This window comes from Bidens hawaiensis, unplaced genomic scaffold (genome assembly GCF_021521415.1).
Source record: "Bidens hawaiensis isolate Kalapana, Puna unplaced genomic scaffold, B.hawaiensis_p1.1 tig00002717_1, whole genome shotgun sequence".
In the NCBI taxonomy this organism is placed as follows: Eukaryota; Viridiplantae; Streptophyta; class Magnoliopsida; order Asterales; family Asteraceae; genus Bidens; species Bidens hawaiensis.
The window spans coordinates 1,775,863-1,847,951 of NW_027491146.1; the positions used below are offsets into that span (position 1 = coordinate 1,775,863).

Genomic DNA, 72,089 nt, shown 5'->3' on the forward strand with positions numbered 1-72,089 from the left:
GATGTTATTATATAGCCTTATTCGTACTTGTGCATTTATGAAGCTATGTTTGAATTATATTATATGCCTTAGGATATTTTAGACTCGTTTATGGTCATATATTCCTTAAGGTTATACATATTACTTGGGCTCTAAGCTCGAGGTTGTTATTAGGCTTAGTATTGAATGCCTAGATTATCCATTATTTATGGATTGTATGTGATGATATTGTTTGGTTGGATATTTGAAGTAGATGTTTGTAAGTGTGTATGTGAATGTGAATGTGTTGGTAAACTGTGACCGGGTCAAATATATTACTCGGGGAAGACCCGGGGTGAGGAGGCCCGTGTTGCATGTTTATGTCCCGTCGGGTCAAATATATTACTTGTGAAGACCCGGGGTGAGGAGGCCCGTATCACGTGTTGAGGTATGTTAGACCGTGACCAAGTCAAATATATTACTTGGGGATGACCCGGGATGAGGAGGCTCGCGTTGCGTGATTTTTGGTTTTGTTAAACCGCGACCGGGTCAAATATATTACTCGGGGAAGACCCGGGGTAAGGAGGCCCGTGTTGCATGTTTGATCAAGAAAAGATACTTATTATTTTATTCATTTATGATTTGATTAAGAAGAGTTATTTATGATTTTATGGACTTATGATTTGACCAAGGAAAATTATGTAACTAATTACTCATGATTTTCCCCTACATTTCATACTCATGGAATTTAAATTGTTTAATAAATGTCGTTAATAAAAACTTGAACTCACTCAGCTCTAGCTGACTTTGTGTGTATGTTAGATTGATTTTCAGGTTAAGGATTGGAGGTTATCGCTTGGACGTGCTGGAGACTACTCGGAAGGTTGAAGGAATTTCTGGTCGAGGATTTCAAATAAAGCAGATATTTTATTTATATTTGATTTTGGACACTTGTACCCGTGTTTGGGATTTCTAAATACTTACACTTTTTCCGCTGTTATTTACTTTGAACTTGTTTTAAATAAAAATGAATCGTTTGGTTTTAAATTTTTGTGAAATTGTGGATGTGATTACCAACTGTAGGATTCCCGGGATTCGGGGCCTTACATGTAGGCATACGAGCTAACACAGTCTGAAGAACATCACCAAATACCGGATCTGGTCGTGCAGTAGTAATCAAGGACATAGAAGGAGGTACCGGAGATACTGGCATATGAACCAGAGTCGGTGACCTTGGGATCTGTGGAGGTGCAGGAGATGTGTGAATCGGATCTGAAATAGATACCAGAGGAGTCGAATGAACAAACGGTTGACTAGGAATTGATCCATGTCTAACCCGTTGCTTCTTTACCTTATCACTCTTCTCCACCATCGGTTCTTTCCCTTTACGTTTACGTTTCTGCTCATAACTTAACTCTGCTTGTGGTCATGGACCACCATCATTTCCACCATCATTTCCACCATCACCACCTTCACGTTCTGAGTCGGAGTCATCATGAATCCAACGATCATCAGGTGGTGCTACATAATCAATATTTACGAAATGACCAATCAATCGTTTGAACTTTGGTCGATCTGCCAGACTCTGACCTCGGTACGATCTCAAACATCTCATTGTTTCGTCATCCATGTGCTTCATTCTCATAACATCATTTTGATCTTTAATCAAGTCCGGCTGCAGATCATTAATGATTATCTGTAGAAACCTTGGATACATTAAAAACTTATGGCGGCTCGTCAAGTTTTCCTTTAAGTGATAATAAACCATTTCAGAGAAATTAAATGGTTTATTTAACACTACAGCCACGAAAGCAGATTGAAGCATCGTTCGGCATTCATCGAATACACCTTTACGTCCTCCAAGACAGTGTATCAACACATGCAACAAGTACTTGTATTGTTCACACAAGTTTGCCTTGTTATACATCGATCTACCCAGATCGCCATTATACTTTACACGACCGAATAATCCTCTAATCAAATCTTTCTCGAATTCACATCGATCATCAATAGTATCAATAAACCCCAATGAGTCTCGAATCACTCCAACATCGATTACCACTCGTTTGTCTTGAATGACAGCCTCTATCTGATTCTCGGCTTCATTCATGTAACGTCCGTAAATTTCTGGTAAAAAGGTTTAGCCTTATAGTGTTGCGTACACCTTCGGGCTTGACCTGACATTCTTCCGAGAGGTCCTGGCCACCCTCGTAAATGTTTCTCACTTAACTTTTCTTACGAATTCGACCATTTGTAAAGTGGAGGGGCTAGGATGTATTATTGTTATATTATTATACAAAAAATAAATAAATAAAACCCTAACCCTAACCATCTAGGCCGATCGGCGCCCCTCCTCCCTCTCTCTTCTCGATTTCCGTGCAAGACCAGCCCGTTTCCGGCCATCCAAACTTCAATTCCAGGTCGGTATTAAGTGTCTACAACTCTTTTTCACCTTAATTGATCATATGAACGCGCTTATTGGTCGTTAGGGTTGAGTTTTGATGATAATAGTTTGCTGACAGATTCGTATTCGTTTATTGTAGGGCCTGTAACTTGATGATAATCCATTGTTTTTGATAGATTCTTGATTCCCTGATGTTCTACTTTGAGTCTAGTTTCCAGAAAGGTATAATACGTAATTTTTGGACAAGATTTGAATGGTCTTTATGAATTTATAAGATCGTGTGTCAAGCTGATGCGGGATGATGGATTCTGGTCTGTCTTCCCGACATCATAACTCTTTTTCAACAAGTCCAAATTAGTTGGTTCCACTTCTGGAAGTTAATATTTTGAGTTAAGAATCAAACCAATTGGAATCATTTAATTTGGTTTGGTAATGAATTTTATAACAATAAAACCATTTTGTTGCGCACTGAAATAGCTGCACGTACCTTGCTGTGTTGGAGGAATTTTTATAAACCTAAGACATTTATTAAAGTCTAGTAAAAATTTAATAATTTATTTCAAAGGTTATCCTATGTAATTAAATGCATCTTCGCAAGCTAAAATCTACATGTTTTACTCGATATAGATCGATAAGTTCGTTTTAGGCTTAACCAATGGATGTTCAATTGTGTTCTTGTATGGGCTGTTCAAAATTCATTTTTATAAGTTATGGTGGCTGAATTGATTGTCGGTTACTCCAACGGGTCGGTACAACGCGCAATTTCGTTTATTGAGTAGTTGGTGCGTCATACTTGTGAGTTACCGACTCATTTGACTCGTGTAGCGTCGTGTGGACTTGTTGGCTGTGATTTGATCATGTTGGGTCCACACGGGGCTGAGTTGAATGTTAATGGCCTAAACGACTCTTAAACGCGCGTATCGGTATCACCTAGTGCTTCCAGGGGTAATTTGAAAATTCTTTATTCCCGGGAGTACCTAAGGGTCGATTTGGTGAATGTGAGACCTCGGGGGCTGTTGTGAGTAAGTTTGATGAGGTTGAGGGTTTAGGTAACTCGGACCATGTTAGAACGTCTCGTAGGATAAACGAGTCATCTTGATGTCATTATTATTGATTGAATGTAAACCGACAGGTGTTTGAGTTTTGGGATTTCTTAGGGATTCTCTAGCTCGTGGTGAATCCGCGTCTTGTTTCAGGTGAGTTCTTGATGCCCCGTTTAACCCTTTTTAAGTTTTGGGCTAGCATGCACACCTAAGCGATTTTGCTTGATGATATGTTTTAAACGATTTTACATAGGCTTGCTAGTATTGGTAGGCCTTGGAATGTTAAAGAATGTGTGTATGTATATATATATATTATAGAATGGCCAGTATCTAGAGAATGTTGTAGTCGTCTCGACTACTGAATGTTGCGTATGCCTACTTTGTGTTTGCATGCGCTGAATGTTACGTGTTTGGGTTGTACGTTTTATCGGCCCTGAATGTTATTATTGAATGTTATATATATTTATATATATAGGAATGCACGTATAGAGATGCTCATACGTAAGGATGATTATTTATTGAATGTGGTGACCTGACCGATGTATTTCCGTTTACAGTTTTAAAACCGTTGGAATGATTATTAAGACTTTTGTTACTTATTTAAAACTTGAACTCACTCAGCTTAAGCTGACTTTGTGTGCATGTTAGTGTGAGTTTCAGGTTAGGAAGAGGATGCCTTATCGCTTGGACGTGCACGAAGCTACTTGGACGGTGAAGGGCATACGGGATTTGAAGATTTTATTATCAAACATTTATTTTTAAAAATTTTATTTAAAGATAATTATGTTGGTTTTGGGCAAAAAAATTTCCGGGTTTTGGGAACTTATTTTATTATTTACGTTTTCCGCCGAATTATACTCTGTGATGCTTATTTTAATGAAAAGGATTGTTTTTAAGTTTAATTATTTTTGTGAGTGTTTTGAATGATTACCAACTGTAGGGTTCCCGGGGTTCAGGGCCTTACAATTCAATCGGGCAGTATCCCAGAACGCACGTATAATCTTCTGATAAACCATAGTGCCAGTAGATATGGCCTTGTAAATTCTCGAACGAATCAAGAAACTGATCATCCCGCCAAAGATAGGTGTATCATCAAATTTCGGCTCGAGATATGCGCAAATGTTATGACTTTCATTCCACGATAAAAGTGGAGCTTGCTCGGGATCAGGATTCTGAATGTTTTCGTCAGCCATTACTGTTAACAACCAACATCAACATTAGTATAATGTTCAAATATTATATTCAGAATAACGAATGGCTATCTCATTCGTTAATTGATTTAAGACAAATGAAACATTCGTTATACATGCAACGAATCAAACCTATATGTTAAACCTATGATTAACGAATCACTTCTGATTCGTTATCCTCTTCTTATACCTATTCGTTATCAGCACAATATCTATTCGTTACATTTAACGAATCAAATAATCATTCGTTAACAAATTAACGAATCAGATTATCATTCGTTATACTGATAACGAATCTGACTTCTGAATCAATTTGACTATCAGAAGTCAATTCTAAACTTAATTTTGACTCTAAAATAGTCAAAAACGACGATGAATCCTTCAAAGCAGTTAGATATCCTATTACATTCAGCAATTAATCATAACAATATTGATCGATAAGTGATTTAATGCACTAAGGTATATTATCTGCTCGAGAATCAATTCGATTATACGGTTTAATCGCTGATAACTGTTCGATAAGCATGCAGATATCAATCAATTCCTTAAACCCTTAACAGACGATGAAAAATCATACAAATTATATCATCATCATCGTCAATACCTGTATAATACGGAAATTTGAGTCAATTGAGCAAATAAGCAGGTATAAGATTTTGAAAAATTTTGCAAGAGTTCTTTTAGAAAGATGAAGGAATAGAACAGACGAATGAGATCTCATTCGTTTATCCTTGGGATTATAAACCCTCAAACTTCACACACCCCGAGGTCATTCGTTCAAATTTTGAACTAACGAATGGCCTCATTCGTTAACCTGATTCGTCAATCTTTTTAGACGAATAAGGATTGATTCATTAAACTTAATTGAAATTTTACGAGAGTCTTTTTACTCTCGAGAGTGTTCCCCAAACTTCTTGTTTTCAAAGTTGTGAACAGTGAAGCACAGATCTTAATGGTACTGTATTGATGAAAAATTTGTTCAGGTAATGCCATAGTAAGAGTTGAATAAGCTTTAGTTTCACTCTCAAAATCTTTCAACTCTTGAGTTTCATAATCCTTGAATTCCTTAGGAGACCAACCCATGTTATCACTGCCTACCAGAGGTGCCGTGTCACACCCCGACTAGCACAATGCGGAAGCGTAAAACGGGAATGTAACAGACACCTCTTGTATCAACAACATTGTTTATAAAGAAACATTACAAACTAATTTACATTATATTACATTGATTAATCTTTGTGTTCAAACTAGGTGTTACAACAAAATATGTTCGTTAAACCATTCTGTTCGTACTAATAACCTTGCATCTATTCACATAGCATCGAGCACGTTCCACAATAGACAACACGACATCACTTTATTCCAACTTTGGTAATCCTGAAAAGCAGTTTAAAACGGGTCAACTACTGGAGTTGGTGAGTTTCACGAGTTTCAAGAAAATAGTTATGGATATTCACAAGTTAACACTTGTAATCATAATATAAGTATGTATGTATGTAAATGATGTAATTATGCTAAGCTACAGTGAAGCCTTGACTGTATGTGCTGCGTGCTTCCATTTCCCACGCTCAATCAACCAATGTGGCTCCCCTTCCGCCTACAACATGCCCCGGTAGCTATGTCTAACACTACATAGCCTGTTTGTATAAATATGGTCATGTGCAAACGGCGCTATGTGACACGGCAACCAGGCCGATTCCGTTTGGGTTTGTCAAACCAATAGTACTATTCACAAGCCACCGGCTTGAAGTTAATCACTGTGATCGTGGGGACTTTCGTGTTAGCACTTAGATAATTCACATCAATACATGAATCATGTATGTATATGTAATTAAACATGCTTTTCACCCAAAAAGTTGGTAAAACAGTTTAGAAGTGGGGTCATGAAACTCACTGTTTAGTAGATAATCAGTAGCACGTCGGTTCGAGGTTTGTATAACTTGCAATCACGGTTTCCTATAATCAATATTATAATAATATTAATATTTTAATATTATTATAATCTCAATACTAAACTGGGCTGTATAACTAATCTGGGTATAGCTGGAACGCCCAGAAAGTGGCAATAGGCTTAGGTTGTGATGTTGTTCAATGTCTAATACTTAAAACCGAACTTGGCTCAGATTCCCGTTTTCCAAGCTGGGCCAAGTTGTTCATTTATGCGTTCATCAAACAGTTATGGGGAAATAAACTTGGGTAAATGTATTGGTTAACAAAATGATTAAGTTATAAAGAAAGTTCACATACTGGGGTCCCGGATTAGCCACGGGGCCCGTTTCCGTTTATTTAGTTTGATTTAAGAAGAAACGCGCACAATCCACCCGAATTGTACAGGTTTCTCATAGAAAAATTCGTTTTTACTTAATTAGTCCAAAAATATGATTTTTGATCACTCTTGGTGTTTTGATACTCCCGCGGGTTCGTTAATCGCGAACTTGCCGGTTTTATAAAAACTGAATTTGTTTAACCTTCAAATTAGTATAATTAATTAACCGTTAATCATTAAATTATGAAAATTTAGCCACTTATCAATTAAAATATGTATATTTTAATAAAAATATTTCTAGAATTATTTACTTATTTATTAATTTATAAAAATTCATTTTATCAGCTATATTTTGCCTGAAAATCGTCCGTTTAACCCAAACAATTTCCAAAAATTCCACAAAAATTCCTGAATACTAAAATCATGTCCCAAAACAACATGTATCAATTACAGAATGTAAAATGCTTGTACAATATTCTTTTCGGCCCAAATTCGGCTATAAAAATTCATACGAATGTATATACACAAAACACCTTTAGACTTCTCCAAATTATCTCAAAATTCATATGTGATCAAAATACATCAAATCTGAGTTTCTAGAAAAATTTCATAATTTTTGAAGTATTTTAGCTATTTTTCCCAAATAAATGTCCCAATACGGTAATAAATTCTCCAAATATTCTCGGATGGTCGAAATATTACCAAATTTGAACAGGGACTCATTGACATGGTCCCTGATGTCCCTGAAAAATTTCAAGGCCTAATAATATGTACATCATAACCTTAACCTAAACAGCCCGTAAGTGAGTGTTTCGGCATTACCTTAGCGGGTTTGGCTCGTTTCCGACTTTCTAATCAACTTTTCAAGCTCTTGTGCTCCTATGTAGGCTATATACAAGTCCTATATCACAAACCAAGCAATTTTTAATCAACATAACAGCCCTTAACTTAGGGTTTCGGCTAGTGACAAAAACGAACTTTTGAACCGTAAAAACGCCGTTTTAACCCTTTAATCCATGTTTATGGCCAAAAAAACTATCAAAACAGGTTCCTTACTATGTGTATGATCAAAACATGTTTATAGACCATTTTTAGGATTTTTACATGGTTAGGAATGATTTTTAGCAATTAGGACATGTTTTTATGGTATTAATCAAGGTTAAACAAGTATAAAAGTTACTTATTTAAGTTGTTACCTTAGGGTTTCTTGAAAGTTTGCTTAGGAAGAAAGGTTTTCCAGCAGTTTTTCATCAATTTTGATGTTCAAAAATATCTAGGGTTATTATATATATATATATATATATATATATATATATATATATATATATATATATGTTAGTAAACTTAATAATAATAATAAAAAATTTTTTTCTTTTTTTTTTCAACTTTGGCAGGCTGGGCTTGTTGGGCCCCCTTTTAGGCCCATTTGGCCCACTTTTCTCGATTTACGTCCCCGAACGTGAAATGCCGAGTCCAAATTTATTTCGGGTTCGGTTTTTGGTGCGAAAAACATATCGGGTGCGTCAAACAGTGCGAAAACGAGTGTTTTTCGGCTATTTTTGTGTAAAATTATAAAAACATACTACATATTTGTAAAAATCAAAAATATTTTCAAGGATCACTTAAAACATTTCAAATAAGTCTTTGGTAAGTCTTTTTCGGCTTACGGATGATACAATGCTTGGTTTGTAACTATCTTTCGCGTTTAAATCTATAGCGGGTAGTTAAACGAGCATGTTTTCGTTTAACTTGTTTTCTATCGAACTAAGGCCATATTACTAATATTTTAGCTTGTATTAAACGTATATCACTTATAGACGCCCCCCCCCCCAGAATATCTGGGTCATAACCCGATCCGTTCGGTTAATTGTTCGTTTGTTATACAAAAAGCGTTTATTTTCTGAATCGATAAATACGTACTGAGGTGTACCTTGTTTTGTCTCAAATGTCACATGCCACATACACATCATCGAGAAATCGTACGCTACTTGGATGAACTGATCCCAAGTGAGCACGGAACCTCGGTTCCGAACGAGCAAAGTCTGATAGTTTTAACAATTTGGGACATTTGTTGTGACTGCAAATTTCATTATCCATTGTCAGCATCTACTGCATTAAAGCGTTCGGAGATGCTAATGCATAGTAAGAAACGTTTTGCGAAGCCATGCGGAAACAACTGATTAAAAACTTCAAGGGTCAAATTTATCAATCTTAAGGTTTATTGTTTACTGTTCACACGAATGAGTATATAGTAACTAATGAAGGTTACTTTAACGAATGTGTGATATTCGTTAAAGATTTTCATGAAGGAACTGATTAACGAATGGATCGATATTCGTTAATGATAAGGATTAACGAATGAGTTTTAACGAATGAGATATAACAAATGGTGCTAACGAATTGGCTTAAAACGTGTGAAATCAGATTCAACGAATGTGCTTTGACTAGCGAATGGCTAATGAATGAGCAGTTTGTTTTCACGAATGGGCAGTTATACTTAACGAATGAGCAGTTATGTCTTAACGAATCAGTCTTCATCGTAACGAATGAGCATGCAAATCTTCATCAGGTCTGAAAACCAATTCAAACAAATCCGTCCAAATCAAGCTTATTCACACTAAAACCTTAATCAATCTGTTCATAAACCAAATCCGAACCTCACTGAACTAGTCCGAACTCACTAACACTCGTCAAACTTGGTCAATTACTCGATCCATATTCATACCAATCCGAACACAATTCAAACATCAATCGTCTAATCAAACCTCAATTCAAACTGACATTAAACTTAAACTATCAATTCTCATTTCTTAACACCTTAATAACGATTCAATACACTTATAACAGTCACTTTGATTCGATTCCTACAAGTCTCTGTTTTACTGGAATTCAATTAAACTTCAAATCTCAATCAATTCATCATGAAACGAATCAAATACAAGCTCAATTATACGATTAAACCAACTCGAAGCATCGAAGATCAGATCTATAGCTCTGATACCACTTGAGAGAGCTTAGAAGGATCAAGATCTTATGATTACTACGATGCTCATGTTGATTGTCAACACGATTAGGCTAGATATACGTTAGTGTGTGCACTGTGTGTATTGAGAGGACAAATGGACAGAGTAACGAGAGGGAATGGGGAAAAATAGCAGAACTGTTACTTTAGATAGATTACAGAGGGTATATATAGGTGATGACCCTATTCGTTAAGATAAGCTTAACGAATAGGTCATTCGTTACAATTACTTAACGAATAAACAAACTTATTCGCTAATACTTTAATGATAATGAAAAGACCTCATTCGTTATCTCATTCATTAAACAAGGTTAACGAATGAGCTTACATTAGATGAATGTGACACATTAATTACGGAGTAACGAATGTGCCTTACATTTAGGCAAATTTACATTAATTACCCTTATACAATTACACTATTACATTATCAATACCAATAAAGACCGAGACGGACAAAACATGTATCAACACTTACGTCAGACATTAAAAGTTAACATTACAATAACTTCCTTCAACAACCAAGTTTATAACTAAGATTTAAAAATTAAAACTTTAAGAACAGGGGCAAACAACACAAACATACACAAAAACCACACAAAACATTGAAAAAAGAAAAAAGATGTGATTTAAACTTCATAGGAAATTAATTTGATTAAACGTTCAATTAAACTTTAATAGAAAATTAAACTTCAATAAAAAATTAATTCTCAAATCAAAGAAAAATTATAAAATGATACGATTTAAACTTTAATAGAAAATTAATTTTGATTAAACGTTCAATTAATACGTTCATCTACCAAGAATTAAAAAATGGAAATATAATGATGGCTAGATGAAAAGATACCTGTATGTAATGATGCTTACTTCAGATATTTAAAGCAAAACACTATAATAACTTCCTTCAACAACCAAATTTATAACTAAGACTACAAAATCAATATAAGAACAGGGGCAAACACTCAACACAGACACACACGACACACACACATTAAAAAAAATGGATTCAGCTAATCCTACCGTGAAAAGCATTCTCAAGGCATTAATCAACCTGCATTTGGAGAAAGATTCCCATCGTCTAGGTGTGATTCAAGACACCAAGGACCGCTTGTCTGAAGAAGCATCAAAAACCAATGACCTTTATGAAGAAATATTGAACCAACCCCAAAGCTCTTTCAAGACCGAAGCTATGAGCTACTTCGAGCAGCAAGCTTCATACTATGGACGGTTTCAAGTCGTCCTAGAGAAAACTGCTCACATGGTGTCGGTGAACAAAAAAAATCAAAGCTTGAGGGAGCTAAAGATATCACTGACAACAACTAGGATGGTGATGTGGTCTTCTTGTTTCTTGGTTTATTGATAATATCTTTTGTTTGGTTGTTTTGTTTGACTGTCTGTATTCCATGATAATGTCTTTTGTTTTGTAAGTGGTGGATGAATCTAATATAACAAGGTATTTTGAAAATTGTTGTCTACTAACGTAATACAAATATTCTGTTAATACGTTCAATATATACTTAAAACGTTTTAAGTCAAACAAACAGATATAAGTCTTTTATGATAAAATGCTTGATGTGCTAAAAGTAGTTTAATATTTATAACTAAATTAACTAAAAATAAACACTAAGTAATACTCTAGACTCTCTAAAACTCGACTAAACAACTAACCGGCAAGTGGACCGATCGACTCTAGTAAAGCTAAGTAAGTCCGGATATCGAACCCACGAGACTCTCTAAATTACGTTTATTAGATAATTAGACTCAACTACAAACACGACTTATTAATTTATATTTGTTGGGGGGGGGTTATTTAAAATATTAATTTAATACTATAATTAAAAACTAATTAAGAAAACAAGTAATTTAAACAAAAGCAAAAGTTCGATATTTAAATAATATGATGATGAGAAAACTACCTAGGCTAAAATCCCCTAAATTTCAGTTATGAATTAACCGGGAAAATATTTAGTTATGGACTGGGATCGTAAAATAGACACTCAAAAGAAAACCCGAACAGGACCCTGACCATTCTCAAGAAGACACCTATGAGTTTCTAATAAGTTTTAACGCACACCAGTATTAAAAATCAAGTTCCCTTACGGTCACCTAATTAATTATGATCTAGTTCCTTTATACGAAATCTTACCTTACAACGCGGAAATCAAAAGAAATTAATATATTTCATTGATTTAATAGACAATAATAAACAATCAACCCTAGACGGACTCCTTACGAAGAACTAAATCTAGCAAGATTAAATAATCAGGATCTATCAATAACCTAGCACTTTCCAGATTTTAGGTTAGCAGCAGACTTAGGTTTATTTGACAATATTATTCCTATGATTTTATCATGAAATCAATCATAAAATAATCAAGAACAAAAAGTAATTGATCTAATGACAACCTGTCATATGACAAACAATAATCAAGAAAACTATGGAATAAAACTCATCAAACAATCCTAAGCATCCATATGCATCAATTTAATATACTTAAATCTTTTACTAAATCATAAAAACCATAACGATAAATAATCCCAAGTCAAATCAAAACATCAAAGTAGGTTCATCATAACCTAGGCAGTCTATGGGGTTTAGCCAACAACCATACTCAAGACCAAAAGAAAGTAAATAGGTTCAAATAATGAGTTCATAATAAAAAGTATTAAATCAAACTGAAAATAATGATATTTCGTTGACCGTCTCTTTCACCAACGATGGCGGCTGCCCTCTTCTTTGCTTCCCCTACTCCACGAAGAAAAATAATAATAATGTAGTCTAAGTGGCCGCTATCTTGGCCCGATAAAAAAGAATATCCATGCTCCGTTGATTGACCTCCCTTTTATAATAATAATAATAATAATAATAATAATAATAATAATAATAATAATAATAATAATAATAATAATAATATGCGGCTGTTTACCAAACCCTCATGGGCCTTCAAATCTATATTGGATATTTAATAAGAAAATTTGTTAAGTAATATAATAATAATAATAATAATAATAATAATAATAATAATAATAATAATAATAATAATAATAATAATAATAATAATAATAATAATAACAATAATTGTAAGACCACGAACCGCGGGAATCCTACAGTTGGTAATCATATCCAAAAATTCTCAAAAATTTAAAGTAAAACAAATTTATCTTATTAAAAATCGTTTTAGAGTACTAAACAGCGGAATAAGGAATATCAAATTTCTCAAAACCAGGAAAATGTGGTTTTAAACCCAAGGCAATTCATTTATTTTAAAACCTGTTCAGAGTATAAATCAACGGAAAATCAAAATATTTAAAACAAGTTCCCAAGACCAGGAATTGTGCCCAAAACCACATCTAAATGTATTTAATAAAATTTGAAAAGAACAATGTTCATCAATGAAACTTTCCGACTAGATATGCCTTCAACCGTCCCAGTAGCATCCAACACGTCCAAGCGATAACATCCACTTCTTAACCTGAAAGTCAATCTAACATACACACAAAGTCAGCTAGAGCTGAGTGAGTTCAAGTTTTCGTAAACAATAATTCACAGTTTATTTCAATGTTATAGCTCTAAACATAAGAGAGGATAGTAATAAAATAAATAAATTTAGTTCACCGAATAATACATTCATCGTCGAACACACGTACACGGGCCTCTCCACCACGAGTCGAGACTTGAGTAATATATTTGACCCGGACACGGTAAGACCTAAGCACGTGACGCGAACCTCTCCACCACGAGTCAAACCCGAGTAATATATTTGACTCGGTCACAACTTACACATTCAAGCACGTGATACGGGCCTCTCCACCACGAGTACAACCCGAGTAATATATTTGACCCGATCACGGCTTAACATACAACGGGCCTCTTCACCACGGGATTTTAAAACCCGAGTAATATATTTGACCCGCCAAAATGATGAACACGCCACACGGGCCTCTCCACCATGGGATTTGAAAACCCGAGTAATATATTTGACCCGGCCGTAATCACCATGCACACACACATCAATAAGCCTACTCACATCATTCTTAGTCACAAAGAACTAAATGTCATCACACAACTGTAGGCTATAAGGTAACACATACTCATACATATATATGATCCCAAGCATACCACATCATATGTAAGCCATCCTTAGGCACGAATGGCTAACAAACCACACTAATCATAGGCCATAGGGTAACACATGCACATACATACATATATATATATATATATATCATCCCAAAATATACCATATTACAAGCAAGTCTATGGGCCATAATGTGGTATATAATAATCTCATCTGGTTCAGTCAACTCCTCGATTGAACCATCTAATTCATTTTTGGTAAAGACAGTGTTACTTTTGATATGAATTGGTTCTTGAGTAGTTTTGGTTGAATCAACATCCTCAAATTTAATAGTAGGCATATCTGAGCATTTTTTCACATTGGGAATGCTACTATAATCTCCCTTAAAAGGAGGAGGAGTCTCGACAAATCCCAAACCTATTTTTCCATTTTTCTTATGTGAATGGTTAACTTCAATGATTTCATTCAAAAGAAATGATGAATCTCTAAATTTTCCAAGCTTACTTTTAAGTTCCATTACTTCATTTTCGAGATTAGAAATACAGGTTCGGAGTCAAAGAATCTCCTTAAAATGTTGATCAACAACTATATTCTTAAACTGAATCTTAGATTTAAGATCATGATTGCTTTCAGATAGTTTTTGAATTTTAAGAGTTGACTGTTCTAGTAATTTTGATTCCTGTTTGTAGCATTCATTGATCATAAAGTGATCTTTTGTGAGAGTATTGTTCTAATTTAAAGCTGTTTCAAGTTTGGCTATAAATACAACACATTCAGCACACTCAATTACTTCAGATGAAGATTCAAATGCATTAATTTGAGGTTTAGAACATACCTCATCAATCCTAGCCATACAAGCATAAGATTCAACTTGATCAGGAATTGATTCGGTTTGAGATGATGAACTTTGATCAGTATCAGTCTCAGAGTCAGATGAATCACTTTCCTCAGATACATTATCACTGCTTACATCTTTGAATTTTTCCACTGGTTCAACAATAGCTACATTTGCTTGATTGCTCAACAAACGTTGAGACCAGTCAACATCTTCATTAACCACCAGAGCTTGAGTAGTAGAAGATTTATCTTGTTCACCAACATGTAGTTGGTTTACTCTTATTACCACCCGATGAATTCTTTCCTGAAGGTCTATCTGAATTGCGGGGCCCAGAATATTCTTTTCTTGGTTTATCGCATTCTTTGGTAAAATGGCCAAAGTCTCCACAATTGTAACATTTCACCTTCAACTTATCAAATCCAACCCTTTTATTCAAAGTGAGAAGGTCTTTCCCAGTTCGTTGCATGAATCTCTTGACTTTTCTGACTATCATAGCCATGTTCCACTTGAGATCCATTAACTCAAGATCATCCGGGTCGATTTGATCATAATCTTCATCAGTTAACTCACTCGTGGCTATCTTGCTTCCAACAAGCTGTTCATACGAAGTCATAAAAGCGCACACGAATGCAAACTGTTGTTCAGCCTCTTTAAGATTACTTTAGGCAAGCTTGAAGCTGGAGCATTTGTGCTTGCATTAGCTCTATTAGCCATAAAGCATACATTAGGAGGACAGTTTACATTAGGAATTTCTTCTTGAGCTTGGAAAAAGAAAGCATTAATTGGTACATCACTTGAAGAATGATTTGCTGGCATAGCACCTCCATAGAGTGAAGGATTTTGATTTGAAGGATGCTGATTTTGATTTTCCTTCAACGAATTTTGACATTTGATATCAAATTCCCTTTCCTCAATCTTATTGATGAATTGTACAGCTGTAAGCTCGGTGTTTCGAAAGAAACCGTTTTCTTTCAATACAAACAGGAAAGTCAAATATGAAGGAGGCAAGGCATTCTTCAGTGTATCAATCTTATCTGTTTCAGTTGGCTCAAGATTGACACTTGACATCTCAACAATCAAATAACTAAATCGGTTAATCATTTCTTCAACCGTCTCATTTTTCATCAAAATAAAATTTCTTAATTGAAATTTTACGAGAGTCTTTTTACTCTCGAGAGTGTTCCCCAAACTTCTTGTTTTCAAAGTTGTGAACAATGAAGCACAGATCTTAATGGTACTGTATTGATGAAAAATTTGTTCAGGTAATGCCATAGTGAGAGTTGAATAAGCTTTAGTTTCACTCTCAAAATCTTTCAACTCTTGAGTTTCATAATCCTTGAATTCCTTAGGAGACCAACCCATGTTATCACAGCCTACCAGAGGTACCGCATAAACATCATCGAGAAATCGTAAGCTACTTGGATGAACTGATCCCAAGTGAGCACGGAACCTCGGTTCCCGACGAGCAAACTCTAAAAGTTTTAACAATTTGGGACATTTGTTGTGACTGCCAATTTCATTATCCATGGTCAGCATCTGCTACATTAAAGCGTTCGGAGATGCTAATGCATAGTAAGAAACGTTTTGCGAAGCCATGCGGAAACAACTAGTTAAAAACTTCAAGGGTCAAATTTGTCAATCCTAAGGTTTATTGTTTACTGTTCACACGAATGAGTATATAGTAACGAATGAAGGTTACTTTAACGAATGTGTGATATTCGTTAAAGATTTTCACGAAGGAACTGATTAACGAATGGATCGATATTCGTTAATGATAAGGATTAACGAATGAGTTTTAACGAATGAGATATAACAAATGGTGCAAACGAATTGGCTTAAAACGAGTGTGAAATCAGATTTAATGAATGTGCTTTGACTAGCGAATGGCTAACGAATGAGCAGTTTGGTTTTCACGAATGGGCAGTTATACTTAACGAATGAGCAGTTATGTATTAACGAATCAGTCTTCATCGTAACGAATGAGTATGCAAATCTTCATCGGGTCTTAAAACCAATTCAAACAAATCCGTCCAAATCAAGCTTATTCACACTAAAACCTTAATCAATCTGTTCGTAAACCAAATCCGAACCTCACTGAACTAGTCCAAACTCACTAACACTCGTCAAACTTGGTCAATTACTCGATCCATATTCATACAAATCCGAACACAATTCAAACATCAATCGTCTAATCAAACCTCAATTCAAACTGACATTAAACTTAAACTATCAATTCTCATTCCTTAACACCTTAATAACGATTCAATACACTTATAACAGTCACTTTGATTCGATTCCTACAAGTCTCTGTTTTACTGGAATTCAATTAAACTTCAAATCTCAATCAATTCGTCATGAAACGAATCAAATACAAGCTCAATTATACGATTAAACCAACTCGAAGCATCGAAGATCAGATCTGTGGCTCTGATACCACTTGAGAGAGCTTAGAAGGATCAAGATCTTATGATTATTACGATGCTCATGTTGATTATCAACACGATTAGGCTAGATATATGTTAGTGTGTGCACTGTGTGACTTGAGAGGACAAATGGACAGAGTAACGAGAGGGAATGGGGAAAAATAGCAGAACTGTTACTTTAGATAGATTACAGAGGGTATATATAGGTTATGACCCTATTCGTTAAGATAAGCTTAACGAATAGGTCATTCGTTACAATTACTTAACGAATAAACAAACTTATTCGCTAATACTTTAATGATAACGAAAAGACCTCATTCGTTATCTCATTCATTAAACAAGGTTAACAAATGAGCTTACATTAGATGAATGTGACACATTAATTACGGAGTAACGAATGTGCCTTACATTTAGGCAAATTTACATTAATTACCCCTATACAATTACACTATTACATTATCAATACCAATAAAGACCGAGACGGACAAAACATGTATCAACACTTACGTCAGACATTAAAAGTTAACATTACAATAACTTCCTTCAACAACCAAGTTTATAACTAAGATTTAAAAATTAAAACTTTAAGAACAGGGGCAAACAACACAAACATACACAAAAACCACACAAAACATTGAAAAAAGAAAAAAGTTGTGATTTAAACTTCATAGGAAATTAATTTGATTAAACGTTCAATTAAACTTTAATAGAAAATTAAACTTCAATAAAAAATAAATTCTCAAATCAAAGAAAAATTATAAAATGATACGATTTAAACTTCAATAGAACATTAATTTTGATTAAACGTTCAATTAATACGTTCATCTACCAAGAATTAAAAAATGGAAATATAATGATGGCTAGATGAAAAGATACCTGTATGTAATGATGCTTACTTCAGATATTTAAAGCAAAACACTATAATAACTTCCTTCAACAACCAAATTTATAACTAAGACTACAAAATCAATATAAGAACAGGGGCAAACACTCAACACAGACACACACGACACACACACATTAAAAAAAATGGATTCAGCTAATCCTACCGTGAAAAGCATTCTCAAGGCATTAATCAACCTGCATTTGGAGAAAGATTCCCATCGTCTAGGTGTGATTCAAGACACCAAGGACCGCTTGTCTGAAGAAGCATCAAAAACCAATGACCTTTATGAAGAAATATTGAACCAACCCCAAAGCTCTTTCAAGACCGAAGCTATGAGCTACTTCGAGCAGCAAGCTTCATACTATGGACGGTTTCAAGTCGTCCTAGAGAAAACTGCTCACATGGTGTCGGTGAACAAAAAAAATCAAAGCTTGAGGGAGCTAAAGATATCACTGACAACAACTAGGATGGTGATGTGGTCTTCTTGTTTCTTGGTTTATTGATAATATCTTTTGTTTGGTTGTTTTGTTTGACTGTCTGTATTCCATGATAATGTCTTTTGTTTTGTAAGTGGTGGATGAATCTAATATAACAAGGTATTTTGAAAATTGTTGTCTACTAACGTAATACAAATATTCTGTTAATACGTTCAATATATACTTAAAACGTTTTAAGTCAAACAAACAGATATAAGTCTTTTATGATAAAATGCTTGATGTGCTAAAAGTAGTTTAATATTTATAACTAAATTAACTAAAAATAAACACTAAGTAATACTCTTGACTCTCTAAAACTCGACTAAACAACTAACCGGCAAGTGGACCGATCGACTCTAGTAAAGCTAAGTAAGTCCGGATATCGAACCCACGAGACTCTCTAAATTACGTTTATTAGATAATTAGACTCGACTACAAACACGACTTATTAATTTATATTTGTTGGGGGGGGGGGGTTATTTAAAATATTAATTTAATACTATAATTAAAAACTAATTAAGAAAACAAGTAATTTAAACAAAAGCAAAAGTTCGATATTTAAATAATATGATGATGAGAAAACTACCTAGACTAAAATCCCCTAAATTTCAGTTATGAATTAACCGGGAAAATATTTAGTTATGGACTGGGATCGTAAAATAGACACTCAAAAGAAAACCCGAACAGGACCCTGGCCCTTCTCAAGAAGACACCTATGAGTTTCTAATAAGTTTTAACGCACACCAGTATTAAAAATCAAGTTCCCTTACGGTCACCTAATTAATTATGATCTAGTTCCTTTATACGAAATCTTACCTTACAACGCGGAAATCAAAAGAAATTAATATATTTCATTGATTTAATAGACAATAATAAATAATCAACCCTAGACGGACTCCTTACGAAGAACTAAATCTAGCAAGATTAAATAATCAGGATCTATCAATAACCTAGCACTTTCCAGATTTTAGGTTAGCAGCACACTTAGGTTTATTTGACAATATTATTCCTATGATCTTATCATGAAATCAATCATAAAATAATCAAGAACAAAAAGTAATTGATCTAATGGCAACCTATCATATGACAAACAAAAATCAAGAAAACTATGGAATAAAACTCATCAAACAATCCTAAGCATCCATATGCATCAATTTAATATACTTAAATTTTTTACTAAATCATAAAAACCATAACGATAAATAATCCCCAGTCAAATCAAAACATCAAATTAGGTTCATCATAACCTAGGCAGTCTATGGGGTTTAGCCAACAACCATACTCAAGACCAAAAGAAAGTAAATAGGTTCAAATAATGAGTTCATAATAAAAAGTATTAAATCAAACCGAAAATAATGATATTTCGTTGATCGTCTCTTTCACCAACGATGGCGGCTGCCATCTTCTTTGCTTCCCATACTCCACGAAGAAAAATAATAATAATGTAGTCTAAGTGGCCGCTATCTTGTCCCGAGAAAAAAGAATATCCATGCTCTGTTGATTGACTTCCCTTTTATGATAATAATAATAATATGCGGCTGTTTACCAAACCCTCATGGGCCTTCAAATCTATATTAGATATTTAACAAGAAAATTTGTTAAGTAATATAATAATAATAATAATAATAATAATAATAATAATAATAATAATAATAATAATAATAATAATAATAATGATAACAATAATAATAATAATAATAATAATAATAATAATAATAATGATAATAATAATAATAATTGTAATTGTAAGACCCCGAACCACGGGAATCCTACAGTTGGTAATCATATCCAAAAATTCTCAAAAATTAAGTAAAACATATTCATCTTATTAAAAATTGTTTTAGAGTACTAAACAGTGGAATAAGGAATATCAAATTTCTCAAAACCATGAAAATGTGGTTTTAAACCCAAGGCAATTCATTTATTTTAAAACCTGTTCAGAGTATAAATCAGCGGAAAATCAAAATATTTAAAACAAGTTCTTAAGACCCGGGAATTGTGCCCAAAACCACATCTAAATGTATGTAATAAAATTTGAAAAGAAAAATGTTCATCAATGAAACTTTCTGACTAGATATGCCTTCAACCGTCCCAGTAGCATGCAACACGTCCAAGCGATAACATCCACTTCTTAACCTGAAAGTCAATCTAACATACACACAAAGTCAGCTAGAGCTGAGTGAGTTCAAGTTTTCGTAAACAATAATTCACACTTTATTTCAAAGTTATAGCTCTAAACAAAAGAGAGGATAATAATAAATTAAATAAATTTAGTTCACCAAATAATACATTCATCGTCGAACACACGTACACGGGCCTCTCCACCGCGAGTTGAGACTCGAGTAATATATTTGACCCGGACGCGGTAAGACCTAAGCACGTGACACGAGCCTCTCCACCACGAGTCAAACCCGAGTAATATATTTGACTCGGTCACAGCTTACACATCCAAGCACGTGATACGGGCCTCTCCACCACAAGTACAACCCGAGTAATATATTTGACCCAATCACGGCTTATCATACAACGAGCCTCTTCACCACGGGATTTTAAAACCCGAGTAATATATTTGACCCTGCCGTAATCACCATGCACACACACATCAATAAGCCTACTCACATCATTCATAGTCACAAGGAACTAAATGTCATCACACAACTGTAGGCTATAAGGTAACACATACTCATACATATATATGATCCCAAACATACCACATCGTAAGTAAGCCATCCTTAGGCACTAATGGCTAACAAACCACACTAATCATAGGCCATAGGGTAACACATGCACATACATACATACATATATCATCCCAAAATATACCATATTACAAGCAAGTCTATGGGCCATAAGGTGGTATATAATAACCAGTTCAATACATGAGCTAAGTAAATAGGTTTACTCATATTCGTTTATTACCTAGCCTATTAACGTCCTCGGGTCTAGACCATAAATAAATTATGTAACCTTAAGGAATATAAGACCATAAACGAGTCTAAAATATCCTAAGGCATAGAAAATAATTCAAACATAGCTTTAAAAATGCACAATCACGAATAAGACCATGTAATACCATCCAACTAGTTTAAGTGATTAAAATCGGGTAAAATTTGTAATTGGGTGTGTATGCTAGCCCAAAACGTAAAAAGATTAAAAAGGGCATCATGAACTCACCTGACACTAGGCACGAATTCACCACGAGCTAGAGAACCCCTAAGTATCCCTATAACTCAAAAGCCTGTCGGTTTACATACAAACATTACTAACGACACCGAAAGGACTCGTTTATCATACGAGACGTTCTAACATGTCTGTGATATAGCTGTTTATAAGATACTCACTAGCCAATGTTATTTCCCTTGAAATCTCCTTAACTTTCAAATTATTCTCATTACAAAAATTTGAAATTGGAATCGTTCTAGGATTTACACCTGCATCTCTCTTCCACCGATCCAAAATGTATTTTTTAGGGAATCTTTTAACTCGGAACAAATTTAAAATACAAAGAATGTGACGACACAATAACCCGTATTGTTCAAATCTTTTACAACTGCATGATACAATAGAATCTACTCCATTTTCACCATCCTTCTTAAATGAAACCTTAACAATAAAAAAATCAAACAAAACTTAGACAATTATAAAAAAAATTAAAGATTAAACCTTCAAACCAAAAAAGCTATTGCGTTTTGCTAAAACGTTCAGATTATACGTTCTATTTTAAAAAATGTATGATAAAATTCATCAACACTCCAATTTTGATTTCTTCTAATACGTTCCGCTTATACGTTCAATTACATCGCGTCTGATAAAATTCATCAACACTCCAAATTTTGATTACGTTTCGCTAAAATGTTCTGTTAATGCGTTCGGTTAAAAAAGGTATGATAAAATTCTTCAATCACTACAATTTTATTTTCTTATAATAATGTTAAAAGATAATTATACCCTTATGTTAATACGTTCTTTTATAATACATCAACTTTAAAACAACAAAAATAATGCATTATGTATAATTTAATTAAATCTTAACTCCAAACATCCTACATCCTGGTACATATGCATTAAAGTCGAAGATGGAAAACTTTATATAATCTTCTTCTTCGGTTGACTTAAGAGACGTAACACCACTTCGAATGTGATACATTTCATCTTGAAAATCATTAAAAATTGCCCTTGTATACATCAGTTCTGCTTCTTCCTCGATAGGACTTTCGCTTACCAAATCAGGATGTGTATACCTTGTATCATGATCATTTTTCCTACTGTTTTGCCTTTGAATCTCCATACAATGATCAAAATGACTAAAAAACTCAACAAGTGATAATTGTGAGTTAGAAACTTGACAGAAAAATGATTTCCACTTTCTCATCTTGATGTAGTATGCATAAGACCAGACAATGGTTCATCTCTATAATAAGCAGGTATCCAATCGTATCTCATATCAAACATGTCAATCAACCATTTATTAGACTCAAGATCATATTCCTTCATTATAAGCAGCCATTTAGTCTCAAATTCAAATGCCAAATAATTTTTCTTCGAAATCTCATCAGCCCAAAACAAAGGAGTTAACTCACCATTATCATTAACATTGTATTCAAAAGAAAAATCGTCATAGCATTTTTTTCCACTTAATCTTTGGACAACCATTTCAGCATCAAATTCACCAATAAAACAATTTAACCTTTGTTTAAAATTCTTACAATCATCTTTTGAAGCCCCAACTTCTTCAAAACCTCCATACTTTGTCCTAAGAATATTAAATGCCTTAACTGGCCCAACTTTAATGTTGACTTCTTGAACATGAGTTAACTTCCTATTAGATCGAACAAAATGCTTATCTTCTTCTTCTACCATTGCATGATATTGTCCTTCCACAAATTCGTTTATTTCAAACTTTATACCATCCATAGATTTCAAAAAAATTTGAGCTCTACAACCACACCGAATTGTTGGTCTCTTCCTCTGTTTTGAACTATCTTTATCAACCATTGGGTCATAACTCTTTGGAGGTTTATGACCTTCTTTTGAACAAGTGAAATACTTAGACTTTAATATACCATCATTCATGTATAAACCTCCTTTGCGAACTCAAAAACCAGCTTTCTTTACATATTCACAATAAAAATCATATGCAAGATCAATAGACTCAAATACCATTCCTTTAATAAGTTTCAAAGAAGCATTCACTTGTGGCACGACATCATCTGGTGGAGGCCCTGATAAGATAGATAAATACACAAAAACAGAAAGAAGTTAACACCTATTTAAAAAGTTAGCACGTTCAATACTTTCTATTAATACGTTCATTTAATACGTTCTATTTATATACTATGTATACGATTCTATACAGACCTATTTCAAGTTAGCACTTCCAATACTTGACTAATTCGTTTAAATTGTAATACAATCTTCTAATACGTTCTTAATACACTATTATACGTTTTCCTAGTACGTTCTTAACTAACTAGTTCAATTTTTATATGTTTTTATAATATGTTCAGTTAATACGTTCTAAATTCTATACACACCTATTTAAAGTTAACACGTTCAAAATACTTAACTAATTCGTTCAATTCTAATACATACAGCTAATACATTCTTCATACTATCGAACCCAACAGATTAGAGATTACCAGATTTTTTAGCTAATTACCTCTAATCAAATCAAAACTACTTTACCGGTTACAAACATAGAAAAGTCGACTAGCAGTTCAACAAAAAATTAACTGAAAATAGTAAAAAAAATTAGAATATCAGATGTTTAACTAACTAACATCTATTCAAATACATCAAATTTCTATAAAATTAACCAAAAACTACTTCCTTTGATGATCGGAATACATCGCGTTCGATAGCACGATAAGCAAAATAGCCAAATCGCCAAAATCATAATCTCAATTACTTAACAAAAACAGTTTATGGGTTTTGATCTAAAACAGAGTATAATAAAAACCGTTTCTAAATTTAGTAGCGGGATTGAAATTTTAAACGATGTTAAATGAAAATAATACCCTTATGTTAAGTTACGATATCAGATTGTGAAAGTTACGATCTACGTTCAGGATACTCGCGTACCTAATGTACGATAAAGGATATATATATATATATATATATATATATATATATATATATATATATATAAGGTTTGGATCAAATACAAATTAAATTAATTTCCTAATTATGAGAATCAAGTAGTGTAATTATATATATAACATAGTGTAATTACACCATGATGTAATTACACTACACTATAATTACACTATGTTATATATATAACTAGGATAGAGCCCATATGATACACAAGTAGTTAAAAAATACAACAAAAAAGTTAAATTTAATAATATACCTTATGAATTCATAAGATGTAAATAATTTTCTAAAATAAATAGATTTGTAAGAATAATTTGTATTTGTATTAGAAATCAAAATGAAAAGTTGTGAATCTATGAAAATTAAGAAAAGAGAAGGTTGCCATCAATTCATCCTAGTTGAGTTGGTAAGTTACAAACATTTTAAAAACATGGTCAAAAGTTCAATTCCTACCAACAACATATTTTTATTTTATCATTTATGAAGTGAAAATTATACAAATGGAAACTAACTTCTATATATATATATATATATAGGTTTAAGTTCAGGAAGGAAATGAAATTACTGTTAGAAATGTGAGAAATGAATATGGGCCACTGGTTTTATTTTATGTTTAAAATTTTTAAAAATAAATAAAAAGAATATAAATGCAACAATAAATGCATTCTCTTTCTTCAATTAATACAACTAATATAACCATAATAAATCACTCTTTGATTATGGATACACATATCCTATACGTGTGTAGGTTATATGTTTTTCGTGTGTAGGTAATATGTTTTCTTTTTCATAGAACGAGTGTATGTTATGTGTTTTTGTTTAGGTTGTATATTTTTTATTGACATTTAATGCTAACATATGTAAGATACTTTTTTGTATTATTCATCACAATGTACCTACGTGGTGATTGATATTGATATATAATATATGAATAAATTGTATTTGTGTAGGATAAAATTTTCAAGTGTAGGTTATATGCTTTTCGTGTGTAGGTTATATGCTTTCGTGTGCGTGTGTAGTTCATTGATGCTGAATTTTGTGTGTCGATTATATATTTTCATGTGTAGGTTATATGTTTTCTTATTATTAGAACAAATGTACGTTATATGTTTTTGTGTAGGTTGTGTACTTTTTTGTTGATATTTAATGCAAACACGTGTAAGATAGTTTTTTGTACTATTTATCACAATGTAACTACGTGTTGATGGATATTAATATATTGAGTTGGAAGAAATTGGTTTTGAATAGAAAGAAATTTTAATGTATGAATAAATTGTAATTGTGTAGGATAAAAGTTCAAGAGAAAAAAAATAAGTTATAAAAATAAATGAATTCTTATTATTTTATAATTATAACAATTTGATAAGTTATATTAATTGAAAAGATAACTATTATATTTATTAGTTATATTAATTGAAGAGAGAGCATGCATTAATACTTTCCTCATTTATCTTTAAGCATTTAAAACATAAATAAAACTAGTGGCCCATATTTATTTCTCACATTTCTCACAGTAATCTCATTTCTCTCTTGAACCATCCCATATATATATACTAGTTTGAGACCCGTGTATTACACGGGGATTTAATGAAAATTATAATATTTAAATATTAAGCAAAATACAATCAATAACAAAATTATCATATATTATTAATACAATTACAACTTACATAAACATTACAGGAATTACAAAACAAACATTACGCAAGTATTTTACAAATAAAAAAAGATTTCCTTGTACACTACATTTGTGGTTGTATTGGTCAGATTACCTTGTTTATCAAGTATCAGAATCTTTTGCCCATACCTGCTTGTAACTCTTGACAAGGATTCTTTCAAGTACAAACCAACTCTAGATAATGATTGACATTGGCTTTTGTTTATGGTCATCGCAAAACATACTTCAAGAGAAAACTGTCGTCTTTGAAATTTATATGCTATTTTGTTGTCTGTTGGAGTCAGTGGTGATCTATGGATCAAAAATCTATGTCCAATGTTAGTTCCAGAAATAGTTTTTGCTTCAACTACACGAGTACCTAAAGATATAATTTGTAGTCGAGTACCGTTACATAAGTCTTCTTTCTGGTTAAGATTTATAAGGAGCATAACAGGAACTCCATCTTTTAGCACAAGTTTTTGGTTTGGTAGTCCAAATATTCTTAGACCATTAAGCAGTTCAGACGAGTATAAAGCTGTACCAACCGTGTCATTGATATATTCTGAATTACATATTGTATCTGAACTTAAGTACTCGACTTCATCACCTGGAAAAAACTTGAGCAAACTATCATTAATCTCATCAACAATTTTGTTTGTTGATGCACGTATGACTCTATCCTGAAAGTAATGTTGGTTCTCGTAATTATGTAGAATATCTGGATATACAAAGTCAAAAAGTTTTGACATAGGATCAACTGAATCTTTTATAAGTAGATTGTCAGGTATATCTATCGTTGCAACACCATCATTAGGACCGCCAACATTACCTTCACCTATATCTAAAAGCCATTTTGCAAATAATTTGGTTTCTTCAACATCAGATGATGGCCTACCCATAGTTAACCTTAGGTTTTTTTTGTTAATCTCAAGACATTGCATTCACTCCAAATGCAAGAAGAATATAGAGAGGCGTTTACTATGTCTTGTCTAGTGCCTTTTTGAACTACAGGTAGGATTTGTTGAAAGTCTCCTCCAAATACAACAACTTTTCCTCCAAATAGGAAATTAGAAGATAAAACATCTTTTGAAGATCAGCCAAGAGCTTAAAAGCCATGTTTGTAAGCCATTGGAACTTCGTCCCAATGTTTTAAAATTTTGGTTATGCTCAATGACTCAATATTTTAAAATTTTTGACCAAATAGTGTAGAAATATTTGATAGTGAATTATATTACGTGGAAAACTTGTGAAAAAGCCATACCTTAGTATTGTGAAATGAGTCATAGTTTTCACAAGTCCAGATGTGGGCCTGACTTCAACAACAGGAGGGTCCAAACTGGTTTCATTGCCAAGTGACATATGCTCAATGCAGCACAAGAGCTTGCAGATGATAAACAATACACATTGTTAGAAATTATAATGTCAAAATATGTCAGTGATTTTAACAAAAGTATTCTTCTTGATTATATGCATTTAACAAAGTTCCCACCAATACCTTGGAATTGTGACTAAATTGGTGATTATTCCATGGGAAAGACACTGTTGGATGTAGGAGCGGGTAGTGGCATTTTAGCAATTATGTCAGCTCAGGCAAAGGCTAAGAAGGTGTATGCGGTGGAAGCTACTAAAATGGCTGAACATGCACGCGAGCTCGTTAAAGCAAATAACCTTCAAGACATTGTTAGAGCTGTAAATAAACTTAAAAGTAGACTTAATTGTCCTCATCATCTTGACCGATCCAATTATTAACCTAAGCTGCTTTAAACAGTTTTGATAAAATGGTGGAATCAACAATTATGTCAAATTAAGTTCATAAATGCTAACGCGGTTATAAAAATATATCAAATAATCTATGAGATGAGATGGATAATGAGCACAGTGCGATGACATGCAATATCATATAGCATATTTAACATGTAATTTCCCACGACTTCTTAGTGCAACCGTGGAGGAATATGAGCTAACGTCTAACGGTGATCCAAATTAACTTCGGTGATTCAGTTTATAAATCAATTGAATTATTTTTAGTTCCATAACAAAGGAAAATAACACAAAGTTTAAAAAAAAGGTGTTAGAGGTTTGAAATCAAGGGAATATGCCCTGAAACTTAATTTCATATATTTCTTCATATATGCTTTGAACACGCACGTGAGCCTAGTGAGAAATTGGCAATAAATGAGCTAGATGATGAACACCGTGCGATCACAATTCAATTTCAAATCGAAAACAATATAAACACTTGCACTGAAACAACAAAACTAAATAGTCAAATAACATACGGTTACGGTAATGGGCAATAGGCAATAGACGTAAATATCAATGTAAATACACAGATTGCAATGGTATTAGAGGTTTGAAATTAATTGAATATGCCCTGAAACTTAGCATCATATGTCTTCATATATGCCTTGTTTGATGCATCATCTATCTAATTAATTACTAAAATGGCTAAACACGCATGCGAGCCTAGTGGGCAATAGGCAATAGATGAGATGAATGATAAACACAGTGCGATGGCAATTCAATTTCAAATCAAAAACAATAAAAACACTTGAAATAAAACAACAAACTAAATAGTCAAATAACAGATGGTTGCGGTAGTGAGAAAAGGCAGTAGACGTAAATATAAATATAAATACACATATTGCAATTAAGCCTCAATATCAATGTAAATACACAGATTGCAATTAAGCCTCAAATCGTGTGGATTACCATGTGTGCAACAGCTATACAACTATTACATCGATTTAAACAACTAAAAACATGAATTTAGAGAGAAAACAAAAGCATTGATGTTTACCGTATGAATTAGAAAAACTGAGCTTCCATTCAAATAGACGAGATCCAGAACAGAGGGGATGAACAGTCTGGAAGGTTTAATCAAATAAGAGAGAAGGCAGCGTACTAATAATGGCGTTGGTGGGTCTGCAACCTAGGGTTTGTTATTTGGGAGGGCTGTGTGTTGAATGAAAACAAATGGATTGAATAATATATGGATCCGGAAAACATTATTTAGGCAGGTTGGTCCGAAATTAAATACCATTTTACTAAATATGGGTTAGAAAATATGAGTGATGAGAGTTTGACAAGTGGCAAAATAGAGTACCCTTTTATTAGAGTATTAAGATATATATATATATATATATATTATAATAGTATTTCTCATAATAGTATTTCTGTGATCATATGGTGTTATCTACATGTTTGCGAGAATGTATCTAGTCGCTAGTTTTCTTGCTTCTGCCCTGCGTTAGTGGTGGAGAACTTTATTTGAAAGTTTTGGCATATGTCCTCTCTTGGTATGTGTTTATTTGTGTATGAATGGAGAATGGGTTTTGAATTATTTATTAGTGTTCTAGCATTTATTACTATTTGGAAAAGGACATCGTGACATTAAATTTACTCTAGTGACTTTCTAATTTGAATGTTGTCGGCTTACTTTGTATTTAAAGATGTAAAGATGATCTTGTATTTGTATGGTTTTGTCTTAGGTTGAATAATTATTAGATTTGTTTTTTGAAATGGCTACACGCCCATCTACTTCAGCTTCTACTTCTAAACTGTTGAAATACGATTCAAACCCCATTTGATATGCACGTGGTGATTGATTGATATGCACGTGGTGATTGATTTGGTCATCCGAAGTTCAAGGCTTATTTACCAGTTCTTTTTTTATGTTATTGTTTATTTGAATAAGTTTGTGTGATCCACAATTGTAGGCTTTTCAGTTTCTTTCCATTGTAATGCTGCTTATAAAATGCGGCCTACTTGCTTGTTTCATTCATTCACTTTTGCATAATAAAAAGCCTTGAGTATTGATCTAAGTGAGAAATATATTTGAGTGTTATTAACAGTTTTGATATCAACAGTGGTATCAGATCTTGAGTGTGATCCATTTTCCATTCCTTCCTCTACTCTCTCAATCAATGGCCGATCAAACAAGTACTTTGCCCACTGCTCCTACTCCGATTCCTGTCTTTAAGGGAGAAGGGTATGAACATTGGAGCATATGTATGAAAACCATTTTAAAGTCTAGAGATCTTTGGGATATGGTGGAACAAGGAGTCAACATTGCTGAACCTGATGAAAACAAACTCAAGAACATTAAGAAAAGAGATGCTCATGCCATGGCCATTATCCAACAGGCCATTCATGACCATCTATTTTCTCGAACTGCAGCTGCTGAATCATCCAAAGAACGTTGGGATATACTGAAGATGGAGTATCAAGGAGATACCCAAGTGAAAGCTATAAAATTGCAAGGGTTAAGAAGAGAGTTTGAGAATCTCTCTATGAAAGACAACGAAACTGTTGGAGAATACTTCTCTAGAGTCATGGGGAATGTGAGCCAGAAGAGAGCATATGGGGAGATCATCTCTGATCAAACCATAGTTGAGAAGATACTTTGAAGTTTATCTCCGAAGTTTGATCATATTGTTCCATATATTGAAGTATCCTTTGATTTGTCCAAACTCACTCCAGTGAGGCTGATGGGTTCCTTGTAATCACAAAAAGAAAGAATAGATAGCAGATCCCATGAGAAAACAGAAATATTTGAAGAACATGCCCTATAGGTCATGCAAGAAGGAAATCGGTCATCGAATGCACGTAGTAGAGGGCGTGGTGGTTATAGGGGCCGAGGCAGAGGAAGATCATTTGATAGAAGTAAGGTACCACAATGTTATACATGCAAAAAGTATGGTCATTTGTCCAAACATTGTTGGTATAATGAGGAGGCACAAGTCAATATTGCTGCTGACCGGTGGAGCAAGTAGAAAACAATAATAACAGTGAGGATCAACACTTGTTTATGGCATTTGTACCTGAACAAGAAACCAATAATCTGTGGTTTCTTAATTCAGGATGTTCCAGCCATATGACAGGTTCCAAGGCTAGTTTTATTGAACTTGATGAAACCGTCAAGATGAGTGTTCAATTGGGCAATAAACAGTCTCTTGCAGTTGAAGGTAAGGGTGTTGTTCGAATTTATACTGGCCCAAACTCATACAAATTGCTTAATGATGTATATTACGCTCCAACCTTGGAGTATAACTTGTTGAGTGTGGGTCAGCTCATGAGGAAAGGTTACTCATTGTTATTTGAGGGAAGTAGCTGCACCATTAAGAATCAAGGTGCTGAATTGATGAAAATTCTGGTTGCCACTAACAACATGTTTGTTGTGGATGCCTCAAAGACAGAATCCAGCACTCCCAACAACTCATCACTTCTACAAGTTTGGCACAAGAGATATGGTCACTTAAACTGTGATAGTTTAAAACTGTTGCATGAGAAAGCTATGGTTGTTGGTTTGCCTCAGATTAAAGGCACAAGCATATGTGAAGGGTGCATTCTAGGCAAGCAGATCAGGCTACCCTTCAAATCCACTTCCTGGAGAGCTACAAAAAGATTGGAACTAGTGCATGCTGACCTATGTGGTCCAATGCATGTACCCAGTCTTGGACATAATTTTTATTACTTTCTATTAATAGATGATGTGTCTAGGATGTGTTGGGTATATTTTTTAGCAAAGAAATCTAATGCATTTGAAAGATTCAAAGTATTTAAAGCACTGGTTGAAAAGCAAAGTGGGTGTAGCCTGAAAGTGTTAAGAACTGATAGAGGTGGAGAGTTTTGCAGCAATGAGTTCAACTCCTTTTGTGAAGTGAATGGTATTAGAAGGGAATTGAGTGAACCTCATACACCACAACACAATGGTGTTGTGGAAAGGAAAAATAGGACGATTATGGGAATGGCCAGAAGTATGTTAAAGGAGAGAAGCTTGCCAAATCATTTCTGGGCTGAAGTAGTTGCCATAGCAGTGTATGCCATTAATAGAGCTTCAACCTCAGATGTTCTAAATAAGACTCCTTATCAGGTATGGTTTAATGTTAAGCCGAATGTCACTAATATGAAGATTTTTGGATGTGTTGCATATGGTTAAAAGTTTGTTCAGGGGAGGAGGAAGCTTGATGATAGATCAAACAAAATGATCTTCATTGGGTATTCTTCTAATGGTACAGAGTATAGACTCTATAATCCTGTTACTAAGAAGATTGAAACCAAGAGTTTTAGTGACACAATGATCTTAGAAGACAATTCATGGGGTTGGCAGGAGTTGCACAAGGCAGACAAACAATTGTATGAAAGGATGTTTTCAGATCCTTTTCCTGAAGAGTATGCTGAGACTTCATTAGTTGAAACCACTAATGATGCTGAACCTTCTGATTTGGAAGGAGCAGCATCACCAAGTGCTACAACTACTCAAGGCAGTACTCAGCAGCCCCACATTGCTGACAGTTCAAGTTCTAGTTCATCGACTCCTCTGAGAGTTAGATTTATGGCTGATCTTTATGCTAATACTCAAGAAGTTAATGAGGTTCCTTCTGACTATTTGAACTACCAGTTTGCTCATAATATTACAGATCCTATGAATTTTTCTGATGCAGTTAAGAAGAGAGAATGGCAGGAGGCCATGAAATATGAAATAAATACCATCATTAAGAATCAGACTTGGAGTCTGGTTGATCTTCCAAGCAGTAAAAATGTTGTGGGCTTGAAATGGCTTTATAAGTCCAAAGTGGGTCTAGATAGAAAGGTAATCAAACACAAAGCCAGATTGTTAGTTAAGGGGTACTCTCAGAAGTATGGTGTAGATTATGAAGAAACATTTGCTCCGGTGGCTAGATTTGAGACCATCAGAATGGTGATAGCAGTTGCAGCAGTTAAAGGATGGCTATTACATCAATTGGATGTAAAGTCAGCCTTTTTAAATGGTGATCTTGATGAGGAGATTTATGTTGAGCAGCCAGAAGGGTTCGTGATGAAAGGGCAAGAAGACAAACTTTATAAGCTGCACAAAGCTCTCTATGGTTTAAAACAATCACCCAGATCATGGTATGCAAAAATAGATGGGTACTTCAGTAACAACGGCTATATTAAGAGCCTCAATGAACCTACTCTTTATACTAAATACTGTTCAACTGATGTCATCTATGTGCGTTTATATGTGGATGACATCATTTGCACAAGTTCTAGTGAGGTTCTAATTACTGAATTTAAAGCTGGAATGAAGCAGATGTTTGAAATGACTGATTTGGGTCTGCTTCAATACTTTCTTGGATTGGAAGTGAAGCAGGTTCAAGATGGTGTTTTTATTTCGCAAGAAAAATTTGCTCAAAGTTTGTTGAGCAAGTTTGGTATTCAAGACTGTAAGATTGAGGATGTTCCTATGAGTCCGTATGACAAATATTTGGTTGATGATGGTGAAGACAAGGTTGATGAAACTAAATTTCGAAGCCTAGTTGGTGGCTTAATCTATCTAACTCACACATGGCCAGACTGGGCCTATGCAGTTGGTGTTTTATCCAGGTTCATGCAGTCACCATAAAAAATTCATGCAGGTGCAGCTAGGAAGATTCTAAGATAGTTGGTTCTACATCCGAGTATGGTATTTGGTACATACAAAAAGAATAATTAGATCAAGCTGGTTGGTTATTCAGACACTGATTGGGCAGCATGTGTAGATGACAGGAAAAGTGTTGGGGCCTATGTGTTTACTATTGGTAGTGGAGCTGTATCCTGGAGCTCAAAAAAGCAAAATACAGTCGCGCTCTCTAGTACTGAAGCTGAGTATATTTCAGCTACTAATGCAACTTGTCAAGGTATTTTGATCAGAAGACTTTTAGAAGACTTGGGGTACCCTCAAAGCAATGCTACAGTAATTTGGTGTGATAGTCAATCAGCAAACAACATATCAAGAAATCTAGTGGAACATGGTAAAGCAAAGCATATAGAGTTAAAGTATCATTTCATTAGAGACATGGTCAGGCAAGAAAAGGTGATTCTTCACTTCGGCAGTACAAAAGATCAGGTAGCTAATTGTTTAACCAAGGCTCTATCAAAAGAAAAGTTTGTGTTTTTTCGCCATCAGTTGGGAGTGCATAAGTTTGAATCAAGGGGGGGGGGGGGGTTGAAATATGATTCAAACCCCATTTGATATGCACGTGGTGATTGATTTGGTCATCCGAAGTTCAAGGCTTATTTACCAGTTCTTTTGTTTACGTTATTGTTTATTTGAATAAGTTTGTGTGATCCACAATTGTAGGCTTTTCAGTTTCTTTCCGTTGTAATGCTGCTTATAAAATGAAGCCTCCTTGCTTGTTTCATTCATTCACTCACTTTTGCATAATAAAAAGCCTTGAGTATTGATCTAAGTGAGAAATATATTTGAGTGTTATTAACAGTTTTGATATCAACATAAACGTCTATTTCAAGAAAATCTATTCCCATGCAAACTCTTAAACATGGACATACATTATGAAAAATCAGAGTGTTAGCTACAATTACATGAATGAAAGTCGACTCCAATTTAGATTATTCATAAAAAACAAAAAGACAGCAAACATTAAATGTTTAAGTCAGACTTTATATTCCGATTGGGTTGACCCACCCAACTCCATTTTTACACTCGACTTGATTTAGTGTTTCTTATTTGCCTCCGGAAGGCTTAATGGTAAAGATGGTTTGAAGCATAGCTAGAATAAATAGGATAATTCCAGCAAATAGAGCAATGATACTCCATGGACTATTGAAGTCAGACTTTATAAATACGCTTTAACTTCATCATCTTTCTGGGCCAGTAACCATTGAAATGCTTATCCAGTCCTTCCCACTGTTTAGTGTAAAAAAAATGTTCTGGGACAACTTCTTTGCATTTCCTGTTAATCATCTTTGCAGCCTCTTCATTTGAACCTATATGATTGATAACAACTTTTGATTTCACTAACCTGGCAATATCCTCATGAGTATCAATTAGCATATCCATGGCCCTGGCATATGATGTGACGTAAGGAGTAACCACATATGACTGCTCATATGCAATGAGGTTCCTTAAAACCAACTCGGTGAAATCATTGATACGCAATGTAGGCATTGTGAGCGTAGGCTTAAACCAGAAAGTGCTTGAACAGTACTTAGAAGGTTTTATTTTTATGGCCATTGCCCATTTTGCATCTTGCTTAGGCTTAAAGTTTACTCCTGCCCTGTCGAGTTCTACTGCCGAGTGGATTGTTGAACGTGGAAACCCTGAAGGAATATCATATTTTGGCTGGTAACAATGTTGTAGATAGCCAAGAATATGATCATGATTGTTATATGAGCGGCTACCACCGCCTACTTTTATTCTCCCTTCAAAGAGGTTGACGTATTTCAGAAGTGGAAGTAGAAATTCAGTAAGAGGCAGAGGTTCTTCAAATTTATTAATACAGCACTCATATATTGCATTTAGAACATAAAAAAGGATTTGGTTCTCTAGTAGCACCAGGTCATACGGTATGTACTGGTCCTGTAACCTTAACTTAGAACCTGGTGTCATATCGTGAATGAACTCAAGTATGAAACAAGCATCCGTAACCATCATTTTTACAAGTTCGCTGTCATTATAAGACTTAGCGTCGGCATAACTTCCTTTGATTTTCTCTATCATTGAAGCCACCTTCTCCACACATGATGTTAATGTTTGTACTTGTGTCAATGAAGGTTCATTACGAGACAATAGCTCATGCACAAAAGCAGCTTTCTGAACTTCAAATCGTTGCAAAGTTTCATCTTTCTTGTGCAGTGGTCCAATGGAGACCACCCGCGGCTTGAAAGAACACTGGCTGAGATTTCGGAGGTTACTAGGAGCCATGTATATAGATGGTGAATATTTGTTGACATTATGTTTCTCTCTCACATAATTAAGAAGACTATGAACTGTTTCAGGAACGATATTTACGTCTCCAAGCTCAACATCCACGTTTTCCATTTGCAGTAATTATTCTCTGAAAGAGGAATTTGTAAAGATTGGAGATCATATATAGCATATACAGGAAGTCAAAATCTTTCCAAAAATTTTATAAGCAAATTGCTTCTATAATATATGATTGTTTATTGGATTACATCGAAACAGAAGGCAAGCGGGCAACAAGCTGCGCCGCTACCCCTTTTTGAATCGCAAAACCCAATCTTTTAAAAACTATATTTGCTGATCATGGAGTCATAACATTACTATGCATGACCCGCTGAACACGGATAAGTAGCTCCACAGCTTCAGGTGCGAGGAAACCAAAAGTGTCAAAAGCAAAAGGAATAAATACATGTTGGTTGTCAAGACACGCATTTTCATCTTTTGCCACCTTACCTGAAGCAGCTTTTAATGCGGCTTGACTGACCGCGAAACCACTACTCCCTAAGCCCACCAAAGAAGGAACCCCTGTTAAATCCACACACGTGTTTCCCTCCTATCCATCCAAACACCAAAATGTCAGCCGATCGAAGAGATGATCTTCCCTCCGACGGGTTAGTCAGGAAATTCACAGGTGCTTCTTTCTTAACAGAAATTCCAGCTCGCCTGAATATATCAAAGAGCACATCCCTAACCAGATCGTGTCGGTACTTGAACCCCGGGAGCTCTTTACAGTGCACCGCGTGCTCCCCATATGAGTCTAAACACGCTTTACGACAAACAGGACATATCTCATCAACCGGAAATAGAGGAATCAAAAGGCACTGAACCTGATGGTGTCTTTATAGTGGTCGTGGTGCTTTAGGCCACACCTAGTTGGGATGGGGGCACTGAACCTGAGCCCAACAGTGTATTATTTATATAAAAAATGGTTATGCCGTAACACTTTTGGGCTAGGCCCATTCTACTGTACTTTCGACTCATTTATTGATGTTTGGATTTTAAAACTTTATCCATATATTGAGAATATATGTAAACTTTTAAGTTTACTCATAAAGTGAGAATAGATATGAAGTAAAACTTGGTTTATGTTAACTACCGAGATCCTATAGTTAGTATTTTTATTGGAGTTAAAGAGTATTAGCTCCTAACTATTGAAAGTTAGTGTGTTTGTGGGAGTACAATGTGAAATTTAGAGATTTTTTGGAGAGTATCAACTCCACTCTATTATTATTAGATATAATATGATATAATGCAATATAATATAATCAAACAATGTCGTGTGGGATACACCAATAATCGTCCAAGCAAATTTCACCACCAAACTTTTTTTATTTTCTTGCATACACTTTCGACCACCTTCCCCGTCATTTTCGACTAGCGACAACAATTATGTCTAGTTACAACTCTTTGCTTCAATGTGTAATCGTATCCACGTCGTACCACTTCCCACTGACTTCAAATCTGACAAAGCGGCTTCAATGCCAAGGCACATATCTTCCGGCAACCTTCAACATATCGAATTTTGTTGCATTGGCTATTTGCTATTGGAAATTAGAACCGATGGGAAGTAGTGCTGTCTCCGGGAATCGCTCAAAAATATGGGCCGAAGGCGAGTATAAATTCGGGACTTAAGTAAAATATAAATTCGATAACTCATGTATAAAAAGTAAATGATACGATGATAATTGTAATTTTAATAAACATGAAATTGTTAGGGTTATAAACAATTAACAACCAAATTCAGAACTAAGAAACTAAGCTAAGGATGCTAATCAAATCATCATTCATTAAATCATTTAATCAAATAAATTATAAGTTAATAACCTAACCTACCCTTAGGTGATCGAGCAAACGAGCAGTCGAGCGGAACGGCAAGCCAAGGAGTTGGACTTCGGACGTAGAGAGCCATGGAGGTCGGACCTGGAAGAGGAGGAGCAAGGGCCAAGGAGGTCGCTGGCGCTGTGCAATTTTAATAACCTTATCTTCTCTTTTGTTGCTTTCACGATTTTGAAATTGCTGCGTACTGGTAATACTAGTTGAGTATTGTATTTGATTTGGATATTATATGTAACACACACATACACACACATATTAGAATTTTTGGACTTCTGGGATGATCTTGCTTAAGTAGGTTGATATCCCTGCCTCCCCATCCTATCTGGCCCTGAAGGGAAGGAAGGCCATGGTTGACAGGTTCTTGGTAATAAATAGACAAGATCTGAATATGGTGTTTTCTGGAAAGTTATTGGCAAGATAATCGACCAAATTTGTATTAAAGATTCTGAGCATGCTATGGTAACAGTGTTGGGCAAAGATCTAAGCATGATCACATCTGAACTATCACCAGGGAACCATCTTAGTGTAGGTAAAACAGACATGCATGTATTCGCACAAAACGAGTGAAATGGTGGTGATGATGTAACAATCCAAAATGAGTGATTGAAAATGTGAATAATGGAAAAGTGGGTTTGTTCCATGATGAATGATAAAATTATAAGGTGAACTGGAAAAAAAAATTTCTTGCCCCGCATTGATTGAATGATAAAATTATAAGGTGAAAAGCTTACAAGATAATATTCTTGTATGACTAGACACACTTAGTGGCCTTAGCGAGGGCGAAGGATCGACGCGCACGGGCACGTGATCGGGTGAAGTGCGTTGGACGCAATGTGATGCTGGTGCACTTTCCATTTAAATTTATATTTTTATTCACATCGTGCTACGCAACAGATGGATAAAAGACTCATCTCAATACATGAAGGCTTAATAGTTATCCAAAAACTTTTGCGACTGTTGCGCTACACGACGGGTACTCAATTGACCCATTGCGATACGGGACGTGCTAGCTATGCAGCTGTGACACGTTGCGTGCCATGTGTCAGGCCACATGGCATAGCTATGGCTGACTCGACAAGGCTACAAAGCCATAGCGCTACGTGATGGCCTCCTTTTTAAGTCGCCATGATACATAAATGACTCCAAACCTCTCTCGATTTCTTATGCATTAAGCTGGTATAATACCAATCGCTGCAACGGTACTTTATCCGATCGATCGAGACTTTAGTACATGAATTCAACTCTTTGCCTGATTAAGGTTTGACTTTGTGCCACCATGTAAAGTTTTCAATCTCGTGATTATCGGTAAAGCTTTGCAGTTTATACTAACATATACTACATTTTATTAAATTAGGTGCTTAACACCAGAAGGCTTGTAAATTGTAAACTCGCAACGTGAGACATTCGAATTTTTATACAACTCACATTGTGTGAGACAACCAGTTTTATCAAACATGTCATTGAGATTTTAAACCTATATAACTCATGACAGAGTATAAATTTCCAAATGTTTCCAAAATATTTTCAAATGGTTTCTATTACATTACAGTGATGAAGTCTTTGTAGACTTACGAGATGGTACTACCGGTATTATTATGGGGTTCTGTACACATTACTTATTTATATTGTTACTTATTGGATAAAGAGTTAGCCAATAAGTAATATGACCACAGCCACAGATAAGTTCGACTGACAAGTGCCTTTAGGTAATTTGTAAGAAGACAAATGTAAAACATCTTAATGTTGTACTGTAAAAATGTGTAATTTACAAATGAATGTACTCACCAGTATTTCCCGCCGATCAATTTTTTTTAAACATGTTTCAGGTGACTTTTTGTGAAGAAATAGAAACAAGTGCTACAGGGCTCTCAAACTTAAATAAGCGGTTTGCCACAGAATAAAGAAATATGTTCTTTTTTGTAAATTATGGTTTATCCATATAATACTTATGTTTGTATAATTATGGGTTTTTTCCCCAGTTTATGAAATAAGGATCATGGTGCTTTAAACTTTAATAAATTTTTTCTAACTATGGTCCTGATGAATTTTCCGCTGCTAAATTAATAAACACAGGTACCACTGCTTGCGTTCGCGACCCTTGCTCGAGGTATGGAGTCGGGAGGTGTGACAGTGGAAGTGGTATCAGAGCCACCAGTTTAAACAAATTAAGTATTTTGATAATACTTAGTCTTAAACATATAAGTTAGGAAATAAATGGATTAACTTATCATCATCGTCATCATCATCATCATGATCATCATCCTCATCATCATCATCATCATCATCATCATCATCACCGTACTTAGTAAATTCCACCAATAGCAAATCTATGGTAGGGTCTGAGGAGTGTAAGATGCAGACAGGGATAGAGAGACTGCTTCCGGTGAGACCCCAGCTCGATAGTAGTTTTGACTCAAGCCTTGGATATAAGGCACATAACAATCAATCATCGGGACACCAGCCGATTGGTGCGTGCACCCTTGTCTTTCGGCTATCAACGCCACCACCTGACGCCTGATTAACCTTTCGCCACTATTAACGTTATTTTCACGAGATTAGTAAAATAATGTCAAAATTAGTGCAATTTTACTTTTACCCACCCGAGGGTTCACACATATATACATTATATGGGCGCACCGCAAGCAAGGCATTTAAATGGATTAACTTATGTGTTAATTATATGGATAAGATTATAACCATATATGAATATAAATATGTGATTTTCTTTTTTTTGGATTTGGTTGTTTTATTGTTTTTGATTAACAACATGAGTGAGTTGGTACAGGCCTTTCAAAGCATATCCGTTTCAAACATGGACATGGAAATCCAGACCGGTGATATTTAGGTTGAAGATACAAATGAACAAATGGTATTCCAAGCCCAAGCATCCGCAAACCCAACACATAAAAGAGGAAAGAAAGGAAGGAGAAATATTAACCTAATAACACCACAGCCACAGCCACATGAAGCCGCATCAATACCCTTATAGGAAAGACTGGACAAGTGTCTAGTAAAGTGTGAGATCTTCCAGCCTGTCATCAATGAAATCAATGCAGGAACTTCCATAAACCCTCCAACCTACAACCCATCACTCGGAACCTAGGAAGCTGTAAATCTCTAAGATGAACAAGAAAATCAAGCCCAGGTAGAAGAATGGTGGACTAACGACTGGAAATTCCAAACCATGATGAGTAACCCATGTGTGCCATTCCAAGCCAAAAACCCCAACTATCCAAACATGACATCAGAAGCTAAGCTATGGCGGAGCTACGCCAAAAATGGAATAGAGTTAGTAGATACGGGTAATCGAATGAACGATGTTGGAGAGAGCCTGACCTGAAAATACTACAACCGGGAACCCTACATCTAAGAAGTCACTAACACACACGCGTGCGCGCACACACACATATTCATTATCGTATTTTGCTTCTTCTTAAAAAAGAAGATAGAATATATAGGAAGTATATATTAAATGTAAAATATAAAGATGCATATAAATACGGATAGAGTAAAAGTTGCAATAATCGGAGATTTTGATATATTCTGTGTTTATGTGTTGTTTAATATTTTGCCAACTTTATTAGTTATCTGCGACATGAATATTTCTTTTTTTTTTGTTTATAATTTAGATGTCGAATGAAGTTCATCCTAACCAATCTAACCAAAACAATCATGAAAATTCCAATCAAGAAAATTATTTGAATATGAATGCTATTGAAAATATGATAACTTAGAGAATTGTTGATGCAATGCCTTTCATTTGTTGAAGAAATTAGGAAACTAGTAACTGTAACTAGGAATAAGGCCGAAATTAACAAAACAAAAGCTTAATACTAAGGCTAGTAACAGTGTGAATAGAGAAAATAGTAATACTATTAAAACTCCATTACCCAAAAAGTTGAAGAAAAAAGGTAACAGTTGTACTTACAAGGATTTTTTGGCTTGTAAACCAATCAAATTTGCTAGTAATAAAGAAGCCATTTCAGCACTACGTAGGTTGAAAAAGACGGAAGCTGTTATTGGAATTAGTAAATGTGCTGAAGAAGAAAACATGTTATATGCTTCTAACCTCTTATGTAGTGAAGCATTAGAATGGTGGAACACAGTTCTTCAGGCGAAGGGAAATGGTATAGTTTATACTATGATCTAGAGAGAATTTTAAAAAAATAGTAGAATGAAAATGTTGCCCTCCCCATTAAGGGAAAGGATTGATGTAATGTTCCTAAACCACAATTTTGATCGATAATAATCCATACCTAACTTTCACTTTTGTTGCCAAGAGCAATCATGGAAGCATAATCAATCTTGAAAATTTACACTTGATTTATAATCGATTTTGCTAGTACGTTTATTCATTTGGTTCATATATAATCATTTTTGTGAGAAATATCGAGTGAAAATCAAGTATAAATCTATAATGACTATACTTCCGGGATTTCTCTTGGCAACAAAAATGAAAGTTAGGATTATCCTTGATTAATGCATAAGTATGGATTATTGTTGGCCAACAGGTTGTAGCTAGGATTATTAAAGCTCAATTTTCCGTTTTAGTTTTATAACTATAACTTAAAACTAAAAGGAAGGACTACACAGTTACTGATGAAGGGTGTTAGATTGTCTCCTTATAACTAATGGTTGTGAATATAATAAACTAAAGGGACTAAACTTGTAGTATGCCAAGAATACCATAGTTCAGGGACTAAAGGTGTAATAGTTGAAAAGATAAGGACTTTGTTGTACGTAGACCGATAGGTTGTTGATCTTGTACTTATAACCGACATATGGCATTAACGAGAGTATGCTTGATTGATGGTAACCTCCTTCTCTCTTGTTTCTTGTTCTATCGTATCCCTAATAAACTATGAAAGGCTTTACCTCTAGTCAGTAGAGAGGGATAACCGCCACCTGCCTCTATGACTCGCAACATTCTCCAAGAGAGGAAGGTGGAGGAATGGTAGAGAGATAACGGATGTGTAATTTATTTTACAAGTTAATAGTACGGTGTCTTTATAGTGGTAATGGTGCATTTGACCACACCTAGTTGGGGAGGGGTCACCAAACCTAAGCCCAACAAAGCCTAATAGTATATTATTTGGGGAAAAAATGGTTAGGCCCTAAATACTTTGGACTTTTGACTAATTTATTAATGTTATGATTTTGAAAGTCTATCCATATAGTGAGAATATATGTGAACTCTAAATTATCCTTCTCTGATCAGTTTAGTTCGATCTATTCTTGGGATGACCAATGTTGATCGATTCATTTTTCTATAACATCCGTCTACCTAGATAAATAATAATTAACTGTTTTATTATTATTATTATTATTATTATTATTATTATTATTATTTTATGTGTTATTATTTGTTTATTTTAAATAATAATAAGTTGAGTAATGAGCTTAGATATAAACACATGGACTTAGGAGTAGTTATGGGTTTAAGGTCCATGGGCTTTGCATATAAAATCACCTTAAACCTCCCTTAAAAACCTAGAGCTCATTCCATCCTTTGCCTACATACACTCAGGACACACACTTCTCTTCTCCATCTAATTCCTGATCTTGAAACAAAGAGCAAGGAAAGAGAGTCTTTTGGTGGTCGTTGAGGCGTGCATTTATAGGAATGATCTAGATCAAATGCATGTTAAGATCCAGATCTGAACCGACCTTGCACCGAATCTGAACTGACCTCAAAAAGGTATGATTTAGCAAAAAAGGTTATGTATTTAAGGTCAGATTGCCATAAAATTGGTAGGATATTAGATCAGGATATAATGAGTGTTAAAGTTGCATACTTTATCATAAATGAGATAAGTGGTTCGGTTCTAGTTAAACGAGTACATTCGGTTCGTTAAAAAGATGAGTAAATGAAGTCGGTTTTACATGAAATTTAGTATGCCACTTGTTAGGACATATTTGTGGTTTATACTTTGCTTAAGGGGTTTATTGTAATTTGCGGTGTTCATTTCGGCAGGCTTGACGGGTTTTGGGTTTAGGTTGGGCTTGGCCTATGTGGCTTGTTCTACCCTATATATACTTATGCTTATTATTATTTAGGGTTAGACATCACAAGTAATCTCTTTGTAATTGGATTTGATCAAGGGACTTAAGTACCTGACGTAATATACGTGTGCTTTGAAATCATACCATTGTGTTCGTCGTCTTTATCTTATCATTTTTCTTGAATCACCAAATTTTTAGTTTATGCCTAATAACGTGCTCACTTGATATCATATTGAAATATCCATTCTTGGGACTTACAATTGTTATTAGAGCATTAGACCTATTCTAGGCTCGGCTCGTGATATCAAGAGATTCAAGATTGTGTTAGAGGTTTGGTTTTTGACGTTTTTTGCTGCTGGTGTACTTGAAGAACTGGTTGAACACCTTCTTTGGTTTTCTAGGGATTTGCTTGGAGAAAGATAGGTGCATATCTTTTAACTTTTGAAAGATATCGTGATCCCGAGTTTCTAGGATTTTGATTTGCTCCCAAAGTCAAAAGTTCTCGGCCACTTGGGCTACAAAGGGTTCTCGGGCATTCTTGGTGTTAAACAGTTCTCGATCACAAGGTTCTCAGTTCATTTAAGGGTTTCCCATGACAGTGAGGGTTCTCTGTTCTTTTAAGGGTTTTTGGTGACAGTGAGGGCTCTCGGCTCACTTAAGAGTTTTTGGTGACAACCTTGGTTCTCGGTTTAGTTTGAGTGTTCTGCTAAGATGGAGACAAAGGACAACAAAGTTTCCACCAATATCCATCAGGACCCTGACTCTGTGATTGGAACCACAACTCGCAAGTTGTCTATTAAACGTTGAGGGTTATGAAGAATGGAAGTTTCGTTTTGAGAAGTACATGAGAATGAAAGACTCCAAGGCTTGGAGGAGCATTCTCAAGGGTCCAACCATAATCACTTATGAGTTAGATGATGAAGAAAAGAATAAGGCTCTTAAACCTATTGAATTATTCATAGATGCTGATTTTGACAAGGTTGATGATGATAAGAGGGCCTTATCTACACTTATGCTGGCTTTAGCCCCTAACATTACTCTAGGTTTTAGGAAAATCAAACCAGCCAAGGCTTTGGGGGAGACTCTCAATGATGTGTTTAAGGGAAATGAATACATGCAGCAAAGTAAGAGGGACCTGCTACGTCAGGAGTTCAATATGTTTAACCACATCCTAGGTGAATCACTTCATGCACAACTACAAAGATTCACCAAACTTGTAACTCGAATGAGATCAGCAAAGATTGAGTCGACTCTTTTGGAAGTCAACAAGAACTCTTGAACTCACACTCACTTCCTTAAAGCTGGGATATAAATGTTGCTATGATTAAGAAGACTAAGGATCTGGACATACTAACAATAAATCAGATGAAGGCCGTGATCAAATCTTGTGAAATGGATGACAAGCAGTGTGCTATCAATCATGCTAGCTTCTACAACACTGCGGGCCTAAACTCATCCACTAACAATACCTTTTCATCTCAAGATGGATTCGCTATGTTCAGATCCACATTGAACAAGTTCATGCTCCATTTTATCACTCAAGCACACCGCCCAGAGCCTCTCCAAGGAACATGTCTGCTACTCCCCAAGCTCCAATGCTAGGCCAGCTCCTCCAATTCCCATAATCTCTAAGGAAACTTAATAGCAGGTTTTATGAACTACTATAATGCCTTTCTTGCTGATGATATAGTTCCACCAATTATGTTTGCTGAACTGAATCAGATCCATCCTGAAGATGTCAAAAAGATGGGCATCTCATGGCAAATGGCTGTGGCGGTATTCAGGGCAAAGAGCCTCCCAAAAATGATAGACAACAACAACTAGGCATTCACAAATGATAGGAAAGTGAGGTTTGACAAGGGAAAATTCAGGTGCTATAATTTCCATGAGCCAGGTCACTTTGCTCGTGAATGCACCAACCCTGTTAAAGAACCTAACAATGAGAGGGCATTGATTCTAGTTGGGCAGGCAGGAGAAACTAGGTCTAACACTGCGAAACCTATTGGGGCTCAGCAGTTTGGATGGGAGGAGCAGATGATGGCTTTGAACTTAGGATAAGAGTTGGCTAACTTGGCTCAAATTGAGAAAGTTGAGGAGGAGAATCAAACTGAAGAGAAGGTGAAAGAGCTTCAATTCATATTTGTGGTATCTTCCACCCTTATCTCCAAACAGGTAAATTCTAAACTATGTTCTCAAGCCTGCATTGATAAGTTGGTATATATAGAATTCATTATGATAATCACTTAAGAAGATGGAAGATATTCAACGTGCTAAAAGCACCTTTAAGGCAAATGAAAAATTATATAAAGAAAAAATAGATGCCCATCAAAAGATATTGCTAAACTCAAAGAAGATCTATGTAGGCAAGGTTGTATTTATCTTGATGCTAGAAATAAGATAGCCAAATTAACAACTGAACTAGACGCTCTAAAATTAGAAACAGCCAAAATAAAATCAAAATTTGAGAAAACCGAATTCAATTTTAAAAAAATTGACGTGTCTAGTGCAGTGGTTGAGAACATGATTAAGGATCAATTTAAGTACAAGGATAATAAGGGTATGGGCCTTGGGTTCAATCAGGTTCTCCCTCCATTCAACGATAATTATTCTTATCTTACCATAACAGAAGAAGACGAGGAGACGGAACAACAGTTACAATATGGTAAGAAAACTGTAAATGAAACTACGGGAAAAGGCTCACTCAAACCTATTGAGCCTATGTTTAGAAAAAGAGTGATACTAATGCCTCTACTTCACGTGCAGATGAAGTAATAATTGAAGATTGGTCAGAGGACGAGGAATACTTATGTGTTTTGAATGATTCTAAACTTAAAACTGATTTACTTTCTGGTTGTGTTAAGACTGATATTTGTGTGGAATCTGTTTTTAAAAGCGAAAATTGTGTTCTTGAAGCTTCTGTTTCTGTTACTGATAATGATTTGGTAAATGTTAATACTGTTAAACAAGCTAGAACAGATAAATATAGGGTGCCAAAGGTTGTGAAGGAAGGTACCTCGTATGTTTATTCTTGTGGTAATATTAAAACTGAACAAATTAATAGGAAATCTGCAAGTCCCCACAAATCATCAAGACCAAGAATTGGCCATTCCAACTTCTATTTGAAGAAGCAAACCTATTATAATTGTGGAACTCCTAGTCAGGTAGCCAGAAATTGTCCACATCATCCATATGTTTCTTATTATGGATGAGGAAAAAGGGTAATGCATAGGTACGGGTTTTGAAATCAATTTAATAGAAAACCCGCTAAGGCAAACTCCTTAGGGGGGTGACTGGAACGCCCGTAAATCCGCAGGTCAGATGTTTAAACGAAATAAGCCAATTATGGCAAATAAACCTGACAAGAGGCCCAAGTTCGGCCCCAAAACCGAACCCTCGTTTGAAAGCGGCCATGGGACGTAAATCTAAACTTATATCAGTTCCCAAATCCGAAGTCAAACAACCCATCCGTATTAGTCACAAAGTTATTAAACTTGACTACAGATGGTTACCCAAATCTGCAAAGTACCAGTCATCTAAGATTCCTTGTGTAACTTTTTATAAAATATTTGATATTAGGGAAGATATGACATGGCAACTGTAACATCCCGAAATTTCCAAAATAATATCAGTTATATTACCTAATAATAGAGGGAAAGTTTACTCGGGTTATCAGGAAATAAATAAAAGAATAGGAGTTGGTATGGGTCAGGCTAGTGTCGGGTATTGGATGTGGGTTATGGACTTGGATTAATAGAGATGGGTTAAATGAGAATGGGCCTTAGGTCCATGGGATTTCAGGGATATAAATACCCTAACACCCAAAAATATCTTCATTTCTATCATTATCCAAATACACACCCACACACACGTCACAACTTCGCCGGCCGAGCCAAGGGAAGAATCGGGCAGGTCCGAGAGAGGGCGATTAGTGTGCTAGCAAGTTAAACGAGATCCAAACAAGCTCAAAAAGGTATGATTCTTGATCTTTGAGGTTTAAAGATCCAAGCTTTTTAGTGTATAAGCGACCAAAAATGGTCGGGAAGCGTAATGGGTGATATTGAACCATAGCAAGGGTGTTAAAATCGCTCAAAATGCTGAAAAGAAACCGAACAGCGGCTGTCTGGGCAACTTTGCCTGCATCTGGGCAACTTCGCCTTCAACGCGATGAACTTCGCCTGCAAGCTAAGTTCGCCTGATGAACTTCGCCTGCAAGCTAAGTTCGCCTGATGGCAACTTCGCTGTAAAGTTAAGTTCGCCTAACTGGTAACTTCGTCTGAGGCCAAGTTCGCAAAATGGCAACTTCGCTGTAAAGCTAAGTTCGCCTAAGGTTAACTTCGCCTAGAGCTAAGTTCGCCCGAGGGTTAACTTCACCTAAAGTCAAGTTCGTTTAGAAAACAAATTAAAATTCTAATGAAAAATGTGTTAAGACAATTAAAATTCTAAGTTCGCCCAGGTCAGCTCGACCCCAGCCAGGGGCTCTGCCCCTTGGACCCTGCTAGGGGCTGCCGCCCCTAGACCCCGCTGCCAGGGGCGCTGCCCCCGGACTCCCGTTCGTTGTGGGTCATATAAAGATAGAAATACATTATGAGAAGTGATAGTTAATTGATACGTATACTTGTTATACAGTCAGCCGTGCACAACTGAAGAAAGGGATTACGATTAACGGTGAACGTAACCGTGTTCAGGTGAGTTTCTAGCCCCATTCCTTGTTATGTTTTCGGGGCTGTGTGCATACTCAATGTGATAATTAATACACTTATCCTAAGATAAGTGTATGCCTTATGTGGATAATGTGAAATGTATGAATGATTGCTTGATGGTACGTGAACGATCTTTGGATATTGCACGTACTGTCAAGTTGTAACGCTATGTATAAGGTAAGTATGTTAGGTATGTTTATGTGTATGAACATGATGGAGATAATAGAAGAAAGAAATGATAATGTATGGTTGTATGGTTACGAAAAGGGTACCGAGCCCTACTAAAACTCGAGGTATGATGTATGGTTGTATGGTAACGAAGAGGGAATCGAACCCTACTAATATTTGGGAACTAGGGAACCGAACCATACCAATATCCGAGAAAAGAGGTGTATGCCGTGTATGACATATGTGATAGATACGATTGATTGTCTGACGGTACGTGAATGATCTTCGGATATTGCACGTACTGTCAGGATATAAATAAAGATATTAATATTGCATGTAATGTAAGGATGATGTATGAACATTATGAATGAAAGCTTGTCTGTACGTGAACGATCTTCGGATATTGCACGTATCGTCAAGGGAAGTGATTAGCTCCTTACATGGATATTAAATAATAACGTATAGATAGTGTTCCTTTTATGGAAAGTATAATGTTCCTTTTATGGAAAGTATAGTGTTCCTTTTATGGAAAGTATAGTGTTCCTTCTATGGATAGTAAAGTGTTCCTTCTATGGAAAGTATACAGAGTGTTCCTCCTATGGAAATTATATATAGTATGGTAATGGTAATGGTTCTTTTAATAGATATTACGTGACGATCCTCCTATGGATATTTATACGAGGTTAAGATAGTAATATGTGTCTTCGGATACGGGAAGAAATATATGGGAATAAATTGTATGTATGGTAGCAAGTATGTAGGTAGAACAGAAGGGCAACTAGTGAAGTATGGATATGTATCTACAGATATGTATGTATGTGTATGTATTGTATGGCATTCGATTAACTAGAACTCACTCAGCGTAGCTGACTTTTAGTATGCACGCAGGTGAGCTGATTACAGAGCTAGCATGAGGATGACACACGGCATGGATTGAACGGCTGGCATCTGAAGAAAGAAGTAAAGATGTTTTAAAAATAAAGTTTTGTGTTATGGTATCAAAGAAAAGATTTAATGTTTTGTAACAAATGATTGATGTTTTATATTCCGCGAAAAGTTTTAATAAACTCTGATTTGAAGAACTGTGTTTATGAGTAAATCCGACACGAAAGTAGGGCCACCGGGTTCGGGGCCTTACAGCAACAAGTTCCATGTGTAGACAAATAAGGTTTACCCAGTGTTACAATGGACTAGGTACCCAAATCTAACTAATCCTGTACATTATGCAGGAACAACTATGGAGGAATATCATCAGACTTTAGTATGTTGATAGTGACTGTTCTAGGCACATGACAGGAGACATCTTTCAACTACATGGCATTCAATCTATTAATGGAGGGTATGCGTCCTTTGCATGAGGAGAAAAGGGAAAGATCACTCAAAAGGGTACTGTAAGTAATGGTGTTTTACAGTTTGATAATGTGAATTATGCTCCCAAGTTGAAACACAGTTTTTTGAGTGTTTCTCAGATTTGCGATAAAGGCTTTTCAACTCATTTTACAAATAAATAATGCCTTATTAAAAGCCGAGCATTTTCATACCAGATGATTGGGTTCTTGTACATTCACAAAGAAAAAATAATGCATACGTGAATGACATGAATCAAAATATTCCTGATAAAATTACTTGTCTGTTTTCAAAAGTTTCGAAACATAATGTAAGGCCCCGTTACCGGTAACCCTACTTTCGTGTTGGATTTACTCATAAACACAGTTCTAAATATCAGAGTTAATTAAAACATTTACGCGGAATATAAAACTTTCATAAAACTTTACATAATTCATAACTTGTCTCAAAACATTTATTGTCTTTCACATTAAAGCATTAAAATTAACACATCATAGGTCTTCAGATGCCAGATTCTTGTTCAGTGCCACGTGTCTCCTCAAGCGAGCTGCCTCATCCTACTCACCTGCGTGCATACTAAAAGTCAACTACGCTGAGTGAGTTCTAGATAATCACATAATCATACCATTCACATAACATTATATTCTTTCATTCATACTTTTATACTTTCATAATTTCATACTTTCTTGCATTCATACTTTCTTACTTTCATACTTTCTTACTTTCTTTTGTATTAACTTACTTTCATATCTTATGTTATAAAGAGCATTACGCCCTACATTCCTCGAGTATTATTAGGGCTCGGTACCCTCTTTCCTCGAGTATTATTAGGGCTCGGTACCCTCTTTCCTCGAGTATTATTAGGGCTCGGTACCCTCTTTCCTCGAGTATTATTAGGGCTCGGTACCCTCTTTCCTCGAATATTAGTAGGGTTCGGTTCCCTAGTTCTCGAATATTAGTAGGGTTCGATTCCCTCTTCGTTACCATACAACCATACATCATACCTCGAGTATTATTAGGGCTCGGTACCCTTTTCGTAACCATACAACCATACATTATCATTTCTTTCTTCTATTATCTCTATCATGTTCATACACATAAACATACATAACATACTTACCTTATACATAGCGTTACAACCTGACAGTACGTGCAATATCCGAAGATCGTTCACGTACCATCAAGCAATCATTCATACATTTCACATTATCCACATAAGGCATACACTTATCTCTTAGGATAAGTGTATTAACAAACATGTTGAGTATGCACACAGCCCCGAAAACATAACACATAAATGGGGCTAGAAACTCACCTGAACACGGTTACGTTCTCCGTTGATCGTAATCCCATTCTTCAGTTGTGCACGGCTGACTGTATAACAAGTATACATATCAATTTAACAATCACTACTTATAACATCTTTCTAGTCTTAATTACTACCCACAACGAATGGGGGTCCGGAGGCAGCGCCCCTGGCAGCGGGGTCTAGGGGCGGCAGCCCCTAGCAGGGTCCAAGGGGCAGAGCCCCTGGCTGGGGTCGAGCTGCCAGGTCAGCTTGGAAAAAATTTATTTCCATTAACTGTCTTAACACATTTTTCATTAGATTTTAAATTTATTTTCTAAACGAACTTGGCTTTAGGCGAAGTTAAACCTCAGGCGAACTTAGCTTTAGGCGAAGTTAAACCTCAGGCGAACTTAGCTTTAGGCGAAGTTAAACCTCAGGCGAACTTAGCTTTAGGCGAAGTTAAACCTCGGCGAACTTAGCTTTAGGCGAAGTTAAACCTCAGGCGAAATTATCATCAGGCGAACTTAAACCTCAGGCGAACTTATCATCAGGCGAACTTAAACCTCAGGCGAACTTGTCATCAGGCGAACTTAGCTTGCAGGCGAAGTTCATCAGGCGAACTTAGCTTGCAGGCGAAGTTCATCGCTTGAAGGCGAAGTTGCCCAGATGAAGGCGAAGTTGCCCAGATGAAGGCGAAGTTGCCCAGATATCCGCTGTTTCGGTTTCTGAGCAACATTTCGGGCGATTTTAACACCCTTGTTAAGGTTCAATACTACCCACTACACTTCCCAACCATTTTCGGTCGTTTATACACTAAAAGCTCGGATCTTTAAACTTCCAAGATCAAGAATCATACCTTTTGAGCTTGTTTGGATCTCGTTTATCTTGGTATCACCACTATTCTTTCTCTCTTACCCGGACCTCGCTCGATCCTTCCTTCTTTCTCGGCCATGCCGGCGGCGGTTTTGGGTGAGCTTGGTGTGTGTGTATGTGTGTGTTTAGGAGAGTGGGGGAAAATGAAGATATTTTGGGATTTTGGGGGTATTTATATCCCTGAAATCCCATTCTCATTTAACCCATCTTAATTAATCCAAGTCCAAGACCCGCTCCTTCCCCGACATTAATCAATTACGCGAAATCACTAAACATAACTTCCTTTATTCATCATTAAAATTTTAGGATGTTACAAGTCTTCCCCCCATAAAGAGGTTTCGTCCCCGAAACCTAACTATTACATAAACAAACTAGGGTAAAACTTGCGCATCTCATCCTCGGCTTCCCAAGTAGCATCTGATCCCTTGCGGTGTTTCCATATTACTTTTACCAAAGGTATAATCTTGTGACGAAGCTGCTTCTCCTTGCGATCAACGATCTCTATCGGTTGCTCAATGTAGTTCAATTGTTCATCAACCTCAATGTCCATTAATGGCACGTTAGACGTGTCATCAGCTAGACACTTCCTCAGATGAGAAACATGGAAGGTTGAATGAATTCCTTCTAACTCATCGGGTAAACCCAGTTTATAAGCTACTTCACCCACACGACCTACAATCTTGAACGGTCCAATGTACCTCGGACTCAACTTTCCTCTTTTCCTAAAACGGATAATTCCTTTCCAAGGCGAGACCTTGAGCATCACATAGTCACCCACATTAAACTCAATTGGTCGTCGCCGCTTATCTGCATAAGACTTTTGTCTGTCTTGCGCGGCTTTCAATCTTGCTTTGATCTGATCGAGCTTTGAAGACGTTTCTTGAACTACTTCTAGGCTTCCCATTTCTTTCTGACCAATCTCGCCCCAACACACCGGGGTTCTACATCGTCTACCGTAAAGCATCTCAAACGGTGGCATACCAATACTTGAGTGGTAACTGTTGTTATAGGAGAACTCTGCCAGGTGCAGATGATCATCCCAACTTCCACCAAAATCTAAAACACAAGCACGTAGCATATCCTCAAGGGTTTGGATCATCCTTTCAGACTGTCCATCAGTTTGAGGATGATACGCCGTACCGATGTTCAACCTCGTCCCCAAAGCTTCATGGAATTTCTTCCAGAACCTCGAAGTAAACCGTGTATCTCTATCGGACACGATCGATAACGGTACTCCATGCTTGGTTACAACTTCCTTGATGAACAAGCTTGCTAACATTTCTGACGAGATGGCCTCTCGTATGGGCAGAAAGTGAGCACTCTTGGTCAAACGGTCCACAATCACCCAGATGGTATCATGTTGCTTAGCTGTACGAGGTAGCTTAGTTATGAAATCCATGGTGATGTGTTCCCATTTCCACTCAGGTATCTCTAGCGGTTGCATCTTCCCATAAGGCTTTTGGTGCTCGGCCTTGACTTGTAAGCAAGTTAAGCACTTACTAACATAATCCACTACATCATTCTTCATTCCTGGCCACCAGTAATCTCTTTTCAAGTCTTGGTACATCTTTGTAGCTCCAGGATGGATTGAGTACCTTGACTTATGAGCTTCATCTAAGATTCGACTTCTAAGATCACCATGGCGTGGAATCCACATACGGTCAAATCTAGTTTTAACTCCATGAGTGTTTTCCATCAACTCATCTTGCTGGCCATAAATCCTTTCTTTCTTTACTAACCCTTCGTCTATTAACACTTCTGACTGCACCTTGATGATTTCTTCAAAAAGACTTGAGTTCATGATCAACTTATATGACTTCACTGTTGCAAGGACTTCCTCATTCTTACGACTTAACGCATCAGCGACCACGTTAGCTTTACCGGGGTAATACCTAATCTCACAGTCGTAATCCTTTATCAATTCTAACCATCTTCTCTGCCTCATGTTCAGTTCTTTTTGTTCGAAGAAGTACTTTAAACTCTTATGATCGGTATAGATAGTACACTTAGTACCGTACAGATAATGCCTCCATATCTTAAGAGCATGCACTACAGCTGCTAACTCCAGATCATGCGTCGGATAAGTACTTTCATGGACCTTCAACTGTCTAGACGCGTAAGCTATAACCTTCCCCCGTTGCATCAACACGCAACCTAACCCTTGATGCGAGGCATCAGCACAAACAACGAAATCCTCGTCGCCATCGGGCAAAGTAAGGATTGGAGCTTGCGTGAGCCTCTTCTTCAATTCTTCAAAGGCTTCTTCCTGAAACTTTCCCCAACTGAATACTATCGACTTTCGGGTCATACCGGTCAGCGGTGCGGCTATCTTGGAGAAACCTTCGATGAATCTCCTATAGTAGCCAGCTAACCCTAGGAAACTTCGTATATCAGTCGGATTCTGCGGAGTCTTCCAATTCGTTATCGCTTCAATCTTAGCTGGGTCCACGGTAATCCCTTCAGGATTAATCACGTGACCTAAAAATTGCACTTCTCTTAACCAGAACGCGCACTTCGAAAACTTGGCATACAATTTCTCTTTCTTCAGAGTCTCAAGTACCTCTCTCAGATGCTCAGCATGTTCAGACTCGCTCTTTGAATAAACCAATATATCATCGATGAAGACAATAACCGACTTATCCAACATCGGTCGACACACCCTATTCATCATGTCCATAAATGCTGCAGGAGCATTGGTTAGACCAAATGACATTACGAGGAACTCGTAGTGTCCATACCGCGTTCGGAACGCTGTCTTAGGGATGTCTACCTCTTTCACCTTCAGTTGATGGTAGCCTGATCTGAGATCTATTCGTGAGAACCAACTTGAACCTTGCAGTTGGTCAAACAGATCATCAATCCTTGGCAACGGATATCTATTCTTTACCGTAAGCTTATTCAACTCACGATAGTCTATGCACATCCTCATACTTCCATCCTTCTTTTTCACGAACAATACTGGTGTGCCCCACGGGGAAACACTCGGTCTTATGAAACCTTTGTCGAGAAGTTCTTGCAGTTGTGACATCAATTCTTTCATCTCAGACGGTGCTAGACGGTAAGGCGCTTTTGCGACAGGTTGGGCTCCTGGTATTAAATCTATCTGAAATTCTATCTCTCGCTCTGGTGGCAACCCTGGAAGATCCTCAGGGAATACTTCTGGGTAGTCGCACACAATAGGAACATCTTTCATTTCTTTCGTCTCGGCCGTAGCCTTGACGACATACGCCAGGTAGGCACAACACCCTCGCCTTAGCAAACCCTCGGCTTTCATCATCGAAATGACATTAAGCCCAGAACTTTCCTTATCACCATAGACCGTTACCGCGCTACCATCCAATGACTTTAACCTTATAATCCTACTCTTACATACTATCTGAGCCTCAAACTCAGACAACCAATCCATACCCAAAACCACATCGAACCCTCCCAAGGTCATAACGTACAAGGTAATCGGGAACTCATGTCCTTCCAATTCTATCTTACAGTTCTTAACCATTTTTGTTATTTTAACCGAAGTGTCATTGGCGGTTTCTACTACAAAAGTTTCAGACACTCGGCAACATTTCATTTTAGCTAGTTTACTAAATGGTGTGGCTACGAAACTTCTATTCGCACCAGAATCAGATAATACTAAAGCAGAAATGCCGTTTACTAGGAACGTACCGGTCACAACATCAGGAATCTGCTTGGCTTGCTCTTGGGTCAGCATGTAGGCTTTAGTTCTTGGCCTAGCTTGATCGGCATCCTTCCTTCTACTACCTCCAGCTTCACTCTCGGTACACTCCCTAGCAAAATGACCCATCTTACCACACTTGTAGCATGCAGGCTTAGAACTGCACTCATGAGCATAATGACCTGCCTTCCCACACTTGTAGCAAACATTCGACCAAAGTCTAACTAATGTTTGATCAATCAATTGTTAGACTTCGGTAATTTGGATCTTTTCTTGGTAAATCAGTTGTTGTGTCTTCAATTCTTTCTTAATAGTAGTTTGCAAGATCAGCTGTTTAGAGCAATAGTTTGTCAAAACTTCATAATGGAGAACAACTGATGTTTGGGTCATCAGCTGTTTGGTATTTGGTCATAAGTTCTTAACAAGGTTCAACATTATATTTCTATTGTTATCCTTCTAAACCTATTTAGGTGTGTTTTAATAGTCATGATGTTATTAACCTATGGCATTCTAGGCTTGGACAACCTTTAAATCAAGTGTTAAATATTTTAAAAAAACAAATTGAATATAAAAACAATGAATGAACTTTTTCTGTGTGAGGTATATCACAAGGCCAAACAACAAAGAGAACATTTCCCATCAAGTGACAACAAGTCTTCATATGTGGGAGAACTAGTTCACTTAGATGTTTGGGGTCCGCATAAAATCAAAAGCTATGACAGGTATAGGTTCTTTATGACTGTTGTAGACGATTTTTCAAGGTGCGTATGGATTTTTTTTTTTGTTAAAACACAAAGTTGAAGTCTTTTATAGCATTCAAAGTTTCTGTAACTTAGTGAAAACGCAGTTTAATAAACTAGTAAAAGCTTTCTGAAGTGATAATGGGTCTGAATTTATTAATCACCACATGTCTAATTTTATGAGAGACAAAGCCATTTCATCAAACCACCTGTACACATAGTCCACAACAGAATGGAATTGTTGAGAGAAAACATAGACATTTAATAAACATTGATAGAACTCTTTTATTTCAAAGGGGCATGCCTCTTAGGTTCTGGTCTGAATGTGTGCTTACCACTGCTTATTTAATCAACAGGAATCCCTATTCCATTCTAGATGGTAAATCACCCTATGAACTCATGTTTGGATTTCAACCCTCTCTTAATCACCTTAAACAACACCGATAAATTTGGGAATCATGATCAGAAATGTGTTTTTCTAAGGTATTCTCCTTTTAAAAAAGGGTATAAATTATGGAGTCTTGATAAAAAAAGATTATTTTCTCTAAATATGTAAAATTTTATGAAAATATTTTTTCTTTCAAAAATAATAAATCTTTAGATGATGATTCTTCAAATAGCAATCTTTTTTTAAAACGCTTTAATTTTTTTTTGACCTCTTTGAGTCTAGTCAATGAGGTGTTTCTAATGTTGAAATACCCAATGAAAAGGAGAGTGATCCTAGTTAGGTAGCTAGTACTGATCAGCAGCCTGTTACCCAGTCTCCAAACCCTGATGGCTAGGCTATTCTCCAGCAGCCACATAGGATGACTAAAAGTATGAGTAAGGCTGACAGCATTAGAACTACCAATGCCAACACCGGCTCTCTTGAGGGAAACAATAATCCCAGCATACCTGTAAGACGGTCTACTAGGAACTCTTCAATACCAAAAAGCCTACATGATTTTATTATTGAAGGGAAAGTCAAATATGGGATGGAAAAAGTAGTAAATTACTCGAACTTATCCTTTGAAATCAATGTTTTGTGTCCTGCTTAAATAAATCTATTGAACCAAAAACCTTTTATGAACCAAAAAATGATAACAACTAGGTGAATGCCATGAATGAAGAGATGGAGGCCTTAAATAGAAACTACACATGAACTCTTGTTGACTTACCTAAAGGTAGGAGACCCATAGGTTGTAAATGGATTTACAAAATCAAATATAAATCCATACGGGAAATTGAAAGGTTTAAAGCCAGACATGTTGCTAAAGGATATAGCAAAAAAGGTGTTGATATTGATAAAACCTTCTCCCCTATAGTAAAGATAGTAAAGATTGATACTGTTAGGACTGTCATTAGTCATCCAGACTGGCCACTAAATCAACTTGATATTAGCAATGCTTTTATATGTGGTAATCTAAATGAGGAAGTCTATATGTGTTTATCAGAAGGTTTCTTCTCCCCACATGGAACAAATGTTTGTGAGTTAAATAAATCTTCATATGGTCTAAAACAAGCTCCTAGAATGTGGAATGAAAAATTGGTAGGTACTTTAACTGAATTTGGATTTGTCTAACGTATGTGTGACTATTCTTTATTTCTCAAAAGTACAAAAACCTCTCTTGTGATCCTTCTTGTCTATGTGGACGATATTGTCATCACTAGAAATGATGTAACATATATAAACAAGCTCAAGCAGTTGTTAAATTTAAAATTCTTCAATAAAGATTTGGGTTTGCTAAAGTATTTTCTGGGAATAGAAGTATTAAGATATGAAAGGGTATCTGTTTGCTACAAAGGAAGTATTGTATTTCTTGCTGAATATGACCTTAGTGGGTCCAAAACTTGTTAACACCTCTATCGAGCACATCATGTTGTTTTGAACTTTTGTAAAAAAGATGAGTCTATTTTAAAAAATGTTACAGGTTTCAAAAACTTGTGGAAGAGTTAATTTATTTGTCACACACACGCCCAGATATATCCTATGCGATGCAATTTCTAAGTCAATTATGCATAAACCCACAAATTCTCACCTACAACTTGCCCTTCTCTTACTTCGATATTTTTAAAAATCCCTTGGCATGGGTGTTCTGTTTAGCAAAGGCTCATGTCTCAATATCCGAGCCTCTACTGACTCTGACTGGGGTAAATGTCATGAAACACGATGGTTATCACGTGTTATTGTATTTTTTTTGGGATAGTCACTAGTTACATGGAAAAGCAAAAAACAAGAAATTGTATCTAGATCCTCTGTTGAGGCTGAATATAGATCCATGTGCGCTGTTACCGGTGAGATTGTATGGCTGAAAAATTTGTTAAAGGATGTTCAAATTAGTATGGTCTATTCAAAACTTAACCTAATCTAGACACTCTAGTTTTAAATTTATAAACCTAGACTCTTTTAATGCTAGACCACTAGACAGGCAAGCATACCCATCGACTGTAATAAAGCCTATACCATACCCACAGAACACTAGCGACACTAAACCTAGACTCTGACTAATAACAAAGATATTGATTTAATTGATTTTTTATGTTTTTAATTATTAACTATAAACAAAAGAATACTTAAACTAAAACTGACAGGGAAAACTAAATACGAAACTAAAATAGGGGAAACAGCTGCCTAGACAAGGAGTCCTACTAATTAACTCGTGCACTCTCGAAATTGGATTTATGATCGGTAACAGGATTCTAAAAATATGAAACTTAACGAATAACTAAAGCATGCTAGATCACCTCCTGGTCTCACCAACAATACCTAAGAACCCTAAATATCATGTAAAGCTAAACGGTTTAATGGTTCGGATCACCTCCCGGTCTCACCTTACCTAACTATGCTAAGGTACCCAAAGATTAAATTACCTCCTGATCTCTCTAATCACAAAACACCCTAAGGCGAAAGGGGTATTCTTATTGAATTCGGTTATAATCCGGATATGTAAAAATCTAAGGGAATCTAGGTACAATCACTACCCAAACCCGCAAAAGACCAAAACAGACGACACTTAATTACCTCCCAATCTCTCAATTGGTAGAATATATGGTATCTCTTATAATTCTCAATTACCGTTCCTATGGAATGCGTAAACAATATACCATAAACAACTTGCAAACACACAATAAACAACCTATTATGCATCCATATATGAAAGACACTCATAAAGACACACATAGAATAATAAATTGATTATAAATTAATACCAAATATGCATATACATCACAACCAAATACAAGAAAAATTTTACCAAAGCAAAACCAATTAATAAATAATCCAAAACCAAAGATAATATGAGTCTACAAAGTATTCATCCAAACCCAGACAGTATAATAGTTTAGTCACAAATCATACTCAACAACGAAACAAAAATAAAATAAATAATACGGTTCATAGGAAAAGAAAATTAATATAGTTGAGCTACGGGCCTGATTGTTTCTTTTCTTTTTCACAGTAGATTTATTGGGATCTTCTTTCTTACGTCCCTGCATCCAAAATAATCCCCTTAGATTTAACAAGGTGTTCCCAAATAGAGGTCGACCCCTGGTCGCCTCCCCCCCCCTCCCATCTGTCGTCATCTAGGTACCTAAAGAATTCATAACTTTTTTCCTTTTTCAAGTCAAAATATTCAGCCCACCTTGTAAATAATTGTAAATCGACTTTCTTATTGAGTTAGTGGGCCTGCTCCTTAAAGTATTTTTCATACTAGGCTCTTAATATGATGACTCCGATGACTTCAAATATTGATGGCCCACCTGTAATTCACTGCAATAACAATTACGAATGTAATTCACATGCGCACTCACAAATTATTCTTTATAATATTATTAAGATGTTAATATTAAATTATACACATTAAAATATATAAAAAAATAGATAAGAATCATATCATAAATAATAATAATAATAATAATTGTTGTAGTGGAAAAATATAAAATTCACTCAATTATTAATTTGTTGGTCTCAAATTTAGTACAATCACCAATTTTAGCTCGTTAATTCAAGAAAGTTTTACTATCTAAATATGAACTAATTAGACGAATTATTCAATAAAAGAAACCCCAAATATACTCAAAGTATAGAAAATATTTATAATAGTAATATATATAACTTAGACCACATCATATACCCATGGAGCTATTCTGTTACAACAATGCTACTATTTCTATCGTTGCCAACCCCGTGTTTCATGATAGGATGAAAGACTTTGAGATAGATCTGTTTTCTCTTCTTGAAAAAAACTTTATTGATGTCATAAAAACTATGACTATAGATATTACTAGAAAACTGATAGGGTCATGACGATAAATTGCGTCGGAAAGGCATCACAAACGACCGATTCCGACACGTATCCAACGCATTTTACGTGGCAGAAAAACACCGTCGAAAATTCCTTTGTGACACAATTCTTATGCAAATTTGGACATATTCTGACACATTTTTTTGTCGCAATTTCCCAACACATTTTTGACACTTTTTAATAGGTTTAAATAATTAAAATTATCGTATTAATAATACCGTATATGTATAAATACGGTATTATTTTTTGTGTGTTGCAACGCAATTACGACACTGTGTTCTGACACAATTCCGACGCATACATGAATTATTTTCCGACGCATTTATTTTTTTATATAAAAATGTATACATATGCATACACATATATATACATATATACACTTGTATATGTAAATGTCTAAAATTAGTCTACCAATATAATAAAAAATACAACTTTTAATATTTAAAACTCAAATATAATCGGTCGTTACAAATCCAAAATAAACTAAATTTGTCTACAAAAGTTTACCAAAAACTAATACCAAGAAATGAATCCAATATTAGCTAAATATGTCTAAAATAGTCTACCGAAAATTAATACCAAGAAACGAAAGGTCATGACCTCTTCTACACATCTATGTGTCGCTCCTTCGATTTTTGTTGTATTCCTTGAACTCTTGCTCTCATATTAATTTCTATTTGAACTTGAATCTATAAATTTGTTAAATATATAATAACCAGTAAACACACAAACACATAATTATACTATATTAATACCAATGATGATAGCAACAATAACAACATACCCTATGCCGGGAAAATTCTACAAATTCTGAGTCGTGTGTATACCGGGAAACTTTGCCACAACACCTCACATCCCTGCATTTATTAAACAAAAGATGGTTAGATTTATAATATAAGTTTTAACACCACTATGATAATAAATAATCGAAAGTTGATATACCATGTAAAAAACCTCAAAACAATTTTATAGTGTGTACAACAACCACCAATGCTCTTAGCAATAAAATTCATCTTCATACGAAAAGCTTATAAATCAACCAATTATAATTCACAAACAAAGTAATAACTAATACACAATGTATGTTCCAAATAATTATACTTCACACGTTTACAACCAACTTGAAGAAACATGGATCGACTCACTGGTAGACGATCTACTTTCCTCGGGTGTGATTATGCTATTTCACCGATGGTTCTCTTGGATCTGTGTTCTTCCACCTACAAAATGAACAGCACCGTCAACTTACCCCTCAGAAAGGGACAGAGGGGTCCTCTTTGGGGTAACCCTCCGGTGTGAGAATAAGTATTTGTGGGAGAAGATAATAATATCAGAGTAAGGAAATCTGGAGAGTATTGCTTAATAGCTGAATACTTTGTAATTGGATGTGATTGGATGTGATTGTGTATCTCTCCTTGTGGAGTTGATTCTGTATTTATAGTGCTAGGGTTTCCACTGATTGGGCTAAGACCCAATTAGGGTTTTGTTGGCCTCCTCCAATTGATTTGCGCCACGTGTCCTTGGGGACACCTGGTGCTTTTTCATTGGTTATAATCACGTGGTAGCACATGAGTTATGCTGAGTTGTCCACCTTTCATTTGGCAGCTGTCAACATCAGCATATTCTTATTCCTTAAAAAGATACCTTCTGGAAGGTTGTCTGACGTGCACAATCAAGGTTGCCCTAATCCTGATTTGGATAAGGACGAGGTTGATTATGTGCATGTGTGATATGCGCTTATCCTGAGGATGCGCGAGGTCTTCTCTTTATTCTCACGCGCAGATGTTTCATGCGCAGATGTGATATGCACAAGCATGTGCTATGCGCCACGCGCGGATGCGCCACGCGCAGATGTGATACGCGTGAGCATATGTGGTGCGTGAGCATATGTGATGCGTGAGCATATGTGATGCGTGAGCATATGTGGTGCCTGAGCATGTGATGCCTGAGCATGTGATGCATGAGCATATGTGATATGCGTGAGCATATGTGATATGCGCCATGCGCATAGGTTTTGGCTTTGTGCCTTCATAATATCTTGATTTCAAGTCTCTTGTCTGTATCTTGTGGGTTGACCCGCCTCGCTCGGTGTTGAGGCGGGTACATACCTCTTCAAGCCCCCCCAGTCTAATGTGCGTCTTGTCTCGCGCGAGCGAGGTAAGATAGATATTAGACTTAATAGTTTGCTCTTTTAGTAGGGGTTTGTCTTTTTCTTCTTATTATTCATGGCTGCGCGAAATTCTATCCTTTTTGTTGAAAACGAATCGTCCCTGTACGTGGTTGGTTGTTGCTGACATGCGTCAGTGATGGAGACGTGTCAGACCTTTCGTGTGCTCGAGGTGCTACAGTTGCCTTTCGTGTCCCCTCACATAGTGTCAGGGACACGTGTCGCGCTCGCATTGGTCCATTCCTGCGAGTGGTGGCGCGTGAACTCTGGCAGCAGCTGTATCGTTTCTTTTCGTGTCCCCTCACACAGTGTCAGGGACACGTGTCGCGCTCGCGTTGGCGAACACCTGCGAGTGGGGGCGCGTGTAGTCCGATCAATACCAAATTTTCTCTCTCCTGGGCCTATAAAAGCAAGCCCTTAGAGTTTTTATTCTTCATCTTCTTTGCTGTTTTATTCAAAGCTTTCCTTTCTTTCCTTGTATTCCGATTACCTTTGTTCTGCTTCCAGATATCTGTTCTTCAGAAGCATCCTTTGTTCGTTGTCACAGTTGTATGTCTGATAGCTCAGACAACACAATCTCCCCCATCCATTGCCGTGTGAAATCGTTAGTGATGTCTACATTGAAGAAGACCGGCAAAGGGAAGAGGGCTGCTGAGGCCTCATCGGAGGAGGTAGGGAGGACCAAAGCAGTGAAGAAGTGGGATGAGATCCCCTGCAAACTGAGGCAGGCCGATTTTGACAGCCTTATCGCCTTCAGGGTTTTCTCCCTGAGTTTGGCTGCATGTTGCCTGGGGCCGGGCAAACGGCGGCGAACCCGCCTACCGGTCATATATCCCTTTACTGCCATTTTTTCACCCACTGCAACCTTCGTCTTCCGATGACAAGGTTTGTGGGTGCGGTGCTTAGGTTTTATGGGATTCATATATCCCAAGTCCATCCGTTTGGACTCGTGCGCATGACTCATTTTGAGTTCATGTGCAAATCTCAGCGCGAGGAGCCCACCCCTCGGCGCTTTCAGTTTTTTTATAAGCCCAAGATCCAAGATTCTTGGTTCTCATTTATTCCTCGCAGTCGGAAGGTCAAGTGCTCCACTGTTTCATTCAAGAGCCTTCATGACTGGTCTGAGAGGTTTTTTTACATCAGGGCTGGTGTGATCCCCATCCGCATGACCATGCGCGCGATCTCTTCTGCGCCTGCGGATGTGGGTGTCTTCAAGAACCCAACTGGCGCCTGGGTTAAAAAGTTGACCGCCGAACCATCCCCCGCCAAGAAAATATGTGAGGAGGCGCTGGTGGGGGTCGGTATGAGCAGGAGGTGGGCTGACAGCGCGACTGAGCCCGTTATCCAAGTTGACGGCTTGTGTAAGTTAATCTCATTGCATTACTTCTGCGCGAATACTTATCTTTTTGCTGATATCATTTGACTTGTTTTGTGCAGTCAGCAAGGAGTATGTCCACGCCGCCTATGATGAGCATATGGAGGGTGGCTCCGTCGCGCTGGGCGCTGGGGAGGTTGGCTTCCCCGATCGCTTCGATGACTTGTTCATCCCTGTTGATCTGGGATTTCTGTTTGACAGCGATGCGCCTTGTAAGCCTTTGTACTTATACATTTGCCTTTATAATACCAAATTTGGCTAACACTTCTGTTGCATGTATTGTAGATGCGCTCGAAAACTACGAGCTGGAGCTCGCGGAAGAGGAGGAGGAAGAGGAGCCGCCCCAACTAAAGCGTAAAGCTAAGGGGAAAACTGGCGCAGGGGCCAGTAAGAAACAGAAGAAAGATGATGCCCCTGTTGTTCAGGATCCTCCTACTCAGGCGAAGGGACCTGAGAAAACCGAGGTGTTTACCACCAAGTTTTCCTTGTCTTCCCTGCCTCAAAAAGTGGGCAGACCTCCTGTCCACTTGAGGTTTGGTGCCACAACCTCCTCCCTTCGCGCTGCGGAAAAGGGAAGCGGTGTTGCGCCCTCGACAGGTATACTTTGCTTATCCTTTGGTTATCTTTTATGGTTCTATGAGCGCGATTCTGATAGAATTACTAATGAATCCTTGCTCACTCAAATGTTTGTAGAGCCGGCGACCCTGGTGGACGAACCTCAGGCGCAACAAGGTCCCGAGCCTGCGCCGGAGGTCGCTTCGAAGTCCCCTGTTTTACCCTCCAAAAAGGGGAGAATGGACTTCATGGCGATGTTTGCCTCGCGAACGGAGTTGCGCCAAGGTATGTATTGCCCTTTTATTTTCTGACTTTTTTCTTTTAGATCGAGTCATGAACCATTTCTTTTTGTTGATTTTTCATAGGGGCCATTGCTGGCGTACAAGCTGCTGGCGGCACTCCTGGCGCCGGTGCCAGCGCCGCTGGTTCTGCTCCTGCTCCTGCAAGCGCTGAATCTCCCCTCATCGGGATTACTAAGGAGCAGGAGGCCGTTTTACGCGCCGATCTGGCGGCGCCGAGACCTCCGTCACCTCCTCCTGCGCACAGCCCTCCTCGCGAGACTGACTTTGGTTCTAGGTCGCAGGAGAAAAGGCCTGTTTCAGAGGAGGATGAGGAGGTTCAAGTTGAAGGCTCCGACAGTGGCCGCGCCAGCCCTGCAGCGTCACGAGGTTTCGTGGCGGAGTCTTCTCGTGGGCCTGGCGCTGACTTTTCTGCTTCATCCCCGCAGGTATAGGTTCGTTTTTTCTCCGCTGCGCGGACTTCCATCTTAGTGTTTTGATGACTTAGATAATTACTTTGTGTTTGCAGGAAGCCGATCACATTTACCGCCCGAGATGGAATATTACTGAGGACATCTCATTTCAATCCATGGGTGTGTGTGCGGAATTCTGGGCTCATTCTGTGCCTCCAGCTGAAAGGAGGTTTCAGGAGGGCCGCGCTCGCGATGACTTGCTCAACGATCATCTGTTCGCTGGGTCGGCTTTCTTTGCTGCCTCCCAAGAGCTTCGCTATGATTACGTAAAGGTACGTGATGCTCTTGCGGAGGCCAAGCAAGAGGCTAAAGTGTCTGCTTGGCATCTTTCTGATGCTCGAGAGAGAGCTGAAAAGCTCCAAGCAGAGCTCAGTGAGAACAGGGCAAGTGCCAACACCGCCTTCGTGAAGCGCGGTCATGAGCTACAGGCTGCGAGGGAGAAGCTACAGGCGGCCGAGGCGGACGCTGCCAAGTACGCGCGTAGAGTGCGCGACTTGGAGCTGGACGCGGAGGCGCGTGACCAAGCTCTTGTCCAGTCTATAACTGACAAATCATCACTGGAGAGTGAGGTTGCCCGCCTAAAGAAGGAGCTGGCGGCCGCGCAGGCCGAAAAAGATGAAGCCTTGGCGACGGCAGCGTCTAGCCAGAAAGCACTTGACCTTGCGCGAGCGGAAAAGGAAGAAGCCTTAGCGGCAGCAGCGTTCGACAAAGAGGAGCTGAAACAGACTAAGGAAACTGTTGAGTTGTTAAACTCTCAGATTCCTGCCCTCGAGACGACTGTTTCTTCTCTCGCGCAAGATCGCCAATGGCTAGTCTCACAGGGTATGACTCGTTGCGCTTACGCGATGAAATACTCAGACGAGTTTCAGGCCCTGGTGATGGATTGCAACGCTGACGCGCGCCTGGTGGGTCGAGCTGAAGGGTTTAAGGATGGCTATGAATATGGCATGTTGAAGAAGAACCCATCCGAGTACCCTTATCAGAGCGACGTTGCCTGCGCGGACATGGCCCAGATGGGGGAGAAGTATTTGAATACTCCCATTCCCATCCTTGCGCAGGTATTTTAACCTTAATGAGATAACCTTGACTTATTTTCCAAGTCTTTTTGTACTCATATTTTTCCTTATGATTTGCAGATATCCGAGCTTGCTGACCAGCCCGATCTCGGCGCGCTAAAGAAATTACTTGACGAGTGCGAAGGGGCTGGTGGCGGCGATGATGACGCGGGGAATGGTGCCCCTGCTAGCGGCTCTGGCGTGGCCAAAGGATCCGCTCCTGACACTATTGTGATAGAAGACTCCATTCAGGATGAACAACTTGACTATGGTCAGTTTGGAGATGATGAGGAGCGAGATGCGCCAGATGCTGAGGGCGGTGATGAGGATGATGAAGAGGCTGAAGTCGACGAGGAGACTTGAGAAGCCCTTCATGTTTTTTTTTATTTTTATTTGTAATTTGTATCTCATCATCTTGTAAACTTGTAAATTTCAATGCTTTGGAATGAAATTTTGTTTTTTCCTTCTTCGCATCTTGCGCATTCCCATTCATCTCTTTATATTGCATGTTTGCTTGTTGAATATAAGATATGCTTGCACGTTGGAATAAGAACAAGGTTGTAAGGAATTTATTATACTTAACCCTTGTCATATTGTAAGTGATTTTGCCATATCTTGATTATGTTGACACGTGTCTTGGCGTTTTCATTTTTCCTCTTTTGCGCGACGTTATCGCGCATTTATGGAATTATGAGTTTTTTAGCCTTTACGTGTCAATATGTGTTACTCAGATATCCACTACAATTTCATGCGCGACCTTGACCTGAGACCTTAACAACTATGTTTTGGCATTTTCTTTGCCTTAGTTGTGCTTAGGTATTTTTATGGTCAGGCTGCGCAGCATGTATGATGGATGTTGTGAGTGATTTGAGCTAAGGCTCACATTGTTGGGCTAAGGCCCTGAGCTAAGGCTCATATTATTGGGCTAAGGCCCTGACGTTTTAGAGTTAAGACTCGTTAACGCGTTTGAGCTTGAAGCTCGCGCATGTATGTTTTACTTCGTTTTATTTCGTTTTGATGTCAATACAATGTTGTTATATTGCTTAAAATTAATAAAGGGAAGTGTGAAACATGTATGCAAAAGGTAATAGAATCCACATTAAGAGAAGATAGCGCGTATCATTATTCATAATGGCTTAAAAAGCCTTGATTACAAACTTGACAATTTTTACATGAAACATTTTCTAAGCTGTGCCGCGTTCCATGCGCGCGGGATCTTCTTTCCATTCAAATCTTTTAAGGCGTATGCGCCTTTTCCCAATTCTTCCAAGACTTGATAAGGTCCCTCCCAATTGGGGGACATTTTTCCCGGGGGTATCGCGCGGCTAGCTTCATTTTTTCGAAGGACAAAATCATTTTTCTTGAAGTGGCATTCTTTCACGCGCTGGTTGTAATATTTTTCCAGTTTTTTCTTGTATTTGGCTTCACTGATGATAGCCGCCTCTCTGCGCCCTTCAAGTAAGTTGAGATCCAACCTCCTTTCGCGCTCGTTATCAATCTTGTTCATCATGAGCACTCTATGGGATGGGCATCCAATTTCTGCTGGAATCATTGCCTCCGTTCCATAGGTTAGGCTGAACGGGGATTCGCCATTGCTGGTTTTGCTTAATGTCCTGTGTGCCCACAGGACATTCGGTAGCTCTTCGACCCAAGAATGGGATTCTCCCTCCAACCTTTTCTTCAGCCCATTTAACAAGCTTTGGTTCGCGCGTTCCACTTGTCCATTCCCCTGAGGGTGATAAACTGAAGTGAAAATTTGGTTGATGCGCAATTCCTTGAGCCAGCTGGATATCTTCTTGTCAGTGAATTGCTTGCCATTATCGCTCACAATTTCCATGGGCAAGCCAAAACGGCATATGATGTGGCTCCAGATAAACTGCTTCATCGCTTCGGCTGTGATTTTTGCTAGTGGCTTGGCTTCAACCCATTTTGTGAAATAGTCTACTGCCACTACCAAAAATTTTACTCGCCCTTGCGCTTGCGGAAGGGGACCCACAATGTCGATTGCCCATTTGTGGAAAGGCCATGCGGAGGTTACTGGAATCAAGTTGTTCTTTGGCCGCATGGTGTTTGGCGCATAGCTCTGACATGCTTTGCATTTTTGGATCTCTTTTAGAGCGTCCAAGTACATGCCTGGCCAATAGTAACCTGCGCTCATTGCCTTGGCAACCACCATGCGCGGGCCAGCATGTATTCCACAGATTCCTTCGTGTATCTCTCTGATCACATAGCTTGCTTCCTCAGCATCTAGGCATTTCATGAGCGGCCCAAGATAAGAGCGTCGATATAATGTGCCATCAAGGAGTTCATAGTTCTGCGACTTGTGTCTTATCTTCCTCGCCTGTGCGCGATTGTCCGGTACCTTTCCCTCCTTCAAGAATTCCATTATTGGAGTTATCCATGATGAAGGAGTTGTATGAGTTACAAGGACAGACTTCGCTACCACCGACGGGTTGCTCATTACTTCTACCCTGACATCTTTGCCAAAGTGATCGAAACTGGTTGATGCCATCTTACTCAGCGCGTCCGCAGATTTGTTTTCACTGCGCGGAATATGAATGATTCTGAAGCAGTCAAATTGCTCGATGAGCTTTTTCGCCTGCTCTAGATATAGAGGCATGGTATTCTCCTTGGCATCATAAAGGCCATTGACCTGTGCTGCTACCAAGTATGAATCAACATGGGCCTCTAGCTTTTTAACTACGAATTTGTGCGCGATGCGCAGGCCAGCCAGCAGGGCTTCATACTCAGCCTCGTTGTTGGTGCTCTTGAAGTCCAACCTGATGGCGTAAGTATATTCATGATTCTCTGGATCCGCCAGTTTGAGACCTGCGCCAGACCCCTCGTTGTTTGAAGCTCCGTCAGTGAACAATCTCCAAACATTATCTTTATCATTGGCTCGCGGAGGATCTACCTCGCGTTGAGCCTCTTCAATTTTTCCTTCTGGAATTTCAGCGATCAAATCAGCTAAGACTTGTCCCTTTATTGCTGGACGGGGCTTATAGGCGATCGTGTGCTCTCCTAATTCCAGCGCCCATTTTGTCAGCCTTCCTAAGAGCGCGGGGCGCCGCAAGACTTGCTGGATGTTGTAACCAGTCAGAACTTCAATGGGATGACCATTGAAATATCTATGAAGCTTGCGCGACGCGTGTGTTAGTGACAAAACTAACTTTTCCATGATGGAGTAGCGCGTCTCAGGATCTGTCAGCACCCGACTCACATAGTATATTGGCGTTTGGATTCCTTTGAGATCCACCAACAATACTGCGCCGATGGCGCGCTCTCCTGCCGATAGGTACAATGTCAAGATTTCTCTAGGAAGTAGAGTTGTGAGCGCGGGCAAATTTATCAAACATTCTTTTATCTCACTGAAAGCTTGCTCGGCCTCAGGAGTCCATTTGAACTGGCTTTTCTTTAAGCAGTTTCTCAATGTATTGACAAATGGGGTAGATTTGCTTGCATGGTTCGCTAGGAACCTGTTGATTGATACCAATCTACCATTCAGCTTCAGAACTTCTTTCATGGTGGATGGCGAGGGCATGTCAAGGATGGCCTCCACCTTTTCTGGGTTCACCTTGAAACCATCCTTGGTGACCATTACACCTAGAAATTTTCCCTCTTGTACGCCGAAAGTGCATTTGCTCGGATTGAGCTTCATGTTAACTTCCTTTAGGCGCCCGAGGGTTTCCTCGATGTCTTTGAGCATCTGTTTTTCCTCCCTGCTTTTGATCACCAAATCATCCACATAGACTTCTAGGTTTCTTCCAATTTGCTCGTTGAAAACGGCATCCATAAGTCTTTGGTAGGTGGCGCCCGCATTCTTCAAACCAAAGGGCATTTTTGTGTAACAAAAAACACCCTTGTTGGTTCTGAAGGCGGTCTTGTCCTCATCTTGTGGTGCCATTTGAATCTGGTGATAGCCCTTGTAGGCATCCAGGAAACATTTGAGCTTGAATGGCGCCACGGAGTCCACCTTTGCGTCGATGTTTGGGAGGGGGTAACAATCTTTTGGGCACGCTTTGTTGAGGTCTTTGAAGTCAATGCACATCCTCCACGACCCGTTACTTTTCTTTACCATCACAGGATTGGCTACCCACGTCTGGTATCGTATCGGGCGGATGATGTTTGCGCGCAGTAAATCCTCAACCTGCTCATTCATGGCCCTCGCTTTCTCATCCCCCATGACTCTCTTCTTTTGAGCAATTGGCTCTACAGACTTGAACGTGTTGAGAGAATGTTGTGCCAGGTCTCGCGGAACCCCAGTCATATCAGAGTGTTGCCACGCGAAGACCGACATATATGCTGTGAGCAATCTTTTCATTCTCAACCTCGTGTCGTCTGATATCGTTGCGCCAATTGTGATTTTCTGCTCCGGGAATTTTGGGTTGAGAATCCATTCTTCTGGCGCGTTGTCTGCCGTTGGAAGTTTCATTCTCCCCTCCCGCGGAGTACTTGTCACTGCACACAAATGATCCCGGTATACAAAAGTTACGCCTGTTGGTGTTGGGAACCCCAACGCGCCGTGCGCTGGCGACGGTATGGCGTTGAATTGGGCAATCGTTCCCCTACCCAAGATCATATTGTGGCATGAAGTGGTGGGCAAGACCAGGAAGTTAACAACTTCGGCTCGCTTGTGTTTCTCATCCCCCATGGTTAGTTCAAATTGTATTTGACCTAGGGGATGAATGATTTCATTTGAAACACCAGAGATTGGTGCATTCACAATTTCAAGCCTTGCTTGGTCTGCCGGATCCAGTTTCCTGAAACATTGCTCATACATGATGTCTGATTCGCTGCCAGTGTCCACCAGGACTTTTGACACTTCATAATGAGCAATGTGTGTAGTGATGACAAGAGGACTGCTGATGGAAGGGCCTCCCCTGATTCTTGGGAAGATGACTTGTTGCTCGCGCCAATCTCCTTGGATTTGCGCGCTTCTCTTTCTTGATATTTGCCCTTGCCTTCCTCCCTCGGCTACACAGATTCTTTTGTACTTTTTGCTGGCTGAGGCTCCTGATTGTTCATTTTCTGGTCTTGAGTTTTTCACCAGGTGAGCCAGCTTGCCTGATTTCACATCTTTTTCAATTGCATCCTTCAAGTGGTGGCATGCATCAGTGTTGTGTCCTGTGGACTTGTGAAACTCACAGTACTTGCCACTGTCTGATGGTCCCTTGTAGTGTAGTGGCTTGGGGCTTTTGAATTGGACATTT

The 72,089-nt window shown here is 37.3% G+C and overlaps 3 protein-coding genes across 3 annotated transcripts; all 3 read right to left on the bottom strand.

Annotated features, from left to right (window-relative positions):
• Positions 1-22,950: 22,950 nt before the first annotated feature.
• On the bottom strand, positions 22,951-23,655 carry LOC143620822 (protein FAR1-RELATED SEQUENCE 5-like). The gene has a single exon (XM_077092420.1). The coding sequence runs from the start codon at positions 23,653-23,655 to the stop codon at positions 22,951-22,953; it is 705 nt and encodes a 234-aa protein (XP_076948535.1).
• A 21-nt stretch (positions 23,656-23,676) lies between these two features.
• LOC143620824 (uncharacterized) lies at positions 23,677-27,234 on the bottom strand. Its single transcript, XM_077092421.1, has 2 exons — positions 26,742-27,234; positions 23,677-23,804 (listed from the first exon to the last, which is right to left on the bottom strand). The coding sequence occupies exons 1-2, from the start codon at positions 27,232-27,234 to the stop codon at positions 23,677-23,679; spliced, it is 621 nt and encodes a 206-aa protein (XP_076948536.1).
• A 7,694-nt stretch (positions 27,235-34,928) lies between these two features.
• On the bottom strand, positions 34,929-36,148 carry LOC143620854 (UPF0481 protein At3g47200-like). The gene has a single exon (XM_077092450.1). The coding sequence runs from the start codon at positions 36,138-36,140 to the stop codon at positions 34,929-34,931; it is 1,212 nt and encodes a 403-aa protein (XP_076948565.1). The 5' UTR covers positions 36,141-36,148.
• Between the last annotated feature and the right edge of the window lie 35,941 nt (positions 36,149-72,089).

Excerpts from the sequence above, each read along its gene's own strand:
- LOC143620822 (XM_077092420.1), bottom strand. The coding sequence starts at position 23,655 with ATGAATGATGGTATATTAAAGTCTAAGTATTTCACTTGTTCAAAAGAA.
- LOC143620824 (XM_077092421.1), bottom strand. The coding sequence starts at position 27,234 with ATGGGTAGGCCATCATCTGATGTTGAAGAAACCAAATTATTTGCAAAA. Across the intron at positions 23,805-26,741 it reads GAAAGAAGACTTATGTAACG|GGCCTCCACCAGATGATGTC; the intron begins GTACTCGACTAC and ends CTATCTTATCAG.
- LOC143620854 (XM_077092450.1), bottom strand. The coding sequence starts at position 36,140 with ATGGAAAACGTGGATGTTGAGCTTGGAGACGTAAATATCGTTCCTGAA.